Source organism: Simochromis diagramma, unplaced genomic scaffold (assembly GCF_900408965.1).
Source record: "Simochromis diagramma unplaced genomic scaffold, fSimDia1.1 OVJJ01000349.1, whole genome shotgun sequence".
NCBI lineage: Eukaryota > Metazoa > Chordata > Actinopteri > Cichliformes > Cichlidae > Simochromis > Simochromis diagramma.
The window spans coordinates 22089-94177 of record NW_024386998.1 but is presented as its reverse complement, the minus strand read 5'-3'; the positions used below and the strand labels follow the sequence as shown (position 1 = coordinate 94177).

Sequence of the window (72089 nt, the reverse complement as noted above, 5' to 3'; positions counted from 1 at the left end):
TGGCAAAGGACTTGGGTCAGGAGTCTTTGTGACCTCTGGGGTAGGATAAACCTTCCCGCCTGCAATGTCATTGCCCATTATGAAATCCACACCATCAATCGGGAAGCAAGGACACACAGCTACAGGAAAAATACCACTTACTAGGTCACTCTGCACCCAAATTCGATGGAGGGGGGCTGGCACATAAGTCATTCCAACGCCTCTAACAATAACATCAGTGCCGCTGGCGGTCTTTTCATCAAAAGCAAGTGCACTGGCCAGTATGAGGGACTGTGAGCCACCTGTGTCGCGTAGAATGGTCACAGTACGCCCACCTCCAGGCTTACCAGAGAGTGAGACCGCTCCTTTGAAAATGAAGGGTTTAAAACATTCGTCAAGCGTTTCAGTGCTAAGTGGTCTGCTACCAGGAGAAGCGTTTTTAATCAGCCCTATCCCTTTTGGTTTACGTGGTGTTGAAACTGGCTGTCTTTGCCTGTAGGCCTCGCAGTCCGCTATTAAATGGCCGGATTTAAAACAGTAGAAACATTTCCGGTCTGACCTGGGACGAGGCACAGGCACCTCTCACCTTGGGTCTTGCTCACCACTAGCACCGCTAGCCTTTTCTAGTGTATCGCGTCGCTCATGCTTAACAACACTGGTTTTATGGATGAGTGCGAACTCGTCAGCCAGGGTCACGGTCTGCTGCAACGTAGAGACCTTCTGCTCATTCAGGTATACCGCCATCCGCTCGGTGACGCAATTTTTGAACTCCTCAATGAGAATTAATTCCCATACCGAAGCTAGGTCTGCAGCTTTACAGGCCATACACCACCGATCAAAGAGGACACTCTTTTCCCTCGCGAAATCCAGGAAGGATTGACCCTGCACCTTTTCAACCCCCGAAATCGCTGCCTGTAAGCCTCGGGGACTAGTTTGTAGGCTAACAGGATTGCACTTTTCAGTTTGTCATAGTCCAAGCTGCATTCAGCGGACAACGAGGAACAAACTTCCTGCGCCTTGCCCACCAGCTTGCACTGTAGTAGCATGGCCCACGCATCCCGCGGCCAACGCAAGGCTGTCGCTATCCGCTCAAACGATTCAAAATAAATCTCCACCTCAGTGTCACGAAATGCAGGGACCAGACGACTATTCCTTCCTACATCAAACTGTACGTCTGTCTGTGACAGCGAGGCCACCACAGGAGGGGTGGAGGCCTGCTGGAGTTCCAGCTGTCGCAGCTTGACCTTCGTCTCTGCCTCCACCTTCATCAGCTCAACCTCCCTAGCCCTAGCCAGTTCCGCGTCCAAACGCCTAAGCTCTATCCCCCTTTTCAGCTGGAACTCTCTCTCACGCTGCTCCTTCTCCAACTGGAGACGAGCCAGACGGACTTTGAGCCTAGCATCCTGCCTAGAACCCTCTGATGACTGGATGGAGAGTGGATCAAAACGGGGCAGCGTCATAGGCCCCCCCCTCGGGCAACCCCTGGTCCATAGGTGTGGACACTGCTGGTTCTACAACCTGGCCTCGAACGGGAGGCGCCGCACTTGGTCCAGCCGGACCGGGTGTGCTCGGGGGTTCTTGCATTACAACCACCCTCTTCTCCAACAACCCGGACACCAGAGCGGCTTTCAGCTCGGCTTTGCGTAGACCAGTGGAGACACTGATCCCGTAATATGTAGCCAGCTCATGCAGATCCCTTTGAAGAGAAAGCAAACAGAAAAAGAGCAACATAATAAAAACAGCACCATCACAATAAACTAGCTAGCAGTAGATAACAGTAGATACTAAATATTAAACGCTATTGTGCAGCACGCAAGATAGACAGCGCACAATGTGCTTTGAGGTAGGAGCCAAAAAGGGTGTAGTTTGTGTGTGTGCACACCTGTGTGGATCAGCATGCTTGTATTCCAAAGGTTTCTCCATGTAACAATCTGCTAGGGAGTGTGGGGAGCCATAGCCCCGTCCACCAGGGTATGAAGCAGGTACGGAGGAGATCCAGGCCCCAGACATCCAGAGGCCCCACAGTACAAGGACCTGAGGAGGACCACCAAAAGGGGGGGAACCGTGCCACCCTCCTGGGAAGAGCTGAGTAGGGCCCCAAACGTGAGGTCACCCCGCAGCTACAGAGCAGAGGCCAGAGGGGGTTGCAGTGGTGTGCCCGCAGGCTCTGCCGGCAGCCAGCTGTGCCAGAGAGGACCGAGATAGGCCTCCGTACTTTAGAGGGCCTGAGATGTACCCAGAGAGGTTGAGTCTAAGACCCAACCTGACATATAGACACAGACGAACAGGCACACGCGGACACAAACGTGCGTTCCCACCCCATATGCACAACCAAATACTCGGCACTCACCCAACGTGTAGACAGACACAAATAGACACTGCACAGACAGTCGCACTCCCAAAACATACTCTATATCCCAGGTCCAGGTACCCCCGCCCTCAGAGGGGCAAGCCACATCTAGACCCAGGAGATGTTACCCTTCTCTCTGGGGTGGAGGCAAGCGGACCACCTCCTTATCTGCAGTAGCAGGGAGGCCCCGCATCCCAGACCCCAGTCTGACGGCCAGCACCTCCTCCCAGCCCCCCAGCCCTGACGGCTAACAGAACCGGGGTGAGTGAAGACCCCAAACCTCCCTCCGCCCGCTCATATGTAGTGTTGCTGTGTGCTGTTCTAAAGTGCATTTAAAACTCAGGAGAGCATGGTTCCTGCTTCCTATCAGAGAGCAGCACGGCTCCTCCCAAAAACCCTTAGTGTCTATATGCATTTAAAATTGAGGGTAGGGCACCAGCGCCAGAGGTGGGTTGGAGTACACCGACCATCCTCTGGATGCTGTAAAACGTGCCCACTCCCAAGGCCCTATATGTATGTGTTATGTGAGAGTGTGAGTAATGTGGATGTCTAGGTTGAAGAATAAAATTGAGGCACAGGCGGCCAGAAGGGGACAGAGGGGGAGTGCCTCCCCTGCACCCTGGTTACATACCTGCACCCCAAGCCCTGCATGTGTGGGCGGGTGTGGTAGAGCGGGAATAGGGAGGCAGCTGAGGATGGGGAGGGAATAAAGGGAGGGGCCAGCTCCCCCGCTGACCCCAGTAGGCACCCCCACATTCTGGAACCCACCAGGGCAAGGGGGCCCAGGCCCATCCGGACCGGGGCCTGCAGCAGCAGCACCGCCCAGCCCCACAGAGTCTGGGGCAGCCCACCCGACTCCACCCCAGAGAAAACTGCACCCACCCCATCATCCAATCATCTCCCAAACTACACAAGACAACCCACCCGCCCACAGCTCCCGCGACACAACAGTCAGGACCCAAGCCCCCAAGGCCCAGCCAGCACCCCAGACCGGGGGCGGAGCATCCCCAGACTCCCAAGCCTCCACGCCCGTCCTGGACCCACCCAGGGGCAGCCAGGCTACCAGACCAGTAACCAACGTCCGCCAGCACAGACCCTCCCCCATCTCCGTTGTACGCAGCCACAAGGAAAACACCATCTAAGAGCCACCAGAGCCCCTAACCAGGTCATGGCCACATCCCCCAGGCTGAGCCCTCCAGGGAAAACGTCCCTAGGGACTCCCCAGACGCCCTAAGGCCATCCCTACCCCCATGTCAACCACAATAGCGAAGGCAGGACCAAACCATGACCCCCCACCCCCACTAGGTGATGAAGCCGATCAAAGGAGCCCAAAGGGATTGATCAAATGTGATGGCAGAGGCTGTATCAAGACTAATGTGATCTATTAGATGGTTTCTATATTGGTTAGAATTAAGATTATTTTTACCTTTCCAGTTAATGAGGACCATTTTCTTGGCAATGCATAGGGCCGTAAAAACAACGTAGGCTGTGTTTATTTAGACCTCATCCAAGTTGCCCAGCAAGCATACTAAAGGGGAGGCTGGAATGTCACATTTCAGACACTTTGATAAGTCTTCACATATCTCACGCCAAAACTTCTGAACTGGTGGACAGAACCAAAGAGCGTGGATGTAATTGTCCGGTGTATTTGCTGTGGAGTGTGAGCAGTTGTTGGAAGGCGTATAGCCCATCCTATGACCAGTATAGTGCACTCTGTGTAATATTTTGTATTGTATTAATTGCCTCCTTCACAATATGGTGAAAAGTCAAAGGTGTTATCAGATCAGACTCACCTACTGCCATCTTTTGTGCTAGTGGAAAGGGTTTTATTTGTAGATGTGAATGTTTTATTATGCAGGCACAAGCAAAAGAAACCACAGCCTGTTTTAATTCCCATGTTTTACATGCCAAAAAAACCAAAAGTCATCAGGCCTCAGCAAGTCAAAAAATGAGGTAAATGCAACTTGAGATGAACTACAACAAGCGACATGTAACAGCGACTCTGTGAAGCACATCATGATAAATGAATTCATATGAAGAAGCTGTCAGGCTTCATCAAATGCAATATAAAAAAACCCCAACTCAGTCATTTGCATTCACGCCCTCACTGCTGTGGTATGTAGCTTGTCTGTACGCGTTTATGCGGGCGTTTCCACTGGTTCATTCTTTCCCTGTAATCAGATGTACACAGAGACTCCTCCCTGGTGCTCCATAACAAACAAAAGATTTGCTCTCTGTGGCTCCAACACAGCTTGTTTTTTGGAGGCTGCAGTTATATATGGAGATAAGTCACATGTGAAAATTATTCAGGAACTGAAACCGTTAAAAACTCAGGTGTGATCAAGTCTGCTCTGTTATTAACTGTTATTAACGTTGCACAGTTGTGACATGACTCCTTTGGATGGTTGGATTTCAGTCACTGAAGAGTCTAATGCTGTCAGGTTTTTTTGAACTTGGCTTATGTTATTGAAAGACATCAGAAATGTCTGCTGTAACTGCGTCGCTCTGCTCGACTTTGCTGTTTGTCGTCCTCGTTGTGGTCGACTCTGCAGGTGAGATTTAGCTGTGTTTCCTTTTGCTTTTTAAATTGATCGGTCTTTTTGCCATATTAATAATTATTGTCATATCGATTCGGCTTGTCTCTGTGTGTGAAGACATGATGCTGGCGGCAGTCTGTTAGGACTTGTCACTGTGTGTGTCCAAGTGTGTCTGAGATGTGTTGAAGTTTCAGGAGTAGCTTTCTTTTTAATCACTTATTCTGACTGCCATGAGCATCGAGACCTGAGTATTTAGTTAAATTATTTCATGTTTCTATGTGACGAGGACGTGTTGCGGATTTATATATTATTTTGTATTTGTGGCATTTCTGAAATATGGATGTACGCTTTCTGGACCTGTGCAACACGCTGCAAAGTAATATTGCAATTATAATAATAACAAATAATATCAGCTGTCATTCATAAGGAGGTATATGTTTATTGGAGGTAAGTTGAATGATTTTTTGTGGGGTTTTGAGACTTTTACATGATTAATTCCTCAAGAGTTTGTCCCATAAAAACACAAATAAATTTCAAAACCCAATTTTAAGCCAAAATAAATGTCAGATGTAGCAAATGTGATACAAATTAAAACCCATAAATGTCAATTAATATTTAATTCACAAAAAATAAATAAATCTTCAGCGTTCAATAAACAAACCATTAAAAAAAGAAAAAGAAAACTACAACCTATTTTTTCACTAATGTTAAGAAATGCTTTTATTAGTGAGTGTAGTATTTTCTAAAATGTAAGAAATGTTGTTAATATTTGCACAGTTAGACACACACGTATATTTCACCTCTGATCACAAACTCATTCCCAATGATGTAAAATAAACGTGTGTGTGTTCAGCAGAGCTCAGTGGTCTCACTCTAGCTCCTCACACTAACCAGCTGCTGTTGTTTCCTCTCTTTCAGTTGTGATAAACATCCCAGCTGTATCTGGACAAAGTGCCATTCTGTCGTGTCAAACTCAAAACAAATCCGTCATAGTGGTGGAGTGGAGCAGACCTGACCTCAAGAATGAGCATGTCCTGTTTTACCGGGATGAGCAGTTTGACACAGACAACCAGCATCCATCTTTTAAGCAGCGGGTGGCTCTGCGGGACAGACAGATGAAGGATGGAGACGTGTCTCTGATCCTGAAGGATGTGACGATTAACGACATCGGAACGTACGAGTGTCGTGTTTTCATGAGAGGGACAAACCGCAGGAAGAGAGCCATTTTGGAGACTGAGCCCATCTGCATCATCAACCTGAGTGTCTCTGATCTTTCAGGTGAGTCACTATAGTTCAGTGTGTCTGTGATCACCCACCTGACAGCTGACACTCACACCTGTTTCTCACCTGCAGGACCACCAGGAGGAGAAGAGAGGTTTAGACATATTGGACTGATCGTTGCCCTTTTACTCTTCACTTCATCACTGCTTCTTCTTGGAGTTGTTCCTTTCATCCACAGAAGACAAAAACAACGACAGACTCACGGCTCACAGAAGCCTCCTGGTGTGAGTGATTCTCCTGCTGCTGATATTAGTGTAGAAACAGAGAGGATCTACACTACATAGAAGCTGATGATGCTGAACTCCTCCAGACATCAAGCATGTTGAGAATTTGATTTGATTTTTCTGGATTAGTTAGCACCACACGTAGAAAACAAAGACACTATCAGTCACATTAACTTCCCCATCCATCCATCCATCCCCCACCAGGGCTAACCATGCACTCTGCTAGCATTTAACTATAACTGAGGCCCAAATAACCACAAATCTGTAAGATCTCGGTGATCTTGGCATTACTAAGAATTAAGAACATGCCTAGCACCAACAACAAACTGAGAAAGAGGATTAGCACAAAAAACAAATAAACCAAACACAAGTTTTTCCCATGATACAGTACTGACACCACCTCTCAGTCTCAAAGCTCTTCTGCCAACTGTCACATGACTAACTCAGCAGTGTTATTACAGCCTTATGAAAACACAGAATGAAATCAGTTTCATGTAACTGCAGAGTTTAGTAGTTCCAGCTAACGCCTCGCACCTTTCTCTCACACACAGTCTGGGTCTGTTTCCTCGGCTGCTTGTTGCTGGTGTTTATTTATTTATCTATTTAATTATCATTGGCATAGAAAGAACATGTGAGCCCTGTTCCAGTAATAAGGGTTGGGTTACATCTCTAAGTTTGTTTAAGCAGTGATGAGAGAAACTCAGATTTTCCCTTAAAGTTTATTTTAACTCTGAGTCAGTTGCTGGGTTAACAGACTCAACAGACCAGTTCCTCTTTGGCTGAATGACGCTCGGTGTCATTTTCTCCTTCATAAAGTTGCTGTCAAAGTGCTTAAAGGAGCAAAATAATGAGAAGACGCTGGTTTAATTTCCAGTTACAGGTTAGTGTCCGTGTTTATAACTGTGGACAGTGATGCGGCTGTCAGAAGGTCAGTTCCATTGTACTGAAAGCATTTAATGTTGTTCATACACGGATCAATGACAAAGTATTTCTCGTCTTCTCTGTCGCACCGACCAAAAAAGTGTCTCACACAGCTGGATCCTGGAGATGATGTAAATACTTGTGTGAAGATGAGGCTGAAATGACAGATTACAGAATAAGATTCACTCATTCAATGATGTCAAACAATATTTCAAAGGTTCAGAGTTTAAACAGATTGTTCAATGAAAGTCACCTTAACATGTCTCAGTGGGTCGACTCAGAACTAGAGCGCCTGAGGATGTTGTTACTCTGTCACAGTTCAACAAACCATGTCCGAGTTCACTCGCAGAGCTGCACGGATCTAAAACTGAAAGGATCACAGATTTAAACCGGATCAGGCCGGGATCCAACTTGGCTGATCTCAGAGTCGACCTGCTCTGTCTTATCACTGTTGTCATTGAACGTCGAGGGGCAGACAGATGATCTGGGTACAGGCTGACGTTAATGATACTGAACATCCAACAAAGAGGCATCAAACACTTCCTGAATTTCATACAACTTTACATTAGTCTAACTATGCTGAAAGGATTTAAATTGCAGATGTTTCTTCTGCTCTTGAAAAGAAAAGGAAACTCAAATGTGACTTACAAATAGTTTCCTTGTAACAGCCAGTAGAGTTTGAGTGTTTTGGCTCCCAAAGACAAACTGTTACAGAATAATCACAGACACTAGCAGCAGACAACATCAACACTGTATGTGACTGTCTGAATGTGGGGGAGGTTACTGTGGCTGATAGCAATAATGAATCTGTCTGATAGTGTTTAGCATCCGTTAATTAAATACTACTGAGTGAGATATACAAAGTTTTACTGCAGCGATTTGAAACCAAAGAGAGAAAATATTAGAGTCGGATCAATCGTTCCTCTGATTGGTGAAGCTTTAGTGTAAAAAGTTATTTTCCTTACATGAAGGAGGCACTTTGGTCTTTTTTTAATTGACTTAAGTATTGGTGATAACTACGAGTTTGTTTGTGTCACTGTTAATAAAGTCTTACTGTGCTAATAGTGTGTTTTTTTTAATTATTTTTAATTCTTAAATCATCTGTTTTCACAAGAGATTTCATTGGCCGATGACCAGCGTCATGCATCTGCTCTATGTATGTTTCTGCCTTGCAATTTGTGATTGGCAGGATTAACCTTAATGCAGTGATGTTACTGTGATTCTATTGGCCCAAATGAGTAAAAGTTTAATCATGAAAATAAATTAAATAATTTCTGCTGTTTAATACCTAAGACATTTCAACTCCCTCAGATTCTGCTAAATTGCAGAAGGCCGGGAAGTCTTGACTAAAACCTCTGTAACTTTGCTTTGTTCCACTTCAGCAGCATTAGTCTTTGCACAGATAATGTCCACATGTTGACTGATGATTTTCTGAAGATTATTGTCCACCGCAGCATGTTTTCTAATGGGTATAATGCTATAAAATACAAAAACAAAAAATTTAGACAAGGAAAAAAACGTATTTTTCCCTTGTTCCACGCTCAGTTACTTTAACACAGAAATGTCTGCTGTAATATTTATACCTCTCATGAAGTCTCACAAGTGTTAGCTTTATTTTGATACCAAGACTGTTTATACAGAGTTTTTAATTGCAGAGTAATACTCCATTTATTTTGTGCATGTCATTTTCGAGCAGGAGCCAAAGACTGTTGGGGCTGGAATCAGATTGAAGCCAAAAAACCTTTCCTAGAAAAGGAGACATGATTCATTCTGACAGGTGTGAACGTGCGAACATGTTCAAACTCAATTACATTTTTCATAGCTACCATGTACTCGGTTTGTGTTTTCCTCAAAACATTCCCACAAATGTTTGTAATATGCAAAGTGAAAAGGTTTGGTTTGGATAAGAAGTAAGAAAAAACAAGTAAAATAAAGTCTATACAAAACTGAGTAATGCAGTGTGCATATGAATTTAATGTTATAACAGTGGGTTATTTCACACTGTTAACCAGAGTGACAGCCTGTGGGAAGAAAGTGTCTCTGTGGTGGATGCTTTTAGTAAACAGTGCTCCGTGTCACCATCCTGAAGGCAGCAGTTTGAACAGTTGTGAGCAGAGATGTTTCCTAACCCTGGACGTGTACAGGTCCAGGATAGAGGGAAGATTGAACATCAGAGCCGATGTATTTATTGAATATGTTCACTGTACTCTGGAAATAAACGAGCTCTTCTTTAGTGTTTATAGGCTGATCAAGAAGCACACCCTGTTTAACACTTTCCACAGTCTCATTCATCTCCAGCCTAAACACAGGATTAAGGTAATCTTTATCTACAGTAAATATACATCTAAACATTTCATTAGAACTGCACATGCTGATTTTGTTCATTCTTTAACAAACTATGAAAGCTCATTGGGGATCTGCTTGTATCCATGTTAGTGTTTAAAGTCCAACATCTCCCTCTAGTGGCCATATATAAACATGTGTGAGGATGGTGTGAATGTAGAATGTGAATCATAGTGTTCCAGTCAGTCATCAGCAGGGTTTTAATAGTTTTGCAATTTTCATTAGTTTTTATTTTTATTTATTTTTTATTTTATTTATTTATTTTCAATTTTATATCAGTTTTAATTCGTTTTTACCAATTGTTTGCTAGTTTAGTTTAGTTTTTATTTTTTTGAAAATCCTTAGTTTCAGTTTAGTTTTGATTAGTGTCAGTTATAGTTTTAGTTGTGTTTGCAATAATTAAGTGCAACAAAATCCCAGTTTCATCATATCAGTCATTCTCTTCTGCTTATCCTTGGGTATGTTGCTATTCCAGCTACCATACCCTGCACCCTGCACCCTGTCTGTCGCAGGGCTAACACGCAGAGACAGACAACTCACATTCCCACCTCTGGGTTCTTTAAATAAATAAATAAAGACAGATGAACAACCATTGATACCAGGCAACTATAAAATGCATATCTTGGCCCCAATGAGACTATTAACTCTTGCAGCACCGGGTGTTCGTAATTTTGGTTCAAGTGAATTGATAAACTTTGTGAAGGCCATTGACTCACAGTTATGTAGATATCCCCGTCCTGTTGTCTCGGGATGCATCACGCTGCCTTGCCTGGGGTTAGCTTCTGTTTCTGGGGATGAGGGTTCAGTGTGCTCCCTTCTCAAGGTAAGCTAGGTTAGCCTTCTCATGTGAGCTTTTCAAGTGCACTTTAAGGTTTGTGGGATTTTTTCCCTTTAGAAATGTCCCTCATAATTTGTCTCTTTCCACTACAAGACACTTGCTTTATCCAAAGCACAGTCATATTCAAAGTAATCCCAAATTGGACTCTGGCGCTTTCTCCCGACTTTTCCTGACATGATTCTGCGCGTGGACGGAGCAGCAACACAGACGACTCGACTAACGTGCTGCCACCTGCTGGCATAATGAGACACAGCAAGAATTAAACCTGGAAACTAAACTTCATTTTCACCCTTGACTATTGTATGACACGCACACATCAATGAAAACTAAACAAATTTTTGCTATAAATTCAGTTAATTTTAGTTAGTTTTGTGAAAACTCATTTCAGTTTTAGTTAGTTTTCCTTTTTTCCTTTTTATTTTTATTTCCGTTAACGAAAGTGTTTTTTCACTTCTAGTTTTCATTATTTCGTTAGTTTTCGTTAACGATAATAACCTTGGTCATCAGTGTGTTGGTTAAACCCAGATTCTGTTAAAAAAATGAATAAATCCTTACATTTTATTTCGTATGCATTCATGTTTTACTACTTGTTTTGTAGCAGCTTTAAGAAATTTTTGTAAGGTTTATGTTATATAAAAAACACTACAGGGGGTTTGAATAGTTTAACACTGGCATTTTTAAATAAAGAGGAAAATAAGTGAGTCCCCCACCTCTGTGTTTGAACCAATAGAAAGCTGGTGCTCAGAGGAAGAGGGCGGGCTTTACTTGGTGTCAGTGACAGAAATGAAATTACATTACATTTAATGTAAAATGTGAATCATAGTGTTCCAGTCAGTCATCAGTGTGTCTCTGCACAGCTGTAATTAAAATGTGTTCAGAGGGCCTCAGTGTCTGAATGGTTCCAGTTCAGCTCCATAACAGCAGCGTCCCTGGTTTGATTCCTGTGTTTCAGCTCATATCTGCCTCTCTCACTGAGGGGGACGTAACTACATGGACATGGATTTGTTCATCAACCAAACTACAGATCACTGAGAGCAGAGGACATCTGACTTTTTTCTGATTGTTCTATCCTGCTGTGTGAATTGCCAAATGTCTGAGCAATCTCATTGCATTAAAAGATACGTGTTTATAGTTTATATCTTGCATTTAGTTACCCACTGTGTTTGAACCAATAGAAAGCTGGTGCTCAGAGGAAGAGGGCGGGCTTTACTTGGTGTCAGTGAGAGAAATGAAAAAAGCTCAAATGAGTGAGAAGGACGATGAAGGAAACATCTGTGCTGTGTCTGCTCTGTAAGTAGAATCTCTGTGTTTGTTTGAATTCTTGTACTTTGACTGTCTGCTCTCCTGATAACTGATGATGGAGGAGAAGACATGAAAAACAAATCAGGCTGAATTCAAGTTCAAACACCACGAGGACCAACTGCAGGTCTGAACTGACTCTTTATCTTTGCTCAGGAGTCGAGGAAACACAGCAGGCAGTGAAAAGATCAAATCATTCACTCGTTATATCAACACAGCTGCAAAATGGACACAAATATATCACTTTAATAATAAATATTTGGTGAATACCAACAGTGTAGTCAGTTCACATAAAGAGCTGCGTTTTAAGATAAAGGTGGTGCAGTGGAGTTGTTCTTTATGTTCACCTGAAATCAACCTGAGTGTCATTTCTCTTTAGTTCTGATCTCACTGCTGAGCTGCACAACAAACCGAGGTCAGTAACCTTCTTCTGTCACAGTTTAAACCTGAGAAATGCTCACTGATATGACCTGATTGGGTTCATATTTCACAATGTAAAGTTTAACAGATCATCAGTTTTTCATTTTAACCCTCACAGCTCGTCTGACTGTGAGTCCCAGCAGCTCTCAGTTCTTTAAAGGAGACTTTGTGTCTCTGAGCTGTGAGGAGGACGACAGCTCTGCTGGATGGACTCTGAGGAGAAACACAAATATAGGAAACACAACTCAGTGTGGAGATGGGTGGGGAAAACTTGTTAATTCTTCTTGTAACATTAGCTACATCATCCCGTCAGACAGTGGAGTTTACTGGTGTGAGTCCAGAGAGGGTCCCATCAGTAACATGGTTAACCTGACAGTCACTGGTAAGCTGAGTGTGTGGAGTTAGTGTTGATGAAGCTGTGTGTAAATGGATGAAATGCTGTAGTTTGTCTCTGTGTTGAGGTGGATCAGTGATCCTGCAGAGTCCTGTCCTCCCTGTGATGGAGGGAGATGACGTCACTCTGCTCTGTAAAACAAAGACCACTCCCTCCAACCTCCCAGCTGCTTTCTATAAAGATGGCTCCCTCATCAGGAAGCAGCCTACAGGTCACATGACCATCCAGCATGTTTCCAGGTCTGATGAAGGCCTCTACAAGTGTGACATCAGCGGTCATGGAGAGTCTCCATCCAGCTGGATCACTGTCACAGGTGACACACTCACCTGTCTGTGTTTCTGCAGGTTCAACATTCACAATGTGACGACAACTTAATGACTGTGTTTGCTTTGTTTTAGGGGAACACACCACCACACCTTCACCTACATCCACACCTCCTCCTGATTCCACCTCCATCATTCTTCCTCCATCACTCTCTCCTCCTGTTCTCTGTGTGTTGTCATGTGTTGTATCAGTCTGTGTTGTGGTTCTACTGGTGTTACTGGTTCTGCTGGTGAGACGATGTGTTCACAGGAAACCTGAAGGTGAGACTCAGACTTCTAATTTTAGTGTTTTTGTTAGTTTTTTTTTCTTTTAAACAGCTTAGATTAAATGTTCTTTCAAAGTTTTAGTCTTTCTTTTTTTTTCATTTTAAATTCACTGCAGCTGAACACGAGGCAAACCTGGGAAGTGACATCAACACTGAAATTACATACGTCCAAATATCACATCGCCAGCAGCAAAACAAAGGTAAATTGTTGCTTTGGTTATTTTTCAGGAGCTGCTGGGAGCGTGAAAATCCTGCTAGAGGAGTTTTTGCGTTCCAGTCAGGCGTTTAATCCAGTTACTTCTCACAGCTAACGTTGCAGAGTCATAAGGACCTGGTTTATGTCCCTGGATGAACGTTACTGTATATTTCAGTGTTGTTTGGTTCAAATACAGTTTAGCATCATTTTCTTTCAACCACCTTTGGCCTGGTGTTGCAGATTTAGCCACTGGTCCACCTCGTATGGACCCCACAGACCAACTTTCAGTGACACAATTAGGCAATAAATCAGGTTGGGCTCAGATGTGTGTGTGCTCTGTTCAGTTTCTCTCTTTATGATTTTCAAAATGATAATAAATTGTTCTTTCCAATCCTGCTAACAACTGTGACCTCTTTAAAATTCTGTTTTTAAAACCACAGCAGCTGCTTCCTGTTATTCCCTGTTATTCATTAACTGCTGTCTGACACTGATGAAAACGCTCACTGCAGTATGTCATGCACATGGTACTGTTCATGTTGTGAGGACCTTTCCGGGTTGCAGGTTTGGTTTGTGGTAAAATGTGCCTGTCTGAATCAAAGGATGATCAAAAGACCATCCACCTACTTTTTCTTAGAAACATCTTCCAACTCTGACGTCAAATCCTGTTTTGCAATAGTGAAGGGAAAAAAAGAAACTCTGAAAACCTGGTGTTATTCAAAAGCTTTTCATTAATCTCATGCAGCTGCATGAACTGTAATGTGTAGTGCGGTAATGTAAAAGTACTGTTGTTGTTATAACTGCAGTAATTTCTCTGTGTTTTATTGTGGAGAAAGTGATCCACCTGCAGTCTATTCAGCAGTGAGAACAGGAAGTGTCAGTTATGGACAATCAGACAGCAGACGACCGGATGTACAGCTGATCTCAATCTCCAGCTTTTGACAGAGCCAAGCTAACCACATCCTGACTAAAGCCAGTACATCAAATCGTCTTCTTGCTTGGAAAGGAAAATGTTTTCTTTCATGCAAAAGAGGAACTATTTCTATTCCACTGTCCTAAACTACACTCGTATTAAGAACATTTGCCGGAAATATTGTTTTTTGAACTGTGTGTGTTTGTGTTCAGACTTTAAATCAGAGCCAGACGTCATCTACTCTTCAGTGAAGTAGTCCACCAGTCCAACCACTGACATCCAGCTGCTGGTCTCTGACTGGTCCCCCCCCAGCACCTCAGACCAGAGGACATCCAGACGTCACAGAGATTTTTATGTCTTTTTTCCAGTTAATAAGACTCATGCTTCTGAGTTAAAAAATTGTCTTTTAGTGCAAAATCAACAATATAAACGTTTTATATGTATATATGTGTGTATGTGTGTGTTTTTGCCATATTTCTGTAGCATCAATAAAATGTCGGTGTCAGTTGTGTTTCTCACGTGGGTCTCTGGGTTTCTAAAATATGTCTTGTGGAAAATCTGATTTGTTGCTGTTTTGTTGTGGCTGACACCCACCTGTCTTTAGTGCACAGCGAACATCAGTCAGCAGCTGCAGACTAAAAATAGCAGGATCATGCAGTGGTTATAACAGCTTCAGTACAGTAAAGGTGCCTGTTTGATGACAGAGACTTTTTTCTCACCTTGTAACCAACCAGCAGCAGCTACATCCAAAAAACCCACCGTAGTTTTATTATTACAGAGCTGAAGGGTTTTGGCATCTGATAAACCTCAAACTCATGAATTGTGACTGCTGTGGAAAAGCATTTCACCACTTCCTGTCTTTGTACTGACATTTTCAAAATAGGCTCGATACCTTTGATTCAGCTGTATCATTTATAGCGTTTATACTTGTGAGGCAAGTGCACAGGAACAAGTGCAAGTGCAGTCTCCCAGTGCTTCCTGCAGGATGCAGCATCTAACTAGCTTTACTGAAAAGGTGCTTTACCAGGAAGGGAAAAGAGAGGGAGCCATCGTAACTACTTAATGGTTAAATGTGCTCGAGGGCATTTGATAAACTGAAAATTTTAAAATTACAGATGGTGTGATTTTCTGTTTGGCTCTCTGTTCTAATGTAAATCAGTTTTCTAAAGTTTGTGTGGAAAATTATCCACCAAAAATCCAACCATGGCCTTGAACCTTGTTTGGTGGAGGCCATGAATGTCCGTGCTATATTAGCTGGGATAGTCTGGAGCCTGTCCCAGCTAATATAGAAAGGCAGGTTATACCCTGGACAGGTCACCAATCTGCCAGTTATCAATAACTACCAGAACAGCACGATGGTAGCACAATTCCACAACAGTCTAAGTGTAAGATTAAAGGTTTCCTACTTTTTATGTACACCGCTGCATCTTAGACTGTGAGGCTGGTGTTGGTGGAGGTGACTCTGTAAAGCTGACGTCCAACTTGAAGTAGAAATAAGAAGAAGTAGAAATTTGTAACTTTCCATCTCAGATGAAAGTGACAATATTGCTACTGTTGTATAGAAGAGTGTAACTGTGTCGCTAGATTTAGGGTTAGCTAAGTCATGCTTAAAGTGGTAAAAGCTCCCTTTAAATCATCGTGGTAACTTATGATGAACACACATTAAGTGTAAAAATGTGTATATGCAAGATTCAAGCTTTTCTTCAGAGTTGCTGGGTTGTTTTGTTTTGTTTTTGCAGCAACAGTGTTGAACAGATGAAATAATTTGTCCAATAAGGATAAGAACTGTTTACAAACTCTGGGCTTGACATTAAAGAAGCAAAAACGAAACTTAATATAGAAAAAATGCAGATAAAGGTCAATGCACTGAGGTAATATATACACAATAGTGTAAATTATGATAACACTGATAATGTTGAATTTTATTATTATATGTTCTTTGCACATCCTTATTAGCTCTTTCTGTCACAATATATTTGATTGGTTAGGCTGTGTTTTCATTGATTGTCTGAGAAAGAAAAGTGAACCATGTCAAACGGTCACTTTTATGTCAGCGCACACACAGAGGCTAAAGCTGAAGGCTGATCATCACTGTCACACAACTGGGCTGTTATGTTTGATCATCACCTGCGACAAAGAAAGCCTGGTTAGGTTGGACTAGCTCCATAGCGCACCCTTCAGATCAGTCACTGTAAAAACACGATAATGTGCACATGTAATAAGTAACTTATTACTAATTGAAGGAATTGATGGTTCAGTTCCACCATCAGTGGGGCAGCACTATCGGAGAGTGAAACACTTATCTGTTTGTTTGTTTATTTAATTTTGCACACATATTTACCATATTTGCTCATCCACCAGGGGACGCTGAAGCTCCCTCAATATCCTTACTTTTCACAACCTTTACTATGTTTTTGCTTGATTTGCTTAACATCCAATATGTCTGTGAAGGTTCTCAGTCATCCAGGCCATCATAGTCTAAGGAGCTTGGAAAGAAAAGTGTCTATGCTTTTTTTAAGTTGCTTGAAGACGTTTGTCTTGGTGGGACACTCCCACAGAGCTTAAGTCTGGGACTCTCCACCATTTGACCCTAGAACTGAAGAAGCTTCTTGGATTTGATATACCTTTATACATACATACATTACACAAACATCACATGGGGAACACAGGTCAGAGAGGTATAACAATGGAAAATGCACCACATGAGGAAAGATAAGGAGAAAAGGTCGTTATCAGGGTGTTGTTGTTCAGCTCCAGCCTTGCAGCTGGCACCGTAAGGGCATCTGCATAAGTGATGGTGCTTTTTACTTTAGTGCGAACAGCTCATATGAAATGATGAGAGGTGAAACGTCTTCAAGAAACTTAAAGAAGTCCAGGCGCTTTTCGTTCCAAGCTCCTTAGATTCGATCTTCAATATTTTATTCAAAGTTTTTACTGTTTGACTATAAACTGTTGTTCAGTCAATGCCAGCTCAGAGAAACAGACCTGGTCCTCCTGGTCACACTTTGTTCCTCCTCTCTTCTCTCCTGCTGAGTTTTACCACATTTGTTTTGCTGCCTTTTACTGATCACGCTGACATGTTTCAGTGGAAGAAGAATAAAGAGGAAAAATAATAAAACTATAATCAGAGAAGCTGCCGATTCATTTTCACTCAACCATTTAGTCCTTGACGAATTTACTTTTACAGCAGGACATTTGACATGATATGAAACGACACACCCAGATTTCAGCTGTACCAACAACAAACACTGACTGGTGAACCCATCTGACCACAATATAACAAAAGCAGGCCTTTATGAAATGTGACACTCTTTATGTGACTCACTTCACCACAAACACAAAACTGTTTTTAGAGATTCCTTCAGATGCTTTTAGAGGAAATGTCAGTGCTGAGAATACTTGGAAACAGAGATCCAACTGTTAGTGAATTAAGGTCAAAATGAGACTCTTCATGCATTATAACTAATTTTGAGCAGCCAGCTACCTCACATGGTGATATGAGTCTTCATAATTTTCCCAAAATGCCGTTTTCTTTAGTTTTCACCAATGAATTATCAGAAAAAACATCAAACAGGGTGTGTTTCTGTTGGTCTATGTCATAGATATTAAATTAGTAAAATTTCTAAAAATACAGAGCATCAGATCCTGTCACTTGAGAAGTCAGGGAATGTGGTTGCAACAGTGATGCTATGAAGTCAAACAGGTCTAAGGTGTGTCGTATAAAACAGCTGATGGGAAAATACGGGTTAGATTGTTCACTGGGGCTGTTTAGTGCAGCCACAGACCAAACCAAGGTCACTGTCCTCAAAGATTTTTTTCTTTTTCTTTCTTATTTTTCGTGTTTTCTCTCAGTGGAAAAGTTTTCCATCCTGGTGATCAGAAGAATGTTTGAGGGTTTCAGAGATCCTTCAGAACAACAGTAAGTGTTTCAATGACGTCTTTCAGTCTTTTAGATAATCTGACAGGTTGACTGAAGTCTGTGAGCTTCAGTGGATTAACAGATTGTTCATGTTAATCCATCTGAACCAGGATTAAAGCTTCACTTTACTGGTTACAGGTGAATGTTTTGTGGAGTGAGTGTGAAGCATTTGATTTACTGTTGGCTGGTTTAAGCTTTTACTCGGGTACTCGCAGAGGTGGGAAGTAATGAAGTACAAATACTTTGTCACTGTGTGCAAGTAGAATTTTCAGATATCTGTCATTTACTGATGTAGTTTTTTTCTGACAACTTTCCACTTTTACTTCCTACATTTTTAAACAAATATCTGTAATTTCTAGTTCTTACATTTTCAGAACAGGCTCATTATTTCACATCACTGCAAGCCTTTAAACATCAAATCTATTTAAGCATAAACAGTAACACATGAAAGGCAACCTGCAGTATGTATTTGTAGACAGGGATGTGACTATGACGCACATTAAAAGGTTATTGAGCGCACTGATAATCACTGTCATGATCTGACCTTAATGAAATGTCACACGCTTCATGTAACTCACTTCACCACAACCACAAAACTGTTTTCATCGATTGCTTCAGATCTTTTTAGAGGAAATGTCAGTATTCAGAATACTTGGAAACAGAGATCCAACTGTTAATGAAATTAAGCTAAAAATGGGCGCTTTTATGTATTAAAACTAGTTTTGAGCATCCAGCTATCACACATGGTCATATGAGCCTTAAAAAGTTGAAATCCATCATTCTTGGAATTGCAGTTATTAAAAATAGTTTAATTTTAGTTTTTAACAGAAACCCTCCTACGTGGATTTATAATGGACTTGTGCTTATGATGAATTAAAATATTGAAAAAATAAGGCAACACATTTGAACCCCCACTGCTTCAAGACTGATTCTCTGAAAATATTTGTAGTATTTGTAGTACAAAAAACATCAGCTGCTTTGTAATGAGACTTTGCACAGATGAAGGTATAAAAGGAAAAAGTTGTTACTTTCTGCTGCTCTGCTTTGTGACAGATGTCTTTCCTATGCTGTGTATGTTTAATATTAAAACATGAACTTATTTTACTTTTATCATTATTATTATTAACTTATGATTATAGCATTCATACATAATTTCTACTGCTATTAGACCAAGTTCATCTAAATCCATGGACAGAGTTGATGGGAAAGTCAGCACATTACTCCTGTGTTTGAAAAACAAATTCACTTCCTGTCACTGTCAAATCTCTGCTACTTTAGGTATGTTTGTGGTATTTGCTTGTCAAATGTGCAGGCTCTGAGCCAATCACTTAAGAAGTCAGGGAATGTGGTTGCTAAGGTGATGCTATGAAGTCAAACTTGTCTAAGGTGTGTCGTATAAAACAGCTGACAGGGAGGTATGGGTTTGATTGTTGTTTGTGGCTTTGTAGTGATCCTTTTATTTCGTCTATTTGCTCTCAGTGGATAATATTTCCATACTGATGATCAGAAGAGTGTTTGAGGGTTTCAGAGATTTCTCACAACAACAGTAAGTGTTTAAAATTACATTTGAGAGGTCACCTGGCAGGTCGAGTGAAGTCTGTGAGCTTCAGATGGATTACCAGATCATTAATGAATCTGTAAGTCCAGCTGAACCAGGATTAAATCTTCACTTTACTGGTTACAGATGAATGTTATGTCGAAAACACGTAAAGCATTTAGTGGTTAAGCTTTTACTCAATTACTTTCAGAGGTAGGAAGTAGAAAGTACAAATATTTTGTTTCTATACTTTGAATTTTCAGGTATCTGCACTTTACTTGAGCATTCATTTTTCAAACAACTTTTTACTTCTACTCCCTACATTTTGAAACAAATATCTGTACTCCTAATATTTTCAGAAGAGACTCATTATTTCAAAAATTAAACCTATTTGAGCCTAAACAGTAACACAGGAAAGGCAATCCTATTCATGTATTAATCACCTGGGGATGTCACATAAAAAGAGGTAAAAGAGGCAAAGTCATGTACCATATCAGTGATTAAAGTAGGTTGGTGGATTTTTGCTTTACTTGGGTGCAGACGTCCTTCATTTGTAGTTGCTACATCTAGCCTCATCTATCTAACACTACAAAAGAGGAGCATAAAGGGAGTAATGTTTTGTCAGGTCGTTTCACATGCATTGTTTAAATCACCTCAACAAACACCAGCGTGCACACAAACTGTTTGTGTGCAGTTTGTCTCCCAGTGTCTTGTAGCTAAAGGTCGAGCTGCTGTATTTCACAGGGAGAGAAAAGACAGAGCTAGCTTCACTCAGAGATGGAGAAAGATAAGAAAGACAGGACGGGAGAGGAAGAAGAGAGCTTAGATTTAAAGGTAAGGACTGTTTGGTGGGATTTGATAAACTGGAAATTTTTACCCTACATGTAAGTCCCTGTGTTTTTAAACCAGATATTGAGTCTTTACATTTGACAAATAGTTAAAGGTTGCATCAGCTCTAGCCCTGGCAGCTACTAAAGTAGCGAAGGTGTGCTTGGATTGCTTGCCATCTGTGACAACCAAATTACCCTAAGACCATGTCCAGAACCAGCTGCTGCACCTTTGCTCTGTAGCCAGACACCAAACCAAACCCCATCATGAAATTATTGGGAAATCTGATTCTTTTTCCACACACTGAGCAACTAATGGGGTGCCCTAGCTGTTCAGTAGGTATGTCACCTGGAGGTGGTTTCCAAGAGTAGGTGTTGTTTCATGGCAAAGAGAAACAAAAAAATAATTTAATTTATATTCAGTGACATTAGCACCAAAAAACATCATTTAAATTGTATTTGCATTACTGTAAAAGTGAGCTTACAGCTATTCCCTTTAGGGGTCATCACATCTGCCTCCATCTCACCCTTTCCCTCTGCATGTCTTATACAAAAAAGTGTATAAATGATTAAAACTGCTATTTTCATCATAATATCCACAAAAGTAAATAATTAACATAAATAACTTAGACTGTCTTGTATGTAAGTCTTCCATCACCCAATTTTCTCCAGCTGTGTAATCAATTTCTATGTGTCACAAACTATTTAGTCTCTTTTCAATCACATTGATCATTGTGCACTGAGAAAATCAAATGTGACATAGAGGCATAGAGGACACAGGAAAAATGTCTTCAAATTTCTTTTTTATTTTACTCCCCCCCCCAAAAAAACAAACAAACAAACAAACAAACAAAAAAAGCATTCAGAAGGACAAAGTAGTGGGCCGAAAGAGGTAAACTAAATATAACTCTACTTGAAAAGTAATTTCCAGAAATGTAACTAAGCAAAGCAGATGCAACTTCACTCAAACACTGACCTAAATACAAAGAGACAGCAGGTAACCTTTATAGCGGTTTGCCCAAACCATTTACACACAATAAACAAAACAAAACAAAACAAACTCCAATACAAAACAAGCACAAAAAACACAACTAAACCTAAAAAAGAAGAAAAATAAAAACAGTTTATGACAAGCACTTGATCGGTGCTGCTGAGCAGGCATTGTGTTTTCAAAGTCCTCAGCTCTTGGCCACGCCTTTTGCTCAGACAGGAAACAGCCACCTCCCCAAACCAGGTAACTCAAAGAAAGAGAAACATATTAATACAACAGAAACATTTTTAGAAAAAACACGCAGTGCTATTATGGTTGCCCTTCATAATGTCACTGTTAGATTTAAGTACAGACATTACTGAATTATATTACTGAAATAACTGTAAACCACACTAATGAAGAGAATACATGATTTTACCCATGTGTGGCCGATGCCATCACATATGTTAATTGTAGTACAGTTTCTTAGTAACTTTTAATTACCAGGAAACTTAAAGTTGCTAAGGTGGGTCAGCAGGAAATCTCCAGTTTACTTTTTAAAGCAGCAGGCAAACTTATAGATCTGGAGATGTTGCTACTATATCACTGTGTGCTAAGTACATGTTGTGGAGACAGGCAGAAATATGCTGCTCTGTTTCAAATGCCCAATAACAGGGCATCCATCCATCAGTCCATCTAGTCTCTTCTGCTTATTCTTTTCAGAGTCTCCATTAGTGGGGATAGTAATGCAGTAATGTTACTTAATTACTCACTGGAAAAACTAATTTGTTCCACTATTTGTAAGATAGGCGTTACTCTGTCATGTGACCTGAAACGCATTTTCATATAATTACCAGTTAAAATAAAGATGGGGCTACAGTCCCACACAATAACACAAATCCCAATCCTTAAATTATAAAAAAGTGACCCACAAACCAAAGGATCAACACGGTTTGTCTTAAAAGTAAATGTTGTGCCTCAGCGCTACACCCAACGTGTTTAAGTAAGTCCAACTTTTAGGAAACTCTATTTTCTCCTCCTGTCATGTTTCGTGTTCGTTACAGATCGGGTGTAACTGCGTGGTGTTTGTCCACAAATCCATTACGTACTTTCAAATACAGCTGCAGCAGTATGCTAGCAACCACAATAATTACTGGGAGAATTTTGTCATCCTGTCGGAAAATTGTTATGGAATTTTTCCCTAGCAACAGGTGATTGTCGCTGAACAGCCAGTGTGACTCCCACTGTAGCAGCCATTCCCCCGTTACTGCATCAACCTGCTGGAGCTCCTCACAACCTGTGGGGATTTTTGCCTGATGATCTGTGGTTAGCTGGTCGGTAGTGGCCCACTGTGTAACTTGGGTCTTAGCGCTTGTACTGTTTATTGGGTCGTACCTAGTGATGGGACGTTCTGTATCGAGGCTTCGAAGCTTGTGTCGAGTAATGGACGGGGCGTTTCCGCGAAGCGCGTATCGAGGCTTGCTTCATTTATGGGAGGAGCTGAAAATGATGACGTCCGAAGCCTCGCTGCCCGGCTGTACCACGTGACTGGTTCAGGAAGCGGTTCGAACTTTGCCGCGAGCTATGACAGCGATATAAACCCCTCAGACCCCATTCAAAATGTGGGCGTTTGATGGAGAGTTGCGGTTAGTGAGAGTTAGAGACAGTTTAGAAAAAAAAAAAGAAATCGCCTACGACCTGCCACAGTGGAGAAATTGTTGTTTTTAAATAAAAACCAATGATGTGTCCCCTAAACACTAATCACTGTCCTTGCCTCAATGTTACAAAAGCACAACCACTGTCCACACCTCACCTCACAGTATATGATCATTTCCATTTTAGGCATTTCCAAATAATCATTTTCCATACTGCCAGTATAAATATACACTTTATACTGCATCACTACAATATAGATGCTTTACACACTCCTTTAGTTGTTGACATTTACAGGCTGTGTGCAAAAGGCCACACTCTTCAAATTCATGCCAACTAATATTTTTACGTCCAGTAGGTGTCCTGCTAGAGCAAATGAAGCTTCAAGAAGCTTCGCGTTGGGGTGAACCAATTGGATGAAAAGCTTCAGTGCTTCATGAAGCTTCATCTGCCCATCACTAGTCGTACCTGAGTCACGCGACTTAAAATGACGTGAGTCACGTGACTTAAAATGACGTAAGTCACATGACTTCATCACCTGGAGAACCCACCTTTCCGTATTAGCTTGGAAGCTAAATACGAAATGGCTCCTCGAACATATGCTCCGCTTTGCTCCATTCCACTGTTGGTCGGCGTCTTCGTGTTTGTCTCAGCAGGTGAGATTTAACTTTTGGAAACTAAAGAAATCCCCCACAGAGATAAACAGAAGGAGTGTTGGTTTGTAAGCGTGTTTTATTTTTCTGTGGGAAATTTCGTGATCACGTTCAACTTTAGAAAGTGAAAGAAGCCCGAGATCACAATCCAAGATGGCAGCAGTGCTCGTAAACATTAGTGAAAGTTTAAAATTTGTAATGCTAATGTTAAGTCTGGGGTGGAAGCAGCCCCTGAGCTAACCACTGTTAATTAGCAGTTATCGGAAAAGAAGGGAGAACACAATTTGTTTTGCTCCCGAGCGGAGACCCACCCATTAACACCCCATGATAGTTTGTCGCCCTGCGGCATAGTCTGTTATTCTGCTAGTTATTCATCCGTAACTACCAATGGTAGCAAAACCACCCAACAGTTTAAGTACAAAGTTGCAATCCCAAAAAGGTTACAGTGTGAGAAACATTTCGTCACTCATCCAAGTGACTTCTTCAGTCTCAGCTGATTGCAGGTTTCCCCAATCGTATAACAGTACATTTGCATAATGACTGAAACCAGCCCACTGAAGGAACAATGGGCTGGGAGGTCAGCTCCTTGATCATTAATATGCAAATTCTCATGACCATTGATCAACAACCACTGATCAATGGCCATGAGTACCATTCACAGTGAGTTGGGGAATGGCTGCAATCACAGCATTGTAAGATGGTGACAGATGTACCCTTAGGCCCCCTCCTCGATTCAGAGATGGTCTTTCCCTTTTCACGTAAATGGCCTCCTTGACTCCGCGCTCAAACCAACGTTCCTCCCTGTCCAGGATGTGTACATCCTCATCATTGATAGAGTGTCCACTGGCCTGTAGGTGTAAATGGGATTATATCACAAGTCAGCACTGATAATGTTTCACACTCACAATCTACAGTATGTTTTGTAGATAGGGATCTGCTTATTAAGAAAAATTAAAGCAAGTTAACTTGTTAACTTGAGCTGAAAGTCAGTTTTTAGTGTCATAAGGGTGGCTCTTTTAATCGTCATGGAAACCTGGTGAAAACAACTGCCTGTTTTCTATGACTACTTTCTTTACCATAAGCCCTTCGTATGATGCTGATTATTTGCTGAAGGAATATTAATTAATGTTTACCTCAACAATATCCTTAAAAGAGCCAAACAGTAGCAATAATAATACTGTTTTTTATTGTTATATTCTTTATAGAATTGTATCATCTGTTCTTCTGACAATGACTGTGATTGGAGTGAGCTATGGTTAAAGTCAAACTTTATATAGCGCATTAACCTCCTAAGACCCGAACTCTTCCACTGCATGCATTTTTAATTTCTCTTTGATATTTGGACATATCGGGGCCCAATGAATATAAAAACAAAGAATTAAAAGATTTTTGCCTTATTTTTGTTTTTAAGAAAAATAAGAGCCACATATAGGATATTCGTTTAAAATTTTGATAGAACAGTAGCAGTATAATGTCCTCGCAAGTGCATATCAGGCCCTTGTAGAGCAAAATTGAGTATTTTGGTCTAAATAACCCAAAATGTGATGTCCACATATGTGGATGCCAGGTCCCAGGAGGTTAAAAACAACAACTGTTGGCCAAGGTTCTGTACAATTAAGATATTCATAAGAAATAAAAACAGCAGAAGACATGATAAAAGTTAAGAAAAAGAATGATAAAATTAGAAGATTTGATTAAGAAAATAAAAGTCTTACAAGCTCATTCTGATTTTAAAGCCAAAGAAAAAAACTGGTTTCAGCAGGGTTTTGAAAATGTCCAATGTTGGGGAGGTCCTGATGTGAAGGGACAGTTTGTGCCACAATTTAGGAGTAGTAACAGCAAAGGCCTGGTCAAAATAAATAATAAAATCTTAAAATTAATGAAAGACTAGCTAGCCGACAGTGGTCATAGTTCTACGTTACGAAAAAGAAGAGTAAAGCATGTGAACCAGCAACGTTTTTTGAGCACACACTGAGTCTGAAGCAGAAAGGGTTAACAAAGGAAGCTCATGATCACTGTCATGGTACTGATTGTCTCTGACCAGAGTTCTAGGTTTGACCAAGAAACCCTGACTGTGTTGAAGTGGCTTATAGTAAACCTCTCAGATTAAACACTGTAAAAACATTATGTTACTTTAACCTGTTAAATAGTTGTTCTGAATCCAAAACTTTATTGATCACAAAGGAAATTATGCCATGTAAGCATTGGTATTGCAGATAACATTGGACAGTGCAAAAAGGCAGTTTTGATAATAGAACATTATTCAGTCAACCTTAGTTTACTTTTCAAGTAAGAGGAGAACAATTAGATTCCATGTAATTTGCATGTTTCTTAGTCTCAACTAAAATGTATTTATTGCAAGAGAACTTAAGACAAGCTGAAACTTTAAAGAACAAACTTGTTTAGTTGATCAGGTTTTGTTCTTTCTTGAATAAATAGAAATAGCAGGCAAGAATTTGTACACACATGGATATAGAATAGGTTTAAATGGAGAGGCTGTATCTTACTGAAAAATGGAAGATATACATAAAAGAGATTTCCTGCTGATTTACATTTATGTACATTTTCCAAATTGTTCACCATCAGGGAAACAGATCAGTAGGTTAATGAAATGGTGCACGGGCTTGCTTCTTAAGTTGTGAGGGGCACAAGGCATTTTTAAAATTAACCTCAGTATTGACATTTTGATTTTGTTGGAAAAAAAGAGAAATTAAAAAAAAAAATCCTAACAGCAGTTTCCTGAAAAACACTTAAAAACAGAGCACGACTTTCTGCTCAGCAGTTGTGGCATCACCTCCAAAAAGAGGCAACTGCTGCAGCAAATCATAGTGGCATCTGTAGGTGCCACTCTAGGTAGCAGCTACAGCTGTGACCTGTACCTCTGCCTAATGCAGCATGAGGTTGGGTGGAGTCTGTGTGATGTTAGCACAGACTCCACCCTCTCTGTGTGAGAAGAACAAGTGTAAAGAGGAGTTTACAATCCGCAGAGGTGGTGCAGCCACTGTTCAGGGACTGTCTGTCTGCATGCAGAGAGCTCTGCTGTCAGATGGAGTCAGTGTACAAAGTATGTGATACAACCAGTCTGTGGGTCGTTGTTGCTTGTGTTGTTGTTGATTCATCAGCCAGCCACAGAGAAGAGAGCAGATCTACCATAAAAAGAGCTGAAGCGAAATCAAGTGTGAAGAATAATGTGTCTCTGCAGTCACAGATTATTGTGTCATCCAGTTCCAGTAATGCACAGTCAGGATTTTGGAGGACTGCACAGGAGGGCATCTGGGTGAAAACCCGTCTCTCCCTGCTGTCCAAACAGAAAAGTTTAAGCAGACAGACGCATAAATGAGGGTTTATGTGTGTGTCAGTGTGATGTGTTGTAGTGTCAGGAGTCAGTATGCAGCTACAAAGCTTTTAGTTCAGTGTATACAAACAGCTGTAGCTCCATAAAGGCAGCATGCAGAGACTCACAGTGTCTTATAATGAGAGGCTGCTTTCTCTCACACATTATGTTCACTTATCAGCACGTTTTTGTTCTGTGAAGCTGCAGGAAATGTGGAGTCTTTCCGGAAAGATTTCATGCTTAAAGCATTTCTGAGAACTCCAGTGCACCAAACACTTATTACAGTTCAAAATTAGCACCTTATTTATTGTAGGTAGGTTACAAAGTGAAACAGCCGGACTTTAGAACAGTAAAAAAATGAGGTTTGACACAAGTGACTTTCACTCTGATTTCCTGCTGTAGAAGTGAACAGTTGTACATTGTACTGTGACCCTTAACCTCTCTGCTCTGCTTTGTTTTGGGTTTTTTTTTTGTTTGTTTTTTTTTGTCCTCTTTCAGATCAGAAAATCATCCCAGCTGAGTCTGGACAGAAAAACGTCACTCTGCCATGTCGAGCTCCAAATAACAACATCATCATAGTTATCGAGTGGAGCAGAGCTGACCTGGGAAAGAAATATGTGCTTCTGTTCCGGGATAAGCAGCTTAACCCAGATCAGCAGCATCCATCTTTTAAGAACCGGGTGGATCTGCAGGACAGACAGATGAAGGATGGAGACGTGTCTTTGATTCTGAAGGATGTGACGATTAATGACACTGGAACATACGAGTGTCGTGTTGTCCAGAGGGGAGCAAAGCGCAGGAAGAGAGGTGTTTTAGATGACAAGCCTGTCAGCATCATCTACCTCAGAGTTGGTCCTCCAGGTGAGTGAGTAGAGTTGAGTGTGTGTGTGATCAGAGGTGAAGCTGCTTCCTGGTTGTTGATGTTTGTTTCTAAAGATGTTGTTGATGAGACTTTGTAGAAAGCAGCTGGTCTGAGTGATGTGATCAGAGTGCAGTAGATAATGTCTGACAGCAGTTTGAAGAGGAAATGGATTCTGTTCTGTTCTTCACTCATCACCTACCTGACAGCTGACACCTCACACCTGTTTCTCACCTGCAGGTCAGACAGGAGGAGATGGTGAGCCTGGATACAGTAGAGGACGTTTTGGAATGATAGCAGTATCAGGTTTTGTTTTTGTTGTTTTTGTTGCTGTTGTTTTGTTGATCTACAAACGATATAAACAGAGTCGGAAATCACGCTGTCCTCCCGCTGAACCACAGATTCAAATGTCTAAGAACTTTACACAGCTGAATTCTGAATCTCCTGATGATGAACACAGAGACAAAAATGATCTGAAAACAGGCAACGGTCTCCAACACTCCACAAGGAGTGATGTCACTCTGACTGCTGAGGATGAACTGCTTCACCATCCTCACCAAACAGCAGGACAGCGTCCATAGATAGGAGACACAGAGGATGGATCTGTTGGACTGATTGTTGGTCTGACTGTTTCTGCTGCGATTCTTCTTGTTGCTGTTGGTTTTTTTGATCTACAAAAAACATAAACACCTTCATGCCAGGCTCCTGTTGAACTTCAGCTTGTTTGAAATGTCAGCTTAACTGTGATTCTGGCGTTGTTGTTGTTTTCAGTCTTCCGGGATAAGCAGCTTAACCCATCGATAGCATTAGTCTTGTCACAGAAAATGTGGAAAGACAGAAATCAATAACATTAAAAATATCTATCAGGTACATGTCAGACACATCCAGATTTTAGGTTGAATTTACATTTTATATCTAAAGAACAGACAAAGTTCTTTGGATTATAGACAGTTAATATCTGTCTGATAGCATTCAGGATCAATTGATCACAAGTTACTTGTTTGACTCGTTTTTAAGTGCAAGTACATTAAAATTAAACCGAAACATTTCGTTTTAGCTGCAGAGTCCGACATTTTCTCCCTATGACCTGGAATGATTCAGGCAGTGGGAAGCATACGCTTTATTGAACGTTACCTTCCATGAAGGCGACTCTTCAGTCTGTTACTGTCTAACTGTTCCTTCATATTAAATATTCCAGGAGGTTTTCACATATTGGTCCTTTGTTTCTTTTGTTTTTTTAATGCTAATCGGTGTGGGTTGTTTGTTGTCTGTTTGTTTTTTTTATCAAACTGTAACTGTAAATAATTTTAATCAGAAGCTCTCTGACTTCCTGAACATTGATGGAAATTTTATTGCAACTTGAATCAATCAAAAATAAATATAAACGTGTGTAAACTATGCTTGTTTCCACTTCATAATTACAGTCAGTTGTGCATGTATCTGTGATAGTATTGACTCAATATAACATGCCCCTTTTTAGTGAGTTGTGCTGTTATGTTTTTCTTTCAAGCACCATGGCGATATATTATAATCTTCTTACCCATGTATTAAACAGGAACTCTAAGAGATAAACAAGCCTTCAAGGTTTAATATAAAAACCAGAGTTGAGAGGTTATTTGGATGGTAAATGGGCCAGATTATGCATTCAGCATTTAGTTGGGTGTTAAATGTATCCGTCAATACACTTAAACTTGCACCATTCTCCCTATCCTGGTATTCTAAAAAGTACTTAGGTTGTTTAATATTGTTTAATATTTCCACTAACTAATAGGGTTGCCAACTCCCAGAAAAAAAAATAGGGAACCACCCTCCACCTCATGATGCTTAATCAGCGTAATTGACTTTAACTTAATGCATGTGTAAAACAAATGCACAGAAATCAATTATTTTTCTACAATAACTAAATAGATTCAACATCTTTCTTCAACAGAATTGCAGACTGCACAGATGGTACCTTCCCAAAGGAAAAAGTACTATAGCTTACTAGGGTGTATATTAGTCTTAGTTACTATATACAATAATGGATTTCTATACATTTTACATCAGATGAAAAATTTTGGTTGTAAGATTCAGATCATTATTTATTAAAAACTAGATATTTAAATTAGAATAAGAACGAAAACTATTTCTTTGTTCCCCCTGTTGAGGATAAGTGATGAAAAATCTTAAATAAAACTGCAACTACCAGGTGAGTGTGTCTTTTGAAGTGAGGTTTATTAAAGAAAAGTGAAAAGAAAAGCACTGCGGTGGAGAAAACAGTCAGATCAAACACCAAACAGTTTTCTGAGGATGGACACGGCCCATATAACTCTTTTATACCTTCTCAAACAAAGGACATTCCACAACTCTTTACATGTGGGCCATCTCATGGAGGGCTATACCTTCAGCCCCATCCTTAAAACCTCCTCCCTCACAGAGGGAATTATATGACATATGACCTTGTTTTCTGCTTGGCTGTCACCTAAGGATTTACATCCCTGATACGCAGGAGTCTCACTATCTGTTCAGTGTCTCTCATTACAATGGCCTCACTGTGTGTGCAGAGCATAAGGCCCACTTGTAGTGCACACGCATACAATTAAGTGAGAAAGTGACATCACTATCACTACTGTGATATGATTAAAATATGTGATTAATACATGAGAAAAGAAATCTGCTTTCACAGGTATAATAATACAATTAGACATTCCTGGAATGGCAACAAAGAACTGGGGTGCAGGGCAGAAGAACAGCTAACCCCCAGGACAGGTAAGCAAGAGGTACTGAGGGTGAGGTGCAGACAAATCTCTGTGTGATCTCTACCTAGATAAAAAGGATAAAAAGCTTTGCCTCCACACCCCCTTTCCCTGTTAATGCCCTACCTTGCCCCCTGGCAAAACTTTCCTAGACCCGCCCCTGCACAGTTACCAGCTGTCAGCTACGTAAAAAAAGGATCCTGGTGTTATTTGTCTCAGAAACAGTGTTTGCTAGTTCACCTTACATTAATGCATGTAAGGTGAACTAGCAAACACCGTCGTAGTTACATGCGGCTGTCTTCTTGTTTGATGGCAGATACTCCCTTCACCCTGGCCAAAAAGGCTAAAATGACCAAAGAAAAAGTGGAAAACAGTTAAACATGAGAGGATTTTGGACAAAGTTGGTGTTTTTCCCCCCCATTGATTAAGCACTGCTTCCAGCCAAGAGTGATACCCAGTGGCGGTCCTAGCCTGCTTGGCGCCCTGGGCGAACACTCCCTCTGGCGCCCCCCCCCCCCCACACACACACACAGACAAAACATATTAAGGATTGTACATTAACATAAACCTGTTGTACACACACACACACACATATGAAGAGAGAGAGAGTATGCAAACCAAACAGCCATCATAATTCGTCATACAATGAGAACAGGACGAATCAACAATTGACAATGACTAATTAATATTAAAATCTGTAACATAATGTATTGTTTGGAGTTTAGTCTGTTATTGTTACTATTTTTACCATTTCTTCTTGGAACAACTGTAACCCACATAATTTCCTTAGGGATTAATAAAGTATTCTGATTCTGATTGTTTCAGGATAACCTGCCATTCTCCAATCACACATCTGCTTACCTGTATCTTTTGCTTGTTTCTCCTCCTCTTCTTTTCTCTTTTCTAAACTGAGCACCTGATGGCTTTGAACTTTTCTTGTCCATCTTCCACTGGTTTTAATTTTGCACTCCAGTATGAACACCCATCCCTCAACCCGAGGATCACCACAACATGATCTAACACACCTACACCTTAGTTCACAGATTCACTTTGTCTAAGGTGCATTTCTGAGATTTCACACAACCCAGGATTCAAATCATGAATCCATAATGGACTTGGATTTACAACATTATAAATGAAATGTGCTCTATTTGGAAGCAGCTGCCCCCTCCCCTTTCGACGGCTTGTGTGTGAGACTTTAAATCATCAAACTGTAAATTTTAAATTGTTATTGATCTCTTTACCCCGAGTCCTAAAGTGTATATTTATTTTCTTACTATATTGTTTGTTCACTTGCACTGCTGTAACTGGAGCCTCGTCGTCTCGTCTCTCTATATACTGGACTGTAGAGGAGATGATAATAAAGTTTTCGTTAGCAGTGAGCAGGCGCACCGAGGGCTCTCGCACTCACTTTTCGCGTATAGAATTTCGAAAAAACATCGGTGCAAATTATAAGTCTGTATTATAATGTCTGGTGTTTTCGTGTTTGTTGTTTGTTTTTATTTTGTTTTATTTTGCGAGTTGGTTATTAGATGCTGCTCCAGCCGGCCAGAGAATCCCCCGCCGCCCCGCCCTCTCCTCTCTGCGCCGCAAGCAGCAGGCGCACCTCGCAAACGAAGGACGCCCTTACTCCCAGGAAATGGGCGATAGAAAACCGATCGGTGCCTATCCCATTCCCAATATGCACTGGCTGACGTCGGGGCAGCATGAGTACGAGCATTTTTTTTTTTTTTTTGCCGATGCCCGTGATGCCGCCCCCCACCACGATGCCACCCCAGGCAACCGCCCATGTCGCCCGTATCTAAAACCGCTACTGGTGATACCATAAATCCCCCTATAGCTGTAGAAAAGGCTAACATTGTTATCTTTTTACAGAAAAACCCCATCCCAAGTAATCCCATTACTTTACTGATTACTTATTTTCAAAAGTAATTAATTACTTAGTTACTTAGTTACTTTTTAAAAACACAATTTACAACCTGAATAGGTGATAAAGCGATAGATCTTTCAGTAATCAGTAGTCAAAGTCAGCAGCGCTTTACCCGCAGTGTTGTGGATAGACGTAGCTTTGGGTTACGTGGTGTCGGTAATAGTAATAGTGATTGCTATATCACCTGTTCACGTCCCGAGGGAATTTTTGTGAATGAGCGGGTGATGGGGGAAGTCGACTTTTGCTGACCGCTCAAGCTTAGAATGTTTTTGATCACTGTTTTTCTACAGATTTCTAATCTTTTTAATCTGGAACTTTGACTTACGTTTTGAACAGCGGGCGCATCAACATTATTCCCCTATTCAGCTGCTCGGCGACTCAAAAGCTTGACAGTCATCAATACGCAGTATTCCCCTCCTGAGTTGCCTGACGGTTTGCCAGAATCTCCTTGAGGCAATCTGGAAGTCTTTTTCCATGGCCCCTCCGAACTCCTCCCACAGAGTTTTTGCTTCAGCCACTGCCTGCTCCGTGTTCCGCTTTGCCTAAGTCCCACAGGCTAACCGACCCTAACTTCTTCTTCAGCTTGATGGCTCCCCTCTCACCTCTGGTGTCCACCATTTGGTTCGGGGATTACCACCACGACAGGCACCAACCATTTTGTGGCTGCAGCTTAGTGCAGCTGCTTTGGAAATAGAGATGCCGAACATGGTCCATTCGGACTCCATGTCCCCAGGCTCCCTTGGAATGTTGTTAAGCTCTACTGGAGGTGTGCGTTGAAGATCTCGCAGACCGGGGCCTCTGCTAGACGTTCCCGGCAAACCCTCATTAAATGTTTAGGCGTGCCAGGTCTGTCCAGCGTCCTCCCCACCACCTGATCCGACTCACCACCAAGTGGTGATCAGTTGACAGCTCAGCCCCTCTCTTTACCTGAGTGTCCAGAATATATGGCCTTAGGTCTGATGATACGATTACAAAATTGATTATCGACCTGCGGGCTACAGTGTCCTGGCGCCACATGCACTTATGGACACTGTTATGTTCAAGCACGGTGTTCATTATGGCCAAGCTGTGGTTTGCACAGAAGTCCAATAACAAAGCATCACTCGGGTTCAGATCCGGGAGGCCATTCCTCCCAATTGCACCACTCCAGGTCTTGCTGTCGTTGCCCACATGGGCATTGAAGTCTCCCTGTAGGACAAGAGAGTCCCCAGGTGGAGCACCCTCCAGCACCCCACCCAGGGACTCCAAAAAGGCTGGGTACTCTAAACCGCCACTCGGCGCATACACGAAACGATCAGGACCCGCTCGCCGAACCAGAGGCGCAGGAAACAAACAAACCCTTTTGTCCACTGGGAGAAACCCCAAAATACAGACAGCAAGCCGAAGGGATACAGAGATACCCACCGCCTCTCACCAGGGGCAACTCCAGACTGAGTCAAAGTCCAGCCACTCTCCAGGAGACTGGTTCCAGAGGTGAGCCCGACTATATCTAACCAGTACCTCTCAACCTCACGCACTAACTCAGACTCCTTCCCCAACAGAAAGGTGACATTACATGTCCCAACTGCCAGTCCTGGTAGCTGGGGATTGGTCCTCCAGGACCTTGGCTCCTGGCCGCCGCTCTTTAAAATTGTATTTATCGACTATTAGTCTTCCACATCCTGGTCCTCTAAAGGCAGCTGGACTTCTTTTGGTTCTTAACCCTTTAAAGTCGGAGTGGACATGCTCCATTTTGCGTAACTATTTTTAAATCCCGGTAGCACTGCAAACACGTAAGCTAGCACAATAATTTTTTTTGCACAATGAAACCGGAGGAGTTGTACTTACATCTTATGCCATCAGCTTGTCCTAGGTCACAGTTTCCTTCCACATATTGCTTTGCAAAAACTGCATAAAAAGCACTTGCAGCAACAAAAACATAATATTTCAGAAACACGCTTTGCTGATCCGATCAGCTGTTCATAACACTTCCCACGTTGGAATAGACGTCAGCGCGAACTATCGCATGTCCGCCATGACCTGACTGAAACCGGAAGTGACGTCATTTTGTGGAAATGTAGTTTTCTACCATCGGGGGCTTATGAGCCTATACTTGTGTTTTTAAAAGTTATGTTTGACTTTATGACTTTCTGTGTCGTTTCTGGGATGCTTAGGACTCATATTGCACTGCTGGAAATAGTTTATTTTGATGCATATGCTGCTTTTTGCAAATTTGCAGTATAATATTTATTTTCGTTTTTCAAGCAGTATATGAAAATTGGTGTATTTCAAAAATAAAACTATGAAGACACTCAAAATAAATTTCCTGTGGTGGGAAACTATTTTGTGCAACTTTTTTGTATTTACAGTTTTGAGGGTTAAGCCTCTTAATTTTCTCTAACTAGAAATATATGTTAAAAAAAAAAAAAACGATTTTCAATGTTTTTGTAGTTTATTGCACTTTTTTGCAATTTATGTAATTACTATGCACTTAATGAATACATATTATTAAAATTTGGGCTATAATAGTTGTATCGATGCATTTATACTTGAAATGCTCCCAAAAATGGCACCACACCATGTAAAAATATAATATAAGCTCTGGTGGACTTGTTTCTATGGTAGGTCTTAAAGGGTTAAAGAGACTGCTTATCTGTAATCATGAAAAAAGCATAGGAAAATTTGCTCATTTCTATAAATGAGCAAAAAAAAACACTTGATCAAAATTTAAATTTGAAAAATATACAACAGAACAACACATATGTTTCACCACACACCTTTCCTCTTGTAAATTAAACTGATCTCATATTTATGCAAACATTAAAGGGCATTATTAATCATTAAATACACCTGGAAACTTACTGGTGCTCAGTGAGATGATCTGCTTGTATCCATGTTAGTATGTAAAGCCCAACACCTCCCTCTAGTGGCCATATATAAACCATGTGTGAGGATGGTGTTAATGTAAAATGTGAATCATAGTGTTCCAGTCAGTCATCAGTGTGTCTCTGCACAGCTGTAATTAAAATGTGTTCAGAGGGCCTCAGTGTCTGAATGGTTCCAGTTCAGCTCCATAACAGCAGCGTCCCTGGTTTGATTCCTGTGTTTCAGCTCATATCTGCCTCTCTCACTGAGGGGGACGTCCACTACATGGACATGGATTTTACTTTCATTTTTTTCATTTTTTTCAGATTTTTATTTTCATCTTTGTGAATTTCTGGGGCATCAAAGATATAGGAAATGAATTACTGCTGTACCATGTGTGAAACAAAATTTTAAAAAAATGAAATGAAATATAAGATATATTTCGATTAATTTAAAACAGTGCTTTCTTATATGTTTCAGATTACTGGTGATTACTGTTCCTTCATCTATTCTATTCTATTCTATTCTATCTTTTCATAAGAAGTGGTTTAAAGTGTTTGTTTGGGTTGTTGTTTTTTTCCACAAAAAGCCAATCCACGTAATATATTTCACTAAAAGGACAAGACAATCACCCACCACTGCATATGAACCAATAGAAAAGCAGGTGCTCAGAGGAAGAGGGCGGGCTTTACTTGGTGTCAGTGACAGAAATGAAAAAAAGCTCAAATGAGTGAGAAGGACGATGAAGGAAACATCTGTGCTGTGTCTGCTCTGTAAGTAGAATCTCTGTGTTTGTTTGAATTCTTGTACTTTGACTGTCTGCTCTCCTGATAACTGATGATGGAGGAGAAGACATGAAAAACAAATCAGGCTGAATTCAAGTTCAAAACACCACGAGGACCAACTGCAGGTCTGAACTGACTCTTTATCTTTGCTCAGGAGTCGAGGAAACACAGCAGGCAGTGAAAAGATCAAATCATTCACTCATTATATCAACACAGCTGCACAGAGGACATAAATATATTATTGTAATTGTAAATATTTGGTGCATACTCACAAGGTAGCCAGTTAAGACAAAGAGCTGCTTTTTAGATAAAGGTGGTGCAGGGGAATCGTTCTTTATGTTCACCTCAAATCAACCTGAGTGTCATTTCTCTTTAGTTCTGATCTCACTGCTGAGCTGCACAACAAACCAAGGTCAGTAACCTTCTTCTGTCACAGTTTAAACCTGAGAAATGCTCACTGATATGACCTGATTGGGTTCATGTTTCAGAATTAACTTGTTATATAACATAAGTGTAACAGATCACAATTGTTTTTCATTTTAACCCTCACAGCTCGTCTGACTGTGAGTCCCAGCAGTTCTCAGTTCTATAAAGGAGACTTTGTGTCTCTAAGCTGTGAGGAGGACGACAGCTCTGCTGGATGGACTCTGAGGAGAAACACAAGCAACCTACAAATGACTCAGTGTGGAGATGGGTGGGGAGAACAAGCTAGTTTAGCTAATTATTCCTGTAACATGAGTTATGTCTTTCCACTGGACAGTGGAGTTTACTGGTGTGAGTCCAGAGAGGGTCCCATCAGTAACATGGTTAACCTGACAGTCACTGGTAAGCTGAGTGTGTGGAGTTAGTGTTGATGAAGCTGTGTGTAAATGGATGAAATGCTGTAGTTTGTCTCTGTGTTGAGGTGGATCAGTGATCCTGCAGAGTCCTGTCCTCCCTGTGATGGAGGGAGATGACGTCACTCTGCTCTGTAAAACAAAGACCACTCCCTCCAACCTCCCAGCTGCTTTCTATAAAGATGGCTCCCTCATCAGGAAGCAGCCTACAGGTCACATGACCATCCAGCATGTTTCCAGGTCTGATGAAGGCCTCTACAAGTGTGACATCAGCGGTCATGGAGAGTCTCCATCCAGCTGGATCACTGTCACAGGTGACACACTCACCTGTCTGTGTTTCTGCAGCTTTCAACTAGGGCTACCATGATTACGTCGACCATCAAAATTGTCGATGACTAATTTAATAGTCGACACGTCATTTGAAGCTTTGTAAGATCCTGAAAGACACAGGAATAAGTAGTGGGATTTAACAGTGTAGTAACAGACTAAAACAGAAGATGGCAGTAATGCATGTACAAGGATGCCAGCTACCGTTAAACGCCGAAGAAGAAGTAATCTCCGGTATCGTAACTGTGTCCAAATTTGGAGGCGACATTTGTAGGTCAATTACATTACAGCAACATGACTGTCCAAATTTGAAGACTTCTCCAAATGTGGCCGATAAATACGTCATACCTTCATTCCTTCATTTCCCCGTACTCGAAGGATGGGTCGGCTGTATCCTCCATGGCCAGAATTATCCCAGAATTAATAGCATGGCCCAGCCAATTCCAATTTCCAACAATGGCGGCAGCTACTAAGTTTTAATATTACTCTTTCTTGGTCACAAAATAAAGTTGGCAGATATTTTCAGGCAATAATGTAGTTGTGTAAACTTCTGCTCAATTTATCAAGCCATCACATATTTGAAAAAGATGTTTTTGAAGACAAGCTGACCGGGAGGTCAAGGTTCAACTCCCGGCATATCGTTTTCAAACCGCCCGCGGTCTTAAGCTACTGAGGTTAAACATGATATATAAGTCACTTAGATCACAGGTGTCAAACTCTGGCCCGCGGGCCAAATTTGGCCCGCAGCCTAATTACATTTGGCCCGCGAAGCCATACCAAATTACTATTAGAGCTGGCCTACTGGTATTATACAGCTAATATATATATTGCTTAGTATTAAGCTTTGCTTGTTCCATATTCAGTTTTTCAGAAAAACTTGTTTGAGTCCATAAGAAAAGATTCATTCTTAAATCTGGAGGAAGATTTTTTTTTCAGTAAATATTAATGTTAGCCCGCGACCTTGTTCCAGTTTTGAATTTTGGCCCACTGTGTATTTGAGTTTGACACCCCTGACTTAGATAATTTAAAATTAAGATAACTTAAAAATGTTATTGCTTGGCTTTTTTTCAGTGTTTTATTTGTTCCTGAGTAAATCGGTTTGGCTGAGATTAAAGTTATTGTTTTTACACAGCTGAATAAACGCCAAACAGAAAACTGATTAAACTGAAGTATGAGATGGTCGATAATATACTCCGGTGTCCTGTTATATTTTAGATAGCAAGGAGTAGACAGCTGAGTTTATTAAACTCCACCGAAACAATCTGCAAATTTTATTAAAAGTTTAATAAACTATCATCTTCGTCTTTATTTTTAATTAGCACAGACCTTAAACATTTCAAGCTGTAAGCTAATGATAGTTATATAAGAGCAGATGCTGCTGGTGCATGATCTGATTAGTCGACTAATCACAAAAATAATCAGTGACTAGTTGAGTATCAAAATAATCGTTTGTGGCAGCCCTAGTTTCAACATTCACAATGTGATGATAATTTAATGACTGTGTTTGCTTTATTTTAGACAAACGCACCACCACACCTCCACCTACATCCACACCTCCTCTTGGTTCCACCTCCATCAATCTTCCTCCATCACTCTCTCCTCCTGTTCTCTCAGTGTTGTCATGTGTTGGATCAGTCTGTGTTGTGGTTCTACTGGTGCTCCTGGTTCTGCTGGTGAGACGATGTGTTCACAGGAAACATGAAGGTGAGACTCAGACCTTTCTGATCCAGCCACACATTTCTGGGACCAGGAATCACAGATTGAACCACCCAGACCTGGGCATGACTGATGCCTCAGCATCCTCATTCTTAGAGGTCAAAGGAGCTTGCTTGAAACGTCTTCAAGCACTTAAGGAAGTCCAGACGCTTTTCTTTGCAAGCTCCTTTGACTACGATGACCTGGATGACTGAGAACCTTCACAGACATATTGCCGTTCATTCTTAGAGGCCTTTCTAGGTTGCTCCTGTGCAATCACACAAACTTCTAGAAGTTCAAGACTATACCTAGTGTCCTACACCAAGAATACCAGACATTGTGACTATGAATCCAAGTGAGTTTACCAGACTCAACATGGGTCTCGATAACCTTCTGGTTCCTAATGCTACAGAGTTATTTAATTATCTTATACTGATGGATCACCTAAAACAGGAGGAAACTCATCTTGCTAATGTGATGGATTCAACAGGGAGATACTGGATCATTTGATATATTTGCTTTATAAATCAGGTCTCCTGTTCCTCCTCAACACTTTTTGACCAAACAGTGTAGCTGAGTTTAGATATGCGTGACATGTGGAGTGACTGTGGAGTGGAGTACTCACTCCTGAGTACATTGCCACATTAAACGAGGCCAGAGTTATGCAGAAAGATTGGCTGTCAACCCGGAAGAATGTACACCCTCTTTGACCTATCAGAATAGTTCCAGTATGAACTCTGATGTTATAGCTAAGAAATACACATCAACAGCAAAGGGCAAAGGGATCAGATCAGAAACTGGCACTTCCTGACAGCTCTGTTCAATTAAAGTTACGCCTAATTCCATTAATTTAGACTGGAATTTCAAAAATATCTATCTCAGAGATGCAATACTACAATATGCAATACTATATGTGTTGTTGTAATGATTGTGGTCTGTGGTTAACATGAGCTAACAGCTCTACAGTGGTTCAACATCCTGTTTAGGATTAAAAAATAAAAAGCAACAAATAAAAAACTGCTGCAGGTGTGAAAACCTAGCTGAACAAAATTCTGTTTATCTTAGTATTTATAATTACACTGAATCTAAATGATTTTTTTTTATTTAATCAATTAGTGGTTTCTGACTTTCTGATATGTTGATCGAATCTTTCTCATGAGTAGTCATCAGTTTTCTATATAAATGTTATTGTCAGTTATTTATTAATGAACCAAATGCTTTTTGTGAAAATGTTTCTGCAGCAGCCATTTCTATTCAATCAGCTTTGCTATCAGCTGTATGACCTGCACTGATGTCTTCCATGTTTGTTTCATTCTGCAGAGAATGCTGAAGTCCACTCAGCAGTGACAACAGACAAGGTCACTTATAGACAAATTATCATCAACAAGAAACAAGAAAATTCAAATATGACAGGTAATGCTGATCTTCTTCATCTCCATCATGGTCTGTTTTTACAGCCAGATACTTTGATTTACATCTGAGTTAGTAGGTCAATTCATTATGTTTACTTTGTGGGTAGCATGCTAACATTTCCTAGTAAGCACGAAGCTGATGGGAATATTATAATCTTTATTGGTTCTTAGATTTTATTGGCTGCTTTTATAAAGTCCCCAAACTTTTAGAAATTAACAAGATAAATATTTTGTTCTTAAAGCTAACAAGCTGTTCAAGTAAATAATTACACGATTTTTTTATTTTTTTATTCATTTCCTACTATTTCTGGGTCCAGATCACACAGGCAGCAACCTACAGTTGAAGAAGAAATATATACAAATCAAGATAAAGGCATACAATAGAGAACAGATTTGCAAAGTGTTTTGAAGTAGTGCAAATAACTTGTTCTGAGTAGAGTTGGTGTGTGTGAGGGGCCTGAGTGATGAGGGTTATTTAGACCATGGCTCAGACTGGTGGGTGGGAACAGTCTCTGGGGGATAGTGTTTGTTAAGAGTCCAAATGGCGCAGACAAGAAGCTGCATTATGAGATCATTTTATTAACAGGCTACCTAACAGACTTTTAGGTGGCTGGAATTGAACCATACTCTAGAGTCTCCTAACTCTTGGATACTCTTTGTTCATTCTACGTATGAGAACATAAAGCAAGTCCATTGTTCAATGACCTGGACAAAAAAGACATTGTCACATCTGAATCCAAGGCTTGCTCAATAAGTTTCATGGGGGGAAAATGCTCTAAAATTTCTGGAAAATTAGCAGTTGGAGAACAAAACCAATCCTAAACAAAAATATAATGATGCTGGAAACTTGGTCTTTGGTCCACCCATTCCTGGGATATTTGAGTCTTCCCTGGTGAAGGCACAGTCTCCTTTACATGCAAACAGCTGCAGGAGAGAGAAACAAAAAATGGCATTTTTTGAGTGGGTAAAAATGACCAGTTGACTAAAATATTTTTTTTACCATATGAATTCCCTTGGAAATCACCACTTATTGATATTTATTCGTAACCACTGCACTAAATAACATGCAAATTCCAGGACCACTCTTACTTACCTATTCCTTACATGCAGTCAGTACACACAGGGTAGTAATGGCGTGGACACACCGGTCGACGGCAGACATGGCACCTGTATCGCGTCTGCCTGTCCAAGCCTGTGGGGCAGTCAGCATACCTCACTAAGGGACCACTGCTTTCTGCTGCCACTGGTCCTACCTCACCTTCAAGAGTGCCTGGGGTAGGGATGTCGAGCACGCTACAGATCACGACTCTGAGTTGACGTGACAGATTTGAAGAGGGGAGCCTCTGCTCTGCCCATGGTTTGATGAGTGCCAATGCCAAAGCCTGCATATAAGTCCTCCTCTGCATTTGGTTGTCACCTCTCTTCATTGCATTCTCATTGTGAATGATCCATGAGTTTATCACACCAGCATTGATCATGCCATAGAACACACGAAGGGGCCATCTCTTGGTTTTTCTTCCACAATCTGGTCAAAAGTATCGACACCTCCCTTCGTTTTGTTGTAAAATTCAATCACTTCGGGCTTACAAGTGGGTCCTATGCTTGGTTGTGTATGCATGGATGACAGGAGCAGTACAACCTTCTTTTTTGAAGCTTTGTCAGGGAGGAAGGACACCAAGGTTAGTTCTTTGGTAAAGAGAAATGCACTGGAGCCTGGCGCGTGATTTTCTTTAACTTTCATCACTTGTGGGATCTCCCTTTTGTTTGCTTTTATTGTTCCCACTAAGGTCATGCCACAGTTCTGCAGCAGATCAATCGCCAGTGGCACAGAAGTGAACCAATTATCAGCGGTCACATTCCTGTTTGTATGGTGATATTGTTTGGTCAGCTCCTTGGTGAAATGCTGGCCAAGACTTTGTCCATCCTGTCGTTGTGTTACAAGTATCCCCAGGTATGGTATTTCTGTCAGCAGGTACTTGCTTTGGGCGTCATTGGCAAGGACAAGCTTGATACCATATTTGGCAGGTTTTTTGGGGATGTACATTCTAAATGGACACATTTGTCCATGGCCTTGTCTTTCTTGCCGTGTGTCAGGGTCATCAAATCGGAGACAGCTAAGGAGGAATGAAAAGCGACCCTCAGACATAGCAGGTGCAGCAGTAGCAGGGTTCCACATTTCTTTAGTAGACAAATGGTTGTCCATCTGGCAACCACTAAAGATACAAATCCCTAGCATTGCACGCACCTCTGCTGGGGTTGTTCTCTGGAAAGTAACTGTTATCTTCCGATACTTCACAGCTTCAGCATCAATACGGATGTTCGTCCATGTCACAATTTTGTCGATGATTTGGTCCTCAAAAAATAATGTGAAACACTTCTCAGGGGTGTCAGCATTTGATGCTTCTGGTGTTGGTCCTGGTGTAAAAGCAGGCATGAAAATTTCGTGCAGCTGTCCTGGTAGCTGCCAATGTCTGAGGCCGAGAACTCCACTGGAAACCAGAAGTACTCCTGTATGACTTGTTTTGGAGTCTCACAATATAGGCCATGTCATCATTCACATGGCGGTGTCCTCTCCCCCTGTGACCCACATCAGGCGTGTCAGGGACCGCATCAGGCGTGGCAGGGGAAGTAAGATGGGCAGTAAACCTAGAGGCAACAGGTCCTGGGGTGGGAATTTGTCTGGTGGTCAGTCTACTTGAATCATGATGTCGCATTTTTTTTCTCTGATGACTTGAAGTGCTAGGCTCAAAGCCATCACTATCACTGTCATCATTGCCCGGTTTTGGAATGTAGTCCACGTCACTGTCGCTGTCATACATCTCTTCTGCTTCCACATGATCAACATCTTAATCACTGCTTTCCCTGAATAGAATCTCTTCTATTTCCTTTTGGGTCAAGTACTTCAGTGGTTTCCTTTTTGGCATTTTTTCCCCCTAGAGGAGTGCTAGAACTTCACCAGCTAGCTATATTGCTAGCTATTTGCTGAAAGAAATAATGTGCACAGTTATCTAGCTAGCTACATAACATAGCTTTTAGATAAAAAAAAAAGAAAAGAAAAAAGAAAAAGAAATCTAATCAGCTAACAATTGCCAAGTTAAACAAACCTTACCTATGTGTTACGCACTAGCTGGGATGCCAAAGACACTAAACCTGCAACAGGGTGACAGCTGTAGTTGAAGAGGGACAGTAAATATGGTGAGGCTGAATGTTGTCACCCTTGAAATGCGGCAAGATCGCCTGATTTTATACACTAACACTATCACCGGGTGAAATCCACCCAAAACCTACTTTACCCTCTATCACTATTGCCGGGTGGAATTCACCCGAACACATGCCTGTAGGAAAAAGCGGGATTTGGGGTAGGGAAACACCCACGCCTTCAAAAATGTCAAACACAATGCTGAAGCTACCCAGGGACCCACCACACTCAGACAAACGCAACATATTGAAAATTATGTAAATACATTTGCTCGGGTGAAAATCACCCGCCGATAGTGTTCTAGGGTTAAAATAAAACACACCTTGGGCATGGAGGGACCACCCAAAGGTCTTCCAATCAAAAGCCATTGTGTCAGACTTTTGAGCAATGTTGCAAAGGCATGTTCACTGAGACAGATGCACAACACCCAGAAGCTTTAGAAACATGGAAGCTCCTCTTAGGTGTCATAGCAACCTAGCTAAGTAGGAACATAAAAAAATGAATACACCTCAGACAGGTATTGTAGATAGCATCAGAGGGTCAAAGCATCAGCTACTGGTAGACAGAACTGTACACCTAAGACCAGATAGACCAGACTCTAGCACCAGACAGACCCATCTGAGCACTTCTGTACTGACCATAGAAAATCCTTCTATTCAGTACACTCCACACAGATACTGGAGTGTTTGGGCGCATATAACATAACAGGAACTATAGTGTTTTCTTCTACAGGCATATAGAATAGTCCTGTAAGTTCCCAAGTTCCAATGGGAGACACCACTAAAGGTGGTTGAGAACAACAGGGCTAAGGTCTTGTGAGACCTGATTCCAACCAGTGATCGTTTTCAAGTGATGGTTGAAAACGATCACTGTGCCGATGTGATAGATGTGGCAATCCCAGTGGACAGAAACACAAGAAAGAAGGGCCATGAGAAAATAGAGGCTAATAACACAACTGGAGCAGATGTGGAAGATAAAGTCCACAGCGGCCAGAGTAGTAATACAAGCACTGGATGCATAACCCCTCCGTAGAGATGCAACCCCCCAAAATGTAGCTGTGTAAATATAATATAAATATGTAAATATGTAATATAAAATGTTAAATGTTAAAAATCTGTGGTCAAAAAACACTCACAGACACCAGCATGTAAATTCATGTAACATCCTGTTTTGCATAACACATCCTTCACCTGTGTAGCATCAGCCCATATTTAATCGCGTGTGTGTATTAACAGCTAATCTACTGTTATATAAAACACTGAAGTCATCACCTAATTATTTATTCATTGTTGTGATGAGCACTTGTGCCACAACAATGGTGAACAATCAAAACTGACTACAGCATGTGTTCATGACCCTGAAGGAAGGATGTGTTCATCACATCAACTGTCAGTGATGTTTTAAGAGGAATCAAATAGAATTGTTTGGTTCACATGTGGCAGGTCAACAGGTTTTGGCACCACATTTGGCAGTGACTAATGGTGTTAGCTCAGCTTCAAGTCCACCTTACCTGGACAAAATTGCAGGTGTGTTGTGACTTTTAAGCAGCAATATAACTGAGCATTAAATGCCACAGTAGTGTTGATTGGGACTTAGTAAGCAACTTGTTAACAGGAATAATTCAATATCACGAGATGTCTAAGGAGACAAACTCTTGACACTTAACCCACTTTGATACAATGAATTATTTTGACTTCTTTCTGCATGCGAAACCACAGAAGCAACTTCCTGTTGTTGACACCGGTTAACTGTAGTCTGACAGCGATGAGACCTCTCACCACAGTGTGTCCTGGTTTGGCTAACACAAGTGTTCATGTTGTGAGAACGAGTTTGCTTTGTGCTCTGTGGTAAAGTGTCTCAGTCTGCATTAAAAGAAGATGGCATTTTTGTGGTCTTCTGCCTGCCATGTTCACAGAAACACCCACCGGTTCTTTCTGGTCAAATGTTTTTCAGCAGAGGTGGAAAAAAACAGTGAAAACCCACACCTGTGTATAAAGGTTAACACTTAATATCTGAATAAACCAAAATAACAATGTGCTACCACAGCTGTAGTGTAATACTAAAACAGTACCATTGTACATGCAATTATTTCTGTATGTTTCAGAGAGTGATTCAGCTGCCGTCTACTCAGCAAAGAGAACAGAAGCCATCAGTTATGGAGAAATAGCCGTCACACCAAAGAGGACCAGAGGTACAGCTGCTCTTTACCTTTAACTTTGGACAGAGCCAAGTGAATATTTCCAGACTGTTTTCAGTCTTTTTGCTAAGCTTATCTCAACTTAATTCAGGATATCAAACTGTTCATCTCAGAAAAGTGGCTGTTTTTCTACTATTTTAAACAATTTGTTGTAAGTTAATAAAAAAAATGAATGAAAATGAAATATAAGAGTTTCACATTTGTCTTGAGATATGTCTCCCATTTTGTTTAAAGATAACTCAGCTGTCAGTTTTTATTTGGTAAATACATTTTTTAGTCATAAATAAATAAATAAATGAGGTCCAACGTCTGCTTACTACTTGTTCTACTTGTGAATGCTCAAATCAAACATTAATTTCAAATAATCAGTTAAAAGTTCATACACTGACATATGCACCCCCACAGGCATTTCTTCTGTGCCAACCACTTTTCCACTCTTCATGTTAATAATAGTTGCCCTCACATCCTCATCACTGATTCTCTGCTCTTCCTGATTGAATAACCCTCCTCCTCCCTATAATTTTCTTGATTTTTATTATATTATTATATATATTATTTTTATTATTAAAACCCACTTTTCTTAAACAATCAATGAAAATGACTGATGTGTTAAAAAAATGGTTTGAAAGCAGTTGTTTTTTTTTTCATTCACAACTCCTACAAGGAACTAATGTGGTCATCATAGACATTACTTGTGGTGTACCACAAGGTTCACTTTTAGGTCTTCTTTTATTTTCTGTTTACAAGTCACTTGGTCAAACGTTAAACACCACATCTCATTTCACTGCTACACCAATGTTCACCATTACAGTCTCAAGCCTCACCAACTGCTCACCAAGTGAACACAAACAGAAAAAGAGAGAGAGAGAAGCTAGAAGTATCAATTATATCTCTTTTTAATTCCATTTTATGCACATGGCCAGCTAATTGCTAAAGGTCTGTCTGTTTCAGGTTTGAGTTGAGTGTGAAATTTATTTAAGCAATTGAAGTGTGGACACTATGGAAGCTCTGTGATTTGTTTCTGAGCTGGTCCCCAGTAAAGACTGAACTGAGACTGTGTGTGATGCAGAGAGGTGGAGACTGGAGGTCTTGATTGAACTACAAAGCTTGTAATCATGTTTCCTGTTGTTTGAACTGTGTGTGTTTGTGTTCAGACTTTAAACCAGAGCCAGACGTCGTCTACTCTTCACTGAAGTAGTCCACCAGTCCAACCACTGATGTCCAGCTGCTGGTCTCTAACTGGTCCCCCCAGCATCTCAGACCAGAGTATTCTGATTCTGATTCCAATAATTTGATGATTTCTGGCTGCTACAGTCTGATCCAGCCCAGATGCTGATTACTAAGTTGCTCTCTGTACATTCTCAGACACTGAAAGTTACAAAAACTTGTGAATGGGAAAATGTGGCATACTGACTAAATTGCTATGAGTGTCCAGTAGTGTTTTAATGTGACCTCATGGTGGCAGTGTTGTCTCTCTGTTACAATTGACAATGACAATAGATACTGTGGAATAAGTGTTAGAAAAAAAACCCATTAAAAATAATTATTATTCATTTAAAATTAAGCATTACATTATCGTTAAACTGACTGCTTCTTCTAACTTTTGGGCTATTAATATGTTTGTCCTCAACACCACACAGAACATTTCTAACCTGTTTTCTTCAACATATCTTTCTGTAGTGAAATTATCCAGAGATGATTCATAACCATCTGAATATTCATTTAACACTAACTATATTGGCTTACACCCAGGTTACCTGGATGGTGCAGGGAACTACTTCAGTGCTGCTATGCCTGTAATCCCCATGTAATGTACAAAAACTTTTTTTTTAATGTATCTTTTATTGTACCTCAAATTATAGCTTCATAATGATTACAGGAGTCATTATGCATATATGCTGTTGGTTAAATATATGCAGGACACAGATGGAAACTACTAGCTCGGGTTATTGGAGGGAATTCACATGGAAAAATTTCATCAGATTTTTTATAACACCCAAAATAAAATACAAACAAAAAGGTCAACTGACAGATGGACACTGCTGGAGAAACTGTGGGGAAAACATGGCAGATCATTTCCATATATTTTGGAAATGCCCAATAATCCTGTCATACTGGAGTGAATTGGTCGAATCAATTTACTTGGTGACTGGTCTCAAACTAAATTTGGATTTTTGTACTGTGTACTTGGGCGATATCCCATCAGCAGCCTCCTTAAAGGACAAAAACTTGATAAACATCCTGTTGGGAGCTGGCAAAAAAGCGCTTACCAGGAGGTGGCTGGAGAAAGAGCCCCCAACAAAGAAAGATTGGATAGGAATAATGGAGGAAATATATAGAATGGAAAAACGTACTTTTTTTTGAACCTCAAAATGGACCAATTTCATAAAAACTGGAGGAAGTGGGAGAGATTTGTTGAAGGTGGTAATGTGGGATGAGATATTCACGCAACTACTGGAAGAAGGAAGGTCTGCTAAGGACGTTTTTTTGTTTTTTTTGTTTTTTTAAAGGTAGTTTATAAAAGAGACTGGAAATACCCCTTTCCGAATATGATCAGGAATGGACTGTAAAGTGCTGAGTGGACAGTAGTAAAAACCTAATGACATGGGACCTGTAAAGAGGTGGAGGGGAGCTCCCCCAGACCGAGCAGATCTGCGGGTTTCACTGTGCCATTAAGTTATTGTTAGAGCGTAGTATCTTTGTTTGTTTTTGGGGGTGGGGGGGGGGTGTTTCCGGGGGGGGGGTGGGGGGGGGGGTGTTGTTTTTTTTGTTTTGTTTGTTTTGTTTGTTTGTTTGTTTGTGTATATTGCTAAATTAAAGTACCTTTTTATAAAAGAGCTTATGAGGTTCTCAGTGGCCGGATATAATCTGCAATAAGACGTTATTTTTTAGCAAAGCCAAAGGAAAATAAGAAAGTACAATCTGCCCAGAAATGAACATTTGTGAGATATAGAATGAATTTTGATTTTACAAACTTTTCCCTTCCTATTTTTTTCTGTTTCCATATCAAAGCTGAATGATACAGGGCTGGCGGTCCATAAAGTTGACTGAGGCTCAAATTTTGTATCTCTATATGTAATCATGAGAAAAGAGGGATTTGTGTTTGGTCTAAACATACCATGAGAGTGAAGCGATGATCATGAGTTGTTTGTTTGTTTTTTTTACTGTTTTTTTTTTTCATGTGGACGACTGTCATAATTACAAAACTTTTAATAAAAAAATAAAAAATAAAAAAAGAGTTTACTTAGTAACAGGTGACAGAAGATCGGTCAACAGGAGGACAAGTCCACGGGTATCTCCAGGGCCTGAAATCATCGCCTTATTTGGGAAAAGATGTGAGAAAGAGGAACTTCTGTGTCTGAACTCAGCTCTAAAAATTGTCTCATTGTCTGTACAAGATGCAAATGATGTTCTTAGAAATACAAAAATATGTTATAGAACGCAAGAGGGGGCGTCAAACCCTGATGATATATAAACCATTCTCTGTGTATTTTTGGCAGAAGAAGTCCGCAGATGTGATGCTGTGTCCTTCTTCCCGCACGTGTGTTCTTAATAAACTCTTCATCTGATTGCACTCTACTAGGGCCTCCATTGGTTTGTTTTTGTGCCACTTGTCGAATTCGGGACAGTACATCGCAGAATCGACTTAAAGATTTTGCTGTTTGTCTTTAAATCTCTGAATGTATTAGCTCCATCTTATCACTCGGATCTTTTAACAAAAAAACAAAAAACAAGTAGCCCTTAGGTCTGCAAATAAGTTGCTTCTGAAAATGCCCAGAACTAGACGGAAAAACAGTGGTGACCGAGCTTTTGCGATCGCTAGACCCAAACTACACCCAAACTCTAGAACAGTCTGCCCCTTCACATTAGGTCTTCACCAACACTCGACATTTTTAAAACCCGGTTGAAAACACATTTGTACTCTCGAGCTTTTAATCCGAATAGTCTTTTATAGTAATTCTATGCATGTTTACAATTTTATCTCTACTATGTACAGCACTTTGGCTCAACCCATGTTGTTCTTAAAAGTGTGCTTATTATTAATTTTGTTTGTTTGTTTAAGTGAATGAGTGTTGGTATTATATAAAAATACAACTAAAATTAAACAAAATTGGATGACTTTTTATGCCCAATTTCACTGATTTGAATGGTTTTAGTGTTAAGTCAAAGGAAACCTTGTACATTGTAAGAGTCATAATTTATTTTGTCTACATTTGTATTGTGGTCATATCTTTGGTGTATTCAGTGAGTCAGAGTAGAACATCATTGACGTATCAATATTTTATCAGGAGCATACCACATATTTATCACAATGTAGAATAATTGCAATGCATAGTTGTTGTTAATGGCTAAATTTACAATATAAGTTACAGTATGTATATTAATTTTTCACTACAAGACAATATGAAAATCTTTACGAATTGTAATATGGATGGATTATGTAATATGAACAGAATAAGATGATAGACTGTAATCACATTTTAATGTTTTTTTATTGGGTACTGAGAAAGTTAAACTCTCAAAGCCAAAATTAAGAAATCAATGCTTTTTTGTGTAGATTCAATATTTTATCATATTTTCTTACATCATCCTGTTTCACAGACATTTCCTCTTTAAGCAAAACTGTTATGAATGTGTTCATATTTGATTGTGTTCCATTAAAATAAGTTTAAGACAATAAGAAATACCATATTTGTCTGTGAAACAGGATGTTGTAAGAAAATATTTCATACACACAAATATAGCACTGGACAGCACTCACAGAACAGCTTGATCTACATAACAAATGACATTTATTTATAAAAAGTTGGTCTAACAACAAGAAAATGTGAATTTTAGCAGCTCTCCTGTTAGCAAACACAGATTTAACTGTTTTAATAATAAGAGTTTAATAAGAGCAGCTCATATTCAGAAGTGAAGGAAGAAAATCAGATCAGAAATCAGAAATGTAATTGGAGTGAAAAATTATTATTTATTTGTGAAACTGAGTCATGTCAGTTTGTTGGTTGTGGTTTCGACATGATGAAAACCACATCAGGGGGCGCTGCAGCTCCCTCAGCATCCTCGGGTTTTGCTATAATTTCAAGTGTTTGCTGACTGTATCAACTGTAAATGGTTTATTTTCTAGTGTTGATTCACTGCACGCACAGAGGAACAATGTGACCTTGTGACGTTGCTTCTTGGTCACACTTTGCTCCTCGTCTCTTCTCTCCTGCTGAGTTTCATCACATTTGTCCTTCTGTCTTTTAACTAACCATGCTGACGTGTTTCAGTGGAGGAATAATAAACTGGAAAAGAAGCAAAATTTTCATTATCAGTATCTGGTTAATATCCAATTAATCATTTAGTCCTTGATGAACGTACTTTTACTGAAGCTCATATGATGATATGCGCTGACACACCCAGAGTCCAGCTGTACCAACAACAAACAAACACTGCCAGCTGAACCAGTCTGACCAGGAAATGCAAAACTGTGGCTTTTCTGAAATGTGACACTCTTTATGTGACTCACTTCACCACAACCACAAAACTGTGTTTAGAGATTCCTTCAGATCTTTATAGAGGAAATGTCAACATTCAGAATACTTGGAAACAGAGTTTAACAAAGATTTTTACTCCTGAAAATGTCATGTATGTATATCCTGAACTATAATTATGAGGGCACAAAATGATAGACATGTTTAACCAACACTGCTGTTTATTGCAGGGGTATGTAATTCCCAATATATATGTAGTATTTTAAAACCTTTAATAAATGATTGTACAAAAATCCTCAGCTGATTCTTAAGTGGTCAGGTGGGAGGTGCTGTCACAGATTTTCTGTCTGTGAGAACTTATTTACACAAACTTTGTACAGATGAAAGTAACAACACTGTTACATTCAACACTGTTGAGTAAAAGAGAAAGTAGTTACATGTGACTGCTCCTGGTCACATGACGACCCCACAGCAGTTAGTGCCCCTTATTTTGATTTACAGAGTTTTACACCCGGTGCCCTTCCTGACAGTCCAGCAGTGATTTGTGTCTCCAGCTGGAATCAAACCTGCAACCTTGACATCAGTCAATATCTGAAAATACAGTATACTTTAGAATAATTCTTTTGACATTTTCTGTAATGTGTGTGTTTAATATAAACTGGTTTTCTTTTATTTGTCTTCTCTTATTAGTGTCTATATTTGTTGGATACAAAAACAACTTTGACTTTTATTATTATCATTTTGTCATGAGACCCTTCATTCATCATTTATCTCAACTCTAAACACAGACAGTCTACAAAGTCTACACATCCACCTGTGCCAGAGAATTAACTTCCTGTTGCTGTCACCTCTCTGCTACTTTAGGCGTGTTTGTGGTATTTGTTTGTCAAATACACGGCTCAGATCCAGTCAGCTGAGTCAGTCCGGGAATGCTATGAAGTCAAACTGGTCTAAGGTGTGTCGTATTAAACAGATGACAAGGAAATACGGGTTGGATTGTTCACTGGGCCTGTTTAGTGCAGCCAGAGACCAAATTGTCAAAGTTTGTTTCCTTTCTTTTTTCTATTTGCTCTCAGTGGATAATTTTTCCATCCTGATGATCAGAAGAGTGTTGGAGGGTTTCAGAGATCCTTCAGAACAACAGTAAGTGTTTAAAATGACGTCTTTCAGTCTTTTAGGTAATCTGACAGGTTGATGAAGTCTGTGAGCTTCAGTGGATTAACAGATTGTTCATGTTAATCCATCTGAACCAGGATTAAAGCTTCACTTTACTGGTTACAGATGAATGTCATGTGGAGTTAGTGTGAAGCATCTGATTTACTGTTGGCTGGTTTCATCTGTGAAAACACATCATATGAAATTATTTCAATGTGTTTTAATTCAGAGCTGTCAGACTTTATCTGACACAATATAAAGAAGAAAATCAACTCAATGACAAACAGGAAATGTAGTGAGGGCACTATTTATGTTGGAGATTCTGACATGATCCCTGATTTAGCTCCTGGGATTTTGAGTTGCCTTGAAGATTTCTCTTTCAGTCTTTTCTGTTTGGTTTCTGTTTTTGATTTTTATTTGGCTCAATTTTAATTGCTTTATTGTTCTAATAGTGGGGTGTATTTCTGACAATACTGAGTGTTTGTTCCTTTGTAGTTTTCATAGGACTGAGTTTCAGGTTTTCTACTCCGTGTTTGGCTTCCAGTTTGACTTCATTGTTGCTGTTTTTATGGTGACTTTCTGTTTTGTTCGTCTTTTGTATCTTTTAGGATTTTATTTGGGCTTTTGGAATTTATACGATTTGTTTGGGAGGAATAATTTACTTTGTTTTCTTGTGTGTTTTAGTGTTAATGTAACTACTTTTTTGGATTATTCCTTTTTTTTAAAATTTGAGATACACCAAATCATATAAAAGACTCAACATTATGTCTGAGATTTGTTTTTAAATGTTTTCATTTTGTATTTGTTGTTTGGTCGAGGTGTAAAACAGACTATATGGAAAGCTACTGCTCACCATTTAAAGGAATACTCATTTGCTGCTGCTATGGAAATTTTAACAATAACCTGCAACACACCCAGTGAGCTTGATTTGAAGTGGGTTTAATAAACACATTGCAATGTGGAGAAAACGTTCAGGTCAAACACCAAACAGTTTTCTTTTTTTTCTTTTTCTTTTTTTTTTATTAATACTTTCTCATTATTGATTTTCATCTTATTTTACATACAGAACTAAAGCGGGCAAGGGAAACCAACACAGTCACATATGTTCGCATATTCCAAAATACACAACGCCTTGTTTTACTTACACATATTACATAGTACACAGGTGCATGTTCCATTCAAACAAATTCGCAGCTGTCCCTCTGCATCACAGAGGTATCAGTTTATAGTCTCTTGACATATAACGATCCCATCGTTCCCAAAGTCTCTCTCCTTTCTCCTTCTGTAGCCGCAGTGAGAGGGTAATCAGTTCCATATGATGAATTGTGTTAATAATGTCTATGACCAGCTTCCGTGTGGGGGGGCTTGTCTGTAACCAACACTTAGTAATTGCCTTTTTACATGCAACCATAATTATTTTCAGTAAGTTTGAGTCTCTGTTATTTATATCCTCAGGGATATTCCCAAGGTACATGGTACTAAAGGAGAAGTCCAGTATTACTTCCAGCACATCCATCACCATTTGTTTAATCTCCTCCCAAAAGGTCTTCAGTTTAGGGCATGACCAGAAGACATGGAAGCAACCTGCAGCGACCTCCCCGCACTCCCTCCAGCATGAAGCGCCTGAACCACTTATTTTGGATTTCTGCTTTGGTGTGATGAAGAATCTAATTAAATTCTTCCATCCAAAATCTCGCCATGTTAAAGAATTTGTGGTAGACAACACATTCTTCCACATCCGCAACCAATCTTCCTCTGAGATAGTTATACCTGCTTCATTTTCCCATCGATGACTGACATATCTTGTTGAGGTCTTTTTCATGGCTGTAAAACTTCTGTATATTTTGCCTATAGTACCTCTTATAATGTTCTCACCATAAGCATCCATAAATATTTGGATCACCCCACTAGCATCTGCGTCAAGCATTCTAATTTCCTTCCTTAAGAAGCTCCGAACCTGCAGATAACGATAAAAATCTTCCCTGCCGATCTCGTAAATCTGACACATGTCCTCAAATTTGATCAGCTCCCCATGCTTAACTATCTTACAGATCGCAGTGATTCCATGCCTGGACCACTCCCTGAATTTATGGTCTAACAATGCTGGAAGGAAGCGTGGGAGATACGCTGGCCATCCCAGCAACCCTATTTCCCTATTAAGACCAAAAGTTTTAATCACATCTGCCCATTTTTTCAGGGAAAAACTTACACATAAATTTTGCATCTGATATGCCTGTGGCAAACTCTCAAGAGACCCCAGAACAGACTGTATTGGGAAATCCATCAAAGAAAGCTCAATGTCCTTCCATTTTGCCTCAAACTTAGAGTTACACCAGCACACTAGAGGTCTGATCTGGGCTGCCAGATAGTAATTCTCAAAGCACGGTAGAGCCATGCCCCCCCGCTCACCAGGCAGCTGCATTGTTGCATATTTCACTCTCAGCCTTTTATTTCCCCATATGAATCTTGAGCAACGCATATCCCACTCCCTAAATTGTTTTGCTGGAACCTCAACTGGAAGTGCTGCAAACAAATATAGCAGCTTTGGGAGGATATTTATCTTTATTGCTCTAACTCTGCTGCCCAGATCGAGGGGGAGCAGACCCCACCTCTCCAGATCTTCATATATCTTCTTGTTCACCCGATTATAATTAACTTCATATAACGATGCAGGGTCTTTTGTCAGCAGGATCCCCAAATACTCCATTTGAGATTGATGCCATCCGAATCTATATCTTGCTACCAATTGTCTTGAGGGGTTAAAGAAGAATGTCAAGATTTGAGTTTTTTGAATGTTCAGTCTATAACCAGACAGTCTGCCATATTCTTCCAGTATTTCCATAAGCAGAGGAATTCCCTCTTCCGGGTTTCCTAGCGCTACCAGCACATCGTCTGCATACAAGCAAATTTTATTTTCCACATTCCCCGTTGTAACCCCCTCCAATCGAGTATCTTCCCTGATACATTGAGCCAACGGCTCAATGAAAAGGTTAAAGAGCAGTGGGCTCAACGGGCAGCCCTGCCTGCAGCCACGTTGTAGCGTTATCCGATTTGAGAGGCTTCCATTAACTTTGATCCTCGCTGTTGGAGACATATAAATCATTCTTATACACTGAATAAACCTGTCACATAGCCCAAATCTCTTCAACACATGAAACAGAAATTCCCACCCGACTGTATCGTATGCCTTTTCCGCATCAAGCCCAATGAGAACTGTTCCAGTTTTCCCTTTAAGTATCCGGTCAATAATATGAATGGCCCTTCTGATATTATCGTGTGTTTGTCTGTTACCAATGAAGCCTGTTTGATCCTCCTCTATCAGCGTGGGCATCAATGTACTCAACCTCCTAGCCAAAATCGCGGCAAATAGTTTATAGTCTATATTTAACACGCTAATAGGTCTATAACCTCTGGGGTCAGTTTTATCCTTCCCTGCTTTTGGTATGACAGAGATATACGCCTCCCGCCACGATGGTGGGAGCGCCCCCCCACTCAGAGAGTAATTAAAAGAGGCCTTTAGTAGCGGGATTAAGGGTTCCCTCATCTGCCTATACCACTCTGGTGGAAATCCATCACATCCTGGGGCTTTAAAAGTCTTGAGTTTTGAGATCCCAATGTTAATCTCTCCTGCTGATATTTCTCTGACGAGTTTTTCATTCTGCTGCTTACCTATAAATGGTAGATCTAGGCTTGATAAGAAATTCTGAATCTTATGCTCATCTGCTTTGTCCGGTTGTGTGTATAGCTCAGTGTAATATTCTTCAAATGCTCTCTGAATTTCTTCAAGTTTATTAGTTATCTTATTTGTTTTTAAATTTCGAACTTTATGAATAGTGTTCTCCTGTTGTTGCCTCCTGAGTCTCCATGATAATAGCCTAGCAGCTTTGGGTCCTGCCTCATACCACCGTTGTGTATTATATTTTAATTTTTTTTCAATTTCCTCACTTAAAATTTTGTGGATCTCCTGTTTAACCAGCCTCATCTGCTCCAATACCTGGGGGCACCTTGTAACGGTGTGCAATTGTTCCAATTTTCCCAAATTTTCCTGCAAATCTGACAGCTTTTTTGCTCTGACCTTCTTTAGGACTGCACATTTTGCAATAATTTTACCCCTAAGGTATGCCTTAGCCGCATCCCATAAAATCGTAGGATTAACTGTTCCATTGTCATTGAGTTCTAAATATGTTTTTAACTCCTGTCCCATTTCTCTTTTAAACGAGTCATTATTTAACAGACCTGTGTTAAGCCTCCATAAGGTGTTTTTGGGGCTAGCTTTAAACCCAATCTTCATAGTTAGTCCCGAATGATCAGATAAATCTCTCTGTCCTATTATACAATCCTTCACTCTGTGGAGATCTTTACTAAAAGTAAAGAAATAATCAATCCTCGAGTACATATCATGTCTCGCTGAATAAAATGTAAATTTGCGTTCATGTTTGTGTAAATATCTCCATATATCTATAAGCCCCAACTCAGACAACATTGTTTTTACTTGTTTCTCTAATTTAGTTCCCCTCCGGTCTCGGCTAGTTGTATCCCATTTTGGATGGAGAAGTAAATTAAAATCTCCTGCACATATACATGTACCAACACTTTCTGCGGCAATAAGACTGAATATCTCCTTAAAGAACCCTGTACTACTACCAGGGGGTGCATATATATTACACAGCGTGACGTCTTCCTGTTCCATTTTCCCTTTCACCAACACAAATCTTCCCTCTTTATCTTTATGTTCTCCAGTAAACTCAAAACCAACCTTGTTCGGTATCAGAATGGCCACTCCTCTTTTTTTTCCAGATCTATGTGAGGCATAATAGATATTTTTGAATCCCATTCTCTTCCACTTCTCATGTTCTTCCTTTGAGAGATGCGTTTCTTGTAGAAATGCAATATCAATTTTTTCCCTTTTTAGCTTTGAAACTATCTTACTCCTCTTAATGGGATTCTTTATACCATTTACATTCAAAGACAATACCTTATAATACCGCATATGTTCTATATATTTCCAACTCATTTTCTTGCACCAACATAACAATACTCCCAGCCCTCAGAACACATAATAAACACACATGAACAAAGACAGAACTTGTCTTAACCAAATAAACCAGGTCTTCCATAAGAGAGTTTTTTCTCCTCTCAGTCTGGGGGAAATGCCACAGTGTGGGGCCCCTCTCGTTTCCTATTTTAAAAGAAAAAGGGAAACTAAAAAACAAAAACAAAAAACATGTGAGTCACCTGCATCGGACCCTCACCACTCTATGATCAAAGGGGTATCGACGTGTCATATTCCATCACGGCCAGGGGAGGAGGCCATCGAACCATATATCCCCCTATATTGATCAGCAGCCCGGCGCACCTGTTGTTCCGTTGGTCTTTATGTTCATCTTAACAGCGAAACGGGGCGGGTGGGGCGCAGGTGTTACTCCTCCGTACCGACGTCCTCCGTGCGCTGGAAAACCTTCAGCTTTTCCCGTGCGCTCCCGCGTAGATCAGTTGTATTCCCGGCGCGTCGCGGCCCAACCACGCTTGTCGGTAGGATAGTGCTGATCATCTCCGCCGTAATGCCTTTGGGCTTTCTTGTGGCCACCGGTCCCACCATGTATCCGCGTCTTCTTAGATCCGCCGCAGCTTCCTCCGCGTTATTGTATAGGACCATTCCCGAGTCAAAATGAACCCGCATTTTAGCAAGTGGGGTCTGGAACCGGATGGCGTTTTCTTTAAGTACTTTTTTAACCGGGCCATACTCTTTTCTCTTCATTTGTATTTTTTCGGCATAGTCGTGATCAAACAAAATCCGCTTCTCCTTTATATATACAGGCTTCTTGCCATGCAACGCGTAGGATGTGTTCTTTAATATTGAACTTTAAGAAGCGCACCACCGTTGATCGAGGGGGCGCCCCCGGTGGTGGCTGCGCTCCCAGAGCGCGGTGAGCACTCTCTATCCCTAGGTTCTTCTCGCTGCCCAAGTCCACACTGTCCCCCAACTCCGATATCATTATGCTTTCCACATACCTAAGCATGGAGGTGCCTTTTATGTTCTCAGGGATGCCATATATCCGTATGTTATTACGGCATGAGAGCCCCTCCAAATTCATAACCTTCTCTTGGAGCTGCCTCTGGTTATCCAGCAGCTGAACAATGGCATCCCTCAGTCCAATGTCCCATTTCTCCTTCCCTACCATGTTTCTTACCATTTCTTCCAGACTTTTCCCCACCTCCTCGATCCTGCTTGTGGCAGTGGTAACCTGTTGATTTATCTCGTGTGTTAACTCGCTCATTTGGGCTTTCATGTCCTCTTTCAAACTTGTTCTCACGAGCGATAGCTCCTTCTTCATCTCTGCCTTAAGGTCTTGCATGCCCTCCGCCACTACTTCACTCACCACCTGTCTGAGGGGGCCTAGCGCTGATGTTGCGGCCTCCGCCGCCATCTTCTCGCCCTCTTGCTCGGAGCGTGTTTCATATGTCTTACTCTCAAGTCGCGTTTCTAAGCTTCGGCCTGGGGCTCGTACCTTCTTATTTTTATCTCCACTCATTATTCTTAAAGGGAAAGTCACTTTTAATGAATTATATTCTTGAATTGCGGATTATTTTAGCTATCGATGCAGGAGCTCCTGTTTATGCTGCTACTCTCGCCACCATGACACCGGAAGCCCCCACCAAACAGTTTTCTGAGGAAAGACACCGCCCATGAACAATTTTATACCTTCCCAAACACTGTCAAACAAAGAACGTTCCACAGCACATCATTTATCTCTATACCTTCAGTCCAACTCATCCTTGACTCCCCCCCCAATCCAAGGAAAGTTATGACCACCCGTCACCTCCCTACAAGCAGGATGCCTGTAGACCTTCAACTTTATAACAGGGCCCCTACCTAAACATCCGCATCCCTCGATAAGCAAAAGGAGTCTCACTATCTGTTTAATGTCTCCCTTACAATGGTCTCACTGTGTGTGCAGAGCACAAGGCCCCTCTGAACATGCATATAACTAAGTGAGAAAGTGAAATTACTATAACTAATGTGATATGATTAAATATGTGATTAATACACAAGAAAAGAAATCTGCCACCACACTGCAGAGCTTACTCCACTCTCCAGGTTTTGGTCATAGGTAAGAATGTTTTCCCAGGATAGTTTTCAAAATTTGAAGCTAATTTGGGTTCAGTGGGTCACTTTTCTCATATGTGTCTATTTTCTTTCTGCAGCCCCTGTTTGATACACCCATGTGACTGAGGTTGATTTGTCACATGAGGCTATCATGTGAATTTCTAGCTAATGTCCAGCCAGATCATCTTTGGGCTGCAACTTGTTGCTTTCCTCCCAGCTGATGCTGCCAAAACATTTATAGACGTGTCTGCATTCCTGTCATTCCTATCACGTGTTCGTGCTGCAAAAGTCAATCGAGTTAAAGTTGCAGTAATTCAGCATCTATCTAGCTCTACTGTAGAGTAACTTTAGTTTTGTTTTTTTCAGTGATGGGTCTGATCCTATGACAACTGGGATAGGCCCCGCCTGCGACCCTGATAAGGATAGGCTGAAGAGAATGGATGGATGGAAGTGACAGGTAATTTCAAAGTAAATGTTTCAAACATCTCAACAAATATCAGAAAACACTGTTTCAGGGATGGACTGTTTCTCATGGAGAGAAACTCAGTGAGAAAAGATGTAAGAAAGAGAACAGGAGAGATTAACGACTATTCTTCTCGAAACTAAGGACTGCTTAGGCATTGCTGTTTAATAAACTAGTGCTATGTTACTTTTCATTACTTTTTCAATATTTTCAAATTTTAAAAAATGGACCAAGCTATCAGATAACCAAACTCTCAGTGAAAGCTAGCCTACTCTTAGCTCAGCTTTCATATCTGAGTGTTTGGATTTTATCAAATTTTATCTGCAGTTCACTGAGATATGAAAGTTTCTCTGTGACTTTCAGAAGTTAAACCCCAGTTCCCCATCATCACATCAGTCAATAAAAACCCAATAATACGAATCTCTGGAACCCAAATCAACCTGACATGACTGCGTCAAATAGCAATTTTTCTGCAGTTTTCTCCTGAACGGCAGGCGTCACCACTTAGATAAAAACTCTGCATCAGCTCTTTTATTCCAGTAGAAAAAGTGAAGACAGGAAGTAGAGAACTCAGTTTTTTGTTTTTGCCTTCGTTTCTTTTAATTTCTCAAGCTGTTGCAGCCTCTCCGTGATTATAATTTATTATAAAATATAGATATAATTGAAAACTATCCAAAAAAAGAAATGATAGTACACTCTGTCTCCAACCCACGGATGTGACGTCCGCTAATGTTTGGGTGGAAGTGTTAGCTAGCTAGGCTACGGAAATGTCTCGCCGAACATCTTTTTTGTTTTTCTCCACTTTTCTGTTTGTTGATCTCTTCGTGTTTGTCTCTGCAGGTGAGATTTAACTATGAGAACCCAAAATCACTTTCGCTCTGACATAAAGACTAAGATGGATTATGAATTATTTTTATGTAACCCAGCAACGAGTTACAGTACGAAATTCAACTTTCAAATACCACCTGTGAAAATCCCCAATAATCCTGAATTCACCATCCAAGATGGCAGCAGTGCCTGTTAACATTAGTAAAAGCTTAAAATTTAAAATCTTGTTACGCTTATTTAACCTCAGAGGTCTGATGGAGGTTGTACTGTGACGTCTCTCCTGAGCTAACTACCTTCCAGTACGAGTCAGAAAAGAAAAGAAAACACTATTTATGTTGCTTCTAGCTAAGTGGAGTCCATGGATGTGGATGGACACCAACGACCTGTTACATGCTGGAGATCTCACTGATTTGTTATTCTGCTGGTTTATTATCTGTAGCTAGCCGTACAGCACAATGCTAACACAAAAGTGAAAGTACAGATTACACGTTTTGGGTTTGATACTGTTTGTGTGCACTGTCTCATTTTGTACTTCTATTTGAAATAATTCTGACTAAGAAGCAGAAATTGCTGACTTCCCATTTCGGATGGAAGAAGCTACTGATCTGCACTGCTACTGTTTGTGAATTGTTAAATACGCTGCACTCTGAGAACTTGGTCTTGTACTGCAGAGTTCAACATATAGAGGGCAGTGTTGCCAAGAAGTCGCTAAATGACATCATCACCTAATTTGCATATTTGGTCATGCTAATGTAATTGTAACCTACGTTGTTGGAGACAGAAATAACATCATGGAAGAGACATAAAGTGAGTAAAAACGTCCAAAAGGCAGTTAGAATTATTTAACTACAAATTACATTTCTTTTAGCAATTATTGTTTTTTTAATGTCACAATCCCAACCCTGCTACTGGCAACAGTGACCCGAAATTGGCACTCTGGGGGAGTTACTGTGTGTGTGTGTGTGTAGATTCATGTACCCAAATACTGTTGATCAGATAGACAAGTAGCATTTTCCTTGTGGGATCATGAAACAGTCGCCCTAAACTACTCCAGGATGCACTTACATGTTCACATGAAACAGATGTGTTGGCAACATCAAAACAGTCACAGTGATTAGTGTAACAGCAGCTGGTTGTGCAAAGGAAGGATAAACTATACAAGGTCATTAAACATATGTAGAGGTTATACATAAAATCTGCTGTAGATAATCAGCAGATGTAGAGGAAAGGCTCTGTACTGTAGTTCAGTGTAAAGCGTGCTGTATAAATGTGTGCACGTTTTGCTCAGTGAGACTGGAGAAGAGCTGTTAATAAAATGTATCCTATTTAAAGGAAGGAAGAAAAGCTCACAAACACTTATTGTGTGAGTTTTAATTCCACAGTTTTATCAGTAAGACACATGAATATGATGGATTATAGTTGAGGCTGGTCTGCTACCTGGATGCTTCTCTGTTCAAAGTTATTCAAGCAGTCAGAATAAGATGTTGGACGTCTATTGACCCTAAAGGACACCATCCGCTCAAAAATAGCAACAGTTGTGTCTAAGACTTTATATTGATTATAGGAATATTGATGAGGAAAAACAAGACTTCTATCGATATTTGCAGTTAAGGCACTATGCTGACATGAAGATGAGAAATGTAACAATGACAAACACACGCTTGATGGAATTGTTTATAAAAAGCTATAACTCAGAAACTATTGATAGAATTGTATCATGTCTGTATAAGGGTCTAATGGATTTGAAACCATATTCGACTTCATATATTAGAACAAAATGGGAGAAGGAAGGAGGGATAAAAATATTAGAGGAAGAATGGACGGCAATATGGAGGTATCAGTGGATGTGTACCAGCTCACAAAAGTGGAGGGAATTTGGCTGGAAGTGCCTAATTAGATACTTTATAAAACCTTCTCAGAAGTCTCATTATGATGATAACTCCCCTGCTTGTTGGAGGAACTGTGGAAATCAAAGTGCAAATCACTACCACATTTTCTGGGACTGCTCAATCTTGAGGGATTATTGGAGAGAAATACATAATGCCTTACAGGATATCTTTAAATGTGAAATACCCCTCGAGAGTAAGATTATGTTCTTTGGATATATACCTCAGGAATGGCCTAAATATGATAAACATTTAGTAAATATTCTACTGGTGGCCTGTAAAAAGAATATCACCAGAAAATGGTTATCCCCGGAGAGCCCAAGCATAAGTACATGGATGGAAATCACAATGGAAATCTATAACATGGAAAAGATAACAGCTTCTGTTAATCACAAGCTGGAGAAATTTACATCATACTGGGAAAACTGGGTCAAATATATCACACCACATAGGCCAGATTTTATTTTTACAAACCAATAACGGTGATGTATGAGAGTATATATTTATAGGATCACCCCCTACCAATACATCCGTGTTTTTTTGTTGTTGTTTTTTTGTTTGTTTGTTTTGTTTGTTTTCTTATTTTGGATTATGTGATTGTTTCAATTGCTTCTATAGTTGTAAATATTCTTTCTTTATGACTTGGATGTAAATTAGAATACTATTTTGGTATCTCAGGCAGATAACCTAAGTAAGAAGTATGCTTACATGATGTACATACTGTGAATGCCTGTTTTTGAAACCTTAATAAAAAAATATAAATAAAAAGAAAAAAAAAAAAGGAATATTGATGATAATGCTGGACGATTGCTCAGTCAGTAGGGTGGGTCTTTCATAGCTGTTTAACTACAAATCTGTAGTACAGAAAACCCCAAATTAACCCTGAAGTTACCGGAGCATGAGGATATCTAGATTCTTTGTACTGAACATGCCTCGTTTGTCAGTGTCGTCTGTATCTCTCCAGAGCTTTACAAATGAACCACAACTCAAGTTCTTGTGTGTGGTTGCACAAATGTGCTTGTGATTAATATCCTTCAGTGTTTAATCACGACAGCTCTGCTCAGCAGGTGGTGGTGGCATCACCTCTGAATAGAGGCAGCTGCTGCAGCAAAGCAGTGGCATCTGAAGCTGCCACTCTAATGCTGCTTTTATGCTTCAGTGCAGTAATATGAAGGCAGACGGACGGCTCATCTACCTGCACACTGTTTGATGTTGATGGAGGCAGTGTATGTGGTACAACCGGTCTGTGGGCAAATCTTCCTTGTGCTGTTTGTTGATCTTCAGCCAACCACAGAGAAGAGTCAAGTTATAACACACAAAGAGCTGAAGTGAAAACTAGTGTCCACTGCAGCCACTCTGTGCTTTTCATGCTTTGTTTCTTTTAACAACGATGATTTTTTTTGATCTTCTGTTCCTGATGAACTCCCAGTAGCTCCAATACTCGTGCTTACCCTTAATCAGCCAATCAGTATTGACCCAACCCAAAGGTCATCCTCGTCCATTGATGTGCAGTTGAGATTTTACAACATGTTTGCATTTGCTGTCCAAAAAGAACGTACCCAGACGGGAACATTGTGTCTGAACCCAAACACTGAAATACAGAAATATGTTCAGACTGTTGCTTAAAGTTTCTGCTTCACCAGTAACATGAGATCTCAATTAGCTCCTTATTTATTGTAGGTAGGTAGCAAAGTGAGACACGTTTCTATTAGAACATACTTTTAAAGCAGCGTCAGTGAAAATGAGGTTTGACACAAGTGACCTTCACTCTCATTGCCTGGTGTAGTGAGTCGTTGTATTTTGACCTTTAACCTCTCTGCTCTGTGCTGTTTCGTCTTTCAGAGAACAAAAACATCACAGCTGAGTCCGGACAGGACATCACTTTGACATGTCGAGCTCCAAACAACAACAACATTATTGTTCTAGAGTGGAGCAGAGCTGACCTGGGAGAGAAATATGTGCTTCTCTTCCGGGATGAGCGTTTCTATCCAGATCAACAGCATCCATCTTTTAAGAACCGGGTGGATCTGCAGGACAGACAGATGAAGGATGGAGACGTGTCTTTGATTCTGAAGGATGTGACGAGTAATGATACTGGAACATACGAGTGTCGTGTCGTCCAGAGAGGAACTAAACGCAGGAAGAGAGGTGTTTTAAAAGTTGATCCCATCAGCATCATCAGTCTAAGTGTTGTTCCTCCAGGTGAGTGAGTAGAGTTGAGTGTGTGTGTGATCAGAGGTGAAGCTGCTTCCTGCTTGTTGATGTTTGTTTCTAAAGATGTTGTTGATGAGACTTTGTAGAAAGCAGCTGGTCTGAGTGATGTGATCAGAGTGCAGTAGATAATGTCTGACAGCAGTTTGAAGAGGAAATGGATTCTGTTCTGTTCTTCACTCATCACCTACCTGACAGCTGACACCTCACACCTGTTTCTCACCTGCAGGTCAGACAGGAGGAGACACACAGGCTGGAGGGAAGGAGGCTGGAGGGAAGGAGGATGGACCTGTTGGACTGATCATCGGACTGAGTATTTCTGCTCTGCTTCTTGTTGCTGCTGTTGTTGGTTTTTTGATCTACAGAAAACATAAACAACAACAGAGTCAGGATTCATACTAGCCTCCTGTTGAATTTCAGCCTGTTTGAAATGTCAGCTTAACAGTGATTCTTGTGCTTTGCTTTCAGTCGTGTCACTGAAAATGTGGAAAGACAGAAATCAGTAATATTAAACATTTAGCAGGTACCTGTCAGACACGTCCAGATTTTGCATTTAATTTACATTTTTCATCAGAAAAGAGGAGAAAGTTGTTTGGAATATAAACAGTATTTGTCTGATATTACTCAGGATCCTTTGATCACATGTTGCTGGTGTTTGACTCGTTTTAAATGTAATTTCATTAAAATGAAACCAAAGAAAAAAACATTTCTATGTAGCTGCAGGTCCAACATTTCCTCCCTTTGACCTGGAACGATTCAGCTTTATTGAACTTTACCTTCCATGAAGGAGACACTTCAGTCTGTTACTTTCCTTTATATATTTTCCTGACAAAGATCCACATGTGTTAGTACTTAATGTGTGTTTTGTTTGTTTGTTTTATTCCAACATTTCCTGTGGTTGTACTTTTTTTTCTTTAATCTGTTGATGTAGATTTTGTCACCTTGAATGGATCCAAAATAAATATAACCATGTGTAAAGTGTTTCTGCTTCTCATAATTACAGCTACCTAACCTGGAGGTTAGCAGCTCACAATATGACCTCACATTTCATAGTGCTAAATCAAGGAGTCCGGCGACCTTCACCAGAACACAACATAGACACAGTAGTCCTGATGCTCAGTCAAGGGTGATTCTGTTCATCTGGACATTTCAGTTGGAGAAACGTTTTGTCACTCATCCAACTTCAGTCTCAGCTGAGTCAGAAATCAGGAAGAGGGTTTATTGCCAAATGTTGAGAAGATTTACAACATTAGGAAATTGCTATGGCACTTTGTGCAAACATACGATTAAACAGACACTTGAATAAAAATAAAATGTGAGAAACAGATTGAGATGAGTATATATATATACGGGTTCGAGCCCCGGCTCGGAGAGTCTCTGTGTCCGACAGCCTCGTCTCTGTCACACAGGGCAGCTGTGGCTACAATGTAGCTTGCCATCACCAGTGTGTGAATGGATAAATGAATGTAGTGTAAAGCGCTTTGGGTTCCTTCGGGACTAAGTAAAGCGCTATACAAGTCCAGGCCATTTACCATTTACATATGTGTATGTATATACAGTGGGATGCAAAAGTTTGGGCAACCTTGTTAATAGTCATTATTTTCCTGCATAAATCATTGGTTGTTACAATAAAAAATGTCAGTTAAATATATCATATAGAAGTGAAATGAAGTTTATTGGATGTACAGAAAGTGTGCAATAATTGTTTAAACTTCATTTCATTTCTCAAATGTCACTGTGTGTGTGTCTAAGGTTTGACTCTCATCACTGGAGCATAAACTAATGGGTGTCATTAGGACGCTACAACACAGAGCAAACACCATCCCCAACGACACAGCAACCAGGGAGGCAGAAGAACATCACATCAAGAAGGCCCTGAGTAAATGTGGTTATCCCAGCTGGATTTTTGTTAAAGCTGGGAAGGCGCCAAAAGAAAGCTCCAGCTAATCCAGGAGAGAAGGACAACCGCTGCCCAAGCAAAAAACTGTAGTGATCCTGTACGTGTCAGGAGTATCGGAAGTTGAGATGCATTTTTTCTAAACATGTCAGGTCAACCAGCGAGGACTGCGCACCATGACAGAACAGCTACCTGTTCCGTTATGGTGCGCAGTCCTTGCAGTCTGTATTGAGTCGAAATGAATAAATAATAATTAAATTAAAAAAAATCATAATGGAAAGCCAAAACAAAAACATAAAACGTTTTTAACTCCTTTTTAACATTGTCATCAGAAATGATACAAAAAACCAAGTAGTTTACAGAGTCCTCCTTTCTCCATGGTTTGGGCTTTTCAGCTGTGGCCACACCTCTTTCAGACTCTTCTATATTTATACCCCAAAAGTTGCCTTTTAAAGTTAAACCTGGAGGTTAGCAGCTCACAATATGACTTCAAAGTTCAACTGGATCTAAATTGAGTCAGGCTTCCTTTACCAGTACACAACATAACATAGACATGGCAGTGTGTGTGCATGCTCAATCATCCAGATAAGTAAATCCCAAAAGGTTGATTCTGTCCAACATATTTGTTTTTAATATGAGTTTAGAAGAGTTTGACAAAGAAAACCCAACAGATGTTTCAGAAGACATTTTGACCTTGTATATTAAGGCTCGTGTACTTGTGCAAACATCAAAGAGCATCAAACTCAGTTGTGTTGAAACCTCAATTTGATGATCTTCTTTTATCCATGTTAGTGTTTAAAGTCCAACATCTCCCTCTAGTGGCCATATATGAACCATCATAGTGTTCCAGTCAGTCATCAGTGTGTCTCTGCACAGCTGTAATTAAAATGTGTTCAGAGGGCCTCAGTGTCTGAATGGTAAATGGTCTGTATTTACTCACTATGTATTAACAGACCTCTCTGCATTGAATCATATCTGTTATTAACCTCTGTCTCTCTTCCACAGCATGTCTTTTATCCTGTTTTCCTTCTCTCACCCCAACCGGTCGCAGCAGATGGCCCCGCCCCTCCCTGAGCCTGGTTCTGCCGGAGGTTTCTTCCTGTTAAAAGGGAGTTTTTCCTTCCCACTGTTGCCAAAGTGCTTGCTCATAGGGGGTCATATGATTGTTGGGTTTTTCTCTGTATCTATGAAGCGCCTTGAGGCGACTTATCAAATCAAATCACTTTTATTGTCACATCACATGTGCAGGTACATTGGTACAGCACATGTGAGTGAAATTCTTGTGTGCGAGCTTCACAAGCAACAGAGTTGTGCAAAATACAATAACGTAAACAAGCAAAATACAAGAATGGCTACATCTGAAACTAATAAATATATGTACAATATATAATAGTATATGCATTTCTGGATGTGTATACTAAATATTTTTCTACATGTGTGTGTGTATACATATTTTACAAATTAAATAGAGTCAACAATAAATAAAATATATAAAAATATACAGAGTTGAGACATGTGCAAAACAGTGGCATTACTGTACAGTATGGAGTGCATAATGTTGAAGTTCCAGTAGTGGAGGTGAGGTGTCTATGAAGTGTTCAGCAGTCTGATGGCCTGATGGAAAAAGCTGTCTCTCAGTCTGCTGGTACGGGACCGGATGCTGCAGAACCTCCTTCCTGATGGAAGCAGTCTGAACAGTTTATGGCTGGGGTGACTGGAGTCCTTGATGATCCTCCCCGCTTTCCTCAGGCACCGCTTCCTGTAGATGTCTTGGAGGGAGGGAAGCTCACCTCCAATTATCCGTTCAGAGCACCGCACTACTCGCTGGAGAGCTTTGCAGTTGTAGGCGGTGCTGTTGCCATACCAGGTGGTGATGCATCCAGTGAGGATGCTCTCAATGGCACAGTGATAGAAGGTCCTGAGGATGCGGGGGCTCATGCCGAATCTTTTCAGTCTCCTGAGAAAGAAGAGGCGCTGCTGCGCCTTCTTCACTGTTTTGTTTGTGTGTACTGACCACGTAAGATCCTCAGCCAGATGGACACCAAGGAACCGGAAGCTGCTCACTCTCTCCACAGCAGCGCCGTTGATGGTAATGCGGGTGTGTACTTCTCCGCACCTCCGGAAGTCCACTATCAACTCCTTTGTCTTTGCGACGTTGAGGGTGAGATGTTGTCTTGACACCAGTGGGTCAGGGCACTGACCTCCTCCCTGTAAGCCGTCTCATCACCGTTGGTGATAAGACCCACCACTGTAGTGTCGTCCGCAAACTTCACAATGATGTTGGAGTTGTCAGTGGCCGTGCAGTCGTAGGTGTAGAGTGAGGAGAGGGCTCAGTACACACCCCTGTGGAGCACCAGTGTTCAGTGTGATGGGGGATGAGGTGATGCTGCCCAGTCTGACCACTTGGCGTCTGTCAGACAGGAAGCTAAGGATCCAGCTGCAGAAGGAGCTGCTCAGTCCTAGATCCTGCAGTTTCCTGTCCAGCTTCGAGGGAACGATGGTATTGATGTTGTGATTTGGCGCTATATAAATAAAATTGAATTGAATTGTATTTGTATAGCACTTTATTTCGTCCTGAGGACCCCAAAGCGCTTTACACTATACACAATCATTCACCCACACATTCACACACTGGTGATGGCAAGCTACATTGCAGCCACAGCCACCCTGGGGCGCACTGACAGAGGCAAGGCTGCTGGACACTGGCGCCACCGGGCCCTCTGACCACCACCAGTAGGCTACGGGTGAAGTGTCTTGCCCAAGGACACAACGACCGAGACTGTCGGAGCCGGGGCTCGAACCAGCAACCTGGTTCCAGTTCAGCTCCATAACAGCAGCGTCCCTGGTTTGATTCCTGTGTTTCAGTTCATATCTGCCTCTCTCACTGAGGGGGACCTCCACGACATAGACATGGATTTGTTCATCAACCAAACCACAGATCAATGACACCAGAGGACATCTGACTTGTTTCTGATTTTTCTATCCAGCTGTGTCAATTGCCAAATGTCTGAGCAATCTCATTCCATTAAAAGATACATGTTTACAGTTTGTATCTTGCATTTTTATAAGAATTTAGTTACGCAGTGTGTTTTAACCAATAGAAAGCTGGTGCTCAGAGGAAGAGGGCGGGCTTTACTTGGTGTCAGTGACAGAAATGAAAAAAAGCTCAAATGAGTGAGAAGGACGATGAAGGAAACATCTGTGCTGTGTCTGCTCTGTAAGTAGAATCTCTGTGTTTGTTTGAATTCTTGTACTTTGACTGTCTGCTCTCCTGATAACTGATGATGGAGGAGAAGACATGAAAAACAAATCAGGCTGAATTCAAGTTCAAACACCACAAGGACCAACTGCAGGTCTGAACTGACTCTTTATCTTTGCTCAGGAGTCGAGGAAACACAGCAGGCAGTGAAAAGATCAAATTGAAATGAAAGCCTTTATTGTCATTATCCACAGTATAACAAGATTTTAAAAAGCTCCATAAAAGTGCACATGTACTTAGCACACTATAAAAAACTATACATTAATATGGTAAATGGTAAAATGGTAAATGACCTGTATTTGTATTGCGCTTTACACATCCAGTCATTCACCCATTCACACACTGTTGATGGCAGCTACATTGTAGCCACAGCCACCCTGGGGCGCACTGACAGAGGCGAGGCTGCCAGACTCTGGCGCCACCAGTAGGCAACGGGTGAAGTGTCTTCCCCAAGGACACAACGACTGAGACTGTCCAAGCCGGGGCTCAAACCGGCTCCCAACTCTTGAGCCACGATCAACAATAATATAACTATACAAATAATATAAATACAATTATGACACAGACAATTTGAGCACCAACAATTTTTAGTGCAAATTACTTTTGTTCAAGTTTGAGTTGAGTATGGTGATAGCTTTGGGGAAGAAGCTATATCCGAGTCTGTTTGCTCTAGCCTGTATGGATCTGAAGCGCCACAGGGCAGTAGGTTAAAAAGATAGTTGTGTACTTGAACATGTTTCTGGCCCTGCTGAGACAACGGGAGTTATAGATGGCAGACAAGAAGGGAAGGGGCAACCAGTTATTTTTTGTGCTGTGTTTACCACCGTCTGAAGTCTCTTCTTGTCTGCCTTCGTGCAGCTAGCATGCCACACTGCCACTGCATAGGTCAGCAGGCTGTCGGTGGTGCATCTGTAGACGGTCACCAGCAGTGGGGTGTTTAGTTGCTCCTTCCTGAGCACCCTTAGAAAATCTAGTCGGTGCTAGGCCTTCTTAACCAGCGCTGTGGTGTTAAATTTTAAGGATTCCACTCGCTCTACACATTCACCGTTGATGGGCAGGGGGGCAGGGGCATTTCTGAAGTCAAGGATGATGTTAAGGTCAAATTGTTGAATGTTGTCATTGTGTTTGTTAAATTTGTAAAGTCTTAGTTCAAACTATAGCATCAAATACATTCCTTTGTTTCTGACCACCTCTCCAGCCACTCTGTTCTGGGGGAGGTTTTATTGTAGATACATCCTCTGTTTCTTGTGTTGTAAGCTTCCTGCTTTTATGATCCTTTTGGTGAGCCGGAGGTCATACAAATGCACCCCCATGACACACACACACACTCCCTGTGCATATGATACGACAACTTTTCTCCATGGTAAATGGCCTGTATTTGTATAGCGCTTTTACTAGTCCCCCCTAGGGACTAGCTTTACACACCCAGTCATCCAACCATTCACACACTGGAAGAGCAAGCTACAGTTGTAGCCACAGCTGCCCTGGGGCAGACTGACAGAAGTCTGATGTCTTGTCTGATGCAAATTTGTCAATGATGTTCTCTTGGTGAGTGGGACTGCAGCCAGATGTGTAGAGGGAGTAGAGAAGTGTGCTTAGTACACAACCCTGGAGAGAGCTGATGCTGAGAGTGCGAGGGGAAATTCACAGATTCACTCGCTGGGGTCGGTTGACCAAAAAAGTGGCGGGAGCCACCCACTTGCTCTTGGATAGAGGATGTACAAATTAGTCTTTCAGTCGTTTACTCATTATGTGGACACAGCTCTGTAGTGAAAACATGGGTTTACTGTGGTATTTAAAAGTTGTAGTACT

The 72089-nt window shown here is 40.8% G+C and overlaps 3 protein-coding genes and 1 long non-coding RNA gene across 9 annotated transcripts; all 4 read left to right on the top strand.

The window, feature by feature from the left end:
• The first annotated feature begins 4536 nt into the window (after positions 1 to 4536).
• LOC120739200 lies at positions 4537 to 8354 on the top strand. The gene is made up of 3 exons (XM_040040898.1): positions 4537 to 4881; positions 5785 to 6144; positions 6220 to 8354. The coding sequence occupies exons 1-3, from the start codon at positions 4812 to 4814 to the stop codon at positions 6429 to 6431; spliced, it is 642 nt and encodes a 213-aa protein (XP_039896832.1). The 5' UTR covers positions 4537 to 4811; the 3' UTR covers positions 6432 to 8354.
• A 4653-nt stretch (positions 8355 to 13007) lies between these two features.
• On the top strand, positions 13008 to 14786 carry LOC120739205. Its single transcript, XR_005697137.1, has 3 exons — positions 13008 to 13170; positions 13292 to 13375; positions 14494 to 14786. It is a non-coding gene; the product is annotated as an uncharacterized LOC120739205 (long non-coding RNA).
• A 3244-nt stretch (positions 14787 to 18030) lies between these two features.
• Positions 18031 to 65956, top strand: LOC120739201 (hepatitis A virus cellular receptor 2 homolog). Of its 6 annotated transcripts, XM_040040902.1 has the most exons (5): positions 18031 to 18200; positions 52547 to 52613; positions 60100 to 60190; positions 64753 to 65112; positions 65351 to 65956. In XM_040040902.1, the coding sequence occupies exons 3-5, from the start codon at positions 60178 to 60180 to the stop codon at positions 65521 to 65523; spliced, it is 546 nt and encodes a 181-aa protein (XP_039896836.1). In that variant the 5' UTR covers positions 18031 to 18200; positions 52547 to 52613; positions 60100 to 60177; the 3' UTR covers positions 65524 to 65956. The 6 variants fall into 6 exon arrangements, with proteins under 6 accessions (XP_039896836.1, XP_039896837.1, XP_039896835.1 ...); XM_040040903.1 differs by lacking the exon at positions 52547 to 52613; XM_040040901.1 differs by lacking the exon at positions 18031 to 18200 and having other exon boundaries at positions 52331 to 52613.
• Positions 23659 to 29551, top strand: LOC120739199. Its single transcript, XM_040040897.1, has 3 exons — positions 23659 to 23843; positions 27673 to 28035; positions 28274 to 29551. The coding sequence occupies exons 1-3, from the start codon at positions 23771 to 23773 to the stop codon at positions 28612 to 28614; spliced, it is 777 nt and encodes a 258-aa protein (XP_039896831.1). The 5' UTR covers positions 23659 to 23770; the 3' UTR covers positions 28615 to 29551.
• Positions 65957 to 72089: the final 6133 nt, after the last annotated feature.

Excerpts from the sequence above, each read along its gene's own strand:
- LOC120739200 (XM_040040898.1), top strand. The coding sequence starts at position 4,812 with ATGTCTGCTGTAACTGCGTCGCTCTGCTCGACTTTGCTGTTTGTCGTC. Across the intron at positions 4,882-5,784 it reads CGTTGTGGTCGACTCTGCAG|TTGTGATAAACATCCCAGCT; the intron begins GTGAGATTTAGC and ends CCTCTCTTTCAG. Across the intron at positions 6,145-6,219 it reads GAGTGTCTCTGATCTTTCAG|GACCACCAGGAGGAGAAGAG; the intron begins GTGAGTCACTAT and ends TCTCACCTGCAG.
- LOC120739199 (XM_040040897.1), top strand. The coding sequence starts at position 23,771 with ATGGCTCCTCGAACATATGCTCCGCTTTGCTCCATTCCACTGTTGGTC. Across the intron at positions 23,844-27,672 it reads CTTCGTGTTTGTCTCAGCAG|ATCAGAAAATCATCCCAGCT; the intron begins GTGAGATTTAAC and ends GTCCTCTTTCAG. Across the intron at positions 28,036-28,273 it reads CCTCAGAGTTGGTCCTCCAG|GTCAGACAGGAGGAGATGGT; the intron begins GTGAGTGAGTAG and ends TCTCACCTGCAG.
- LOC120739201 (XM_040040899.1), top strand. The coding sequence starts at position 60,964 with ATGTCTCGCCGAACATCTTTTTTGTTTTTCTCCACTTTTCTGTTTGTT. Across the intron at positions 61,037-64,752 it reads CTTCGTGTTTGTCTCTGCAG|AGAACAAAAACATCACAGCT; the intron begins GTGAGATTTAAC and ends TTCGTCTTTCAG. Across the intron at positions 65,113-65,350 it reads TCTAAGTGTTGTTCCTCCAG|GTCAGACAGGAGGAGACACA; the intron begins GTGAGTGAGTAG and ends TCTCACCTGCAG.